This window comes from Bombina bombina, chromosome 8 (assembly GCF_027579735.1).
Source record: "Bombina bombina isolate aBomBom1 chromosome 8, aBomBom1.pri, whole genome shotgun sequence".
In the NCBI taxonomy this organism is placed as follows: domain Eukaryota; kingdom Metazoa; phylum Chordata; class Amphibia; order Anura; family Bombinatoridae; genus Bombina; species Bombina bombina.
The window spans coordinates 320,381,611-320,453,699 of NC_069506.1; the positions used below are offsets into that span (position 1 = coordinate 320,381,611).

Below are 72,089 nucleotides of genomic sequence, written 5' to 3' on the forward strand. Positions count from 1 at the left end.
TGATATTCACAATAAAATTGTTTGGAAATCTTAAAATTTATTAATTTCTAACACTTACTTAGATTTTTTTCATATAAAATTATAGTTTAGAAATAAATATTTTATGCCAAAAGAAAGCCCTATATGTCCTCTAAAAACAATATATAATTAGTGTGAAAGGGGTAAATTATGGTTGAAAAGACATATAGCTGAAATTCAAGGTTTTGTTTACTTTCAGAACTTGGACAATTGCCTATGTCATGAAAGGGTTAAACTGTCCCTTTAGTAAAGTGAGGGTATAAGGTTTGGTAGGCTGAGTACAGTATTATTAATCATCCATCACACTGTTTCTTGAGTTGTCAGTGATATAAACCAGTGTTTACTAGGGACAGCATACGTGAGTATATCTGTACATACCTGCGTCTGTTTTTTCTTCGTTTGCTTTTGTGACAAGGTTAGGAAACCCAGTAGCAGATGCTGATTTGTTGAGGCTTACGGTTTTAGCTACAGGATTCATGATGGTTACAGAATGTGTTGATAGCAATGGATTATTTTTCCCTCGGCTCATCTCATGTGCTTCTGTTTGCGTTGGGTGGACATTCTTCTGTATGTTACTGTGTTCCCTATTAATATTCTCTGTTATTGGTACTCTGAGAGATGAATTCTGGCACTGTTCATCTGATTTTGAGTCACCCTTTCTAGCAGACAGCAGATTTAATTTCCTACAGCTGATAAGAAAGCAAATGATTACATTTGTGACAATATATAAAACAGTCATGTTAACTAAACATAATTCTTGAACTATAATTTAAAAGGACAGCAAATAAAAAATATGTCTCAGAAAACCATCTAAACGTGTAACAAGATTTTTTTTCATAAAAAATGTACAATAAACACAACATTTAAAGGGACAGTCAAGTTAAAATTAAACTTTCATGTTTCAGATAGGGCATGCAATTTTAAACAACTTTCCAATTTACTTTTATCAGGTTCTCTTGGTATTTATCTAACACTATATCTTTTTCGTAAGTGCATACACACAAGAACACACATTTATCACTACACTGTCCCCTCACCTTTAGCCTACACACATTCCCTTATTCCCGATTTTTTTCCCCGCTAATTAGTCTCATGGTCTTTAATCATTATTAGGTTACTTTCTCTCAGGTTTTGTTTGTTTTGTGTGTTCACATTTTTTTTCTCTTTCTCTCTCTTTTTTTTTTCTTTTTTTTTTTTCTTCACGATAAAGACTGCTGTGGCCTTTTTTTTTTTTTTAACCTTTCTCTTTCACTGCTCCATGGAAAGGTATATTTCACACTCCAAATCAAATTTACCCATCATGCCACCTAAACATAAGGATAGGAAACTTAAACAGAATGATATGTCTGTAGAAGCTAGTAATGATATAAGCTTAAGTAACACAAATACTACCATGCTACTACACCAAATGTAAGAACTATTTATGGCACAATTTGACTCCCTGAAACAGGAAATGATTAACCTTACAAGTGAAGTTAAACAATTTTCGACACTAATGACCGAATTAGAAACAAGAGTCTCAGATATAGAGGACAGATCTATTGCCCAAGAACAAACTATTACATTTCAAGGTAGCAAGTTAAACACTTTACAATTAAGAATGGAATAGTTGGGCGATAGGTCCTGGCTCAATAACCTTAGAGTTATTTGGCTTCCTGAGAATGGGGATTATCAGGATCTGCTAAAATTTGCCTCAGTGAAACTTCCCCAATTAGTTGATAGTAACATAGAGAATGTTATGATCCCAATAGAAAGAACCCATTGGGGCATATTTATCAAGCTCCAATTGGAGCTTGATACCCCGTGTTTCTGGCGAGCATGCAGGCTCATCAGAAACAGCAGTTATGAAGCAGCGGTCACAAAGACCGCTCCTCCATAACCTGTCCACCTGCTCTGAGCAGACGGACAGACATCACCGGAAATCAACCCGATCAAGAACGATCGGGTTGATTGACACCCCCTGCTGGCGGCCTATTGGCCGCGAGTCTGCAGGGGGTGGCGTTGCACCATTGCTCGCCGTATTCAGCGAGGTCTGTCGGACCTGATCCGCACTGTCGGATCAGGTCCGACAGACCTTGATAAATTGAGGCCATAGAGTGGTTCCAGTTCGCAAAAATTTGGATGGTACTATAAAACCAAGAGCTGTAATAATCAAATTCCTGAATTTTCAGGACAAATTCCACATTTTAAGACTATATCGTAAAAACAACCATATTATGCTAGGGCAACAAAAGGTGCTCTTATTTCAGGATTTTTCAGTAGAAACACAAGCCAAACAGAGGGAAATGGCACCATATTGCTCCAGGCTGATTAAAGCCAATTTAAAGGCGAGATTAATATATCCAGCAAAAATTATGCTGGATAAAGATGGCGACATTTTAACCTTTAATAAAACTGATGAAGTTCAGGCTTTCTGTAACAATAATGGAATAGAATAATAATTTAGGCTTTAAGACAACAAGAAGTAACCTGGTTATTAATGTGTCATTTTTTAAATATAGGGTTTTTATATTTGGAGATGTTTGTATGCTGTAATATGGGAGGGACGGTGGAAGCACAGCATTTTTTTCCTGGTAGTTGTTCCCTCACACACCTTTTTTTTTTCTCTCCCCAATTTTTCTCCTCTGTTTGGCCCCTCCCCCATCTTAATGGACAATGAATAAATTAAAACTAATATCTTGGAATATTGGTGGGATTTCATCAACCGTTAAAAGGAAACTAATGATAAGACATCTAGGGGCTTAAAACCAAATATAGTGTTCGTCCAAGAGACACACCTTAATCCCCAGGAAGCGAGCAAACTTAACCCCTTAAGGACCAGCGACGTACCCTGTATGTCGCTGGCCTTTTTTTTGGGACTTGATTGTTTTATAGCGTGGTCTTGCTACCAGCGTTGCGACTGCTCTATTCCACAAAGCCTTCTGGAGGGAGGGCATTAATAGCGTGTTCTTGCTAGACTTGTGCTATTATGTCCTGAAAAAAACCTTAACGACCAGTGACATACAGGCTACATTGTGGTCATTAAGGGGTTAAATCCAAGGAACCACTTTGTGTTTTGCAATGTATATGGCCCGAATACGGTGGAGAAAGAGTTTTGGGAGGATCTTGGCTTGAAACTATTTCATTTTATTGGGAAAAATATAGTGATTGTTGGAGACTTTAATATGTTTTTTCACATATTTTAGATAGATCTAATATGAGACACACTATCCGGAAAAATAGAGAATCCAAAATACTCTGGAATTTTTGCCAGAAATTGGCACTTAAAGATATTTGGTGAACACAGTACCCTGATTGTAGAGAGTATACGTGTGAGTCTAAAGTACATAAGTCTTTCTCCAGAATAGACTTCCTCTTAATTTCAGGCCGTATGTTGGGGATGGAAATTAAGTCAGATATAAGGGAAATAGTCTTATCAGATCATGCCATCATCTCTCTGGAGATAGGATATAGAGACCAATACTCGGCAAATAATGCTAGACTTTTCTTCCCACAATATCTCATTCACAATTCACAATTTAAATCTTGGCTACAAAACAAATGGAAGGAATTTGCTGCTATTAATATTGATTATCTAGATAGGCCGTAAAATATTCTGGGAAACTGTAAAGGCAGTCTTAAGAGGGAAAGCATATCTAGTGAGAAATAAGGCTATAAGGAAAAGGAGGGAGAAACAATTATCTAATGCGGTTAAAAACAGCTATAGAAAATATCTTAACAACCTGTCCGTTGGCTTATGGAATAGATATAAAGAGATTAGAGCGTGATTTATTTTTGAAACAAAACATGATTCTTGAGGAACAAAAGCAAAAAGCGTTATTTTCAGGTATACAAGGTACCTCAGCAATTTTTTTGGCTAAGATCTCTAAAATGAGAAAACAGAAGAATTGTATAGCCTCCTTGAAGTATCAGAATAAAAGGCTCACTAAAGTTATGGAGATAAGGCAGGCATTTTTAAACTTTTTGTCAGGAGGTTTATTCATCAAGTCAGATCAATAAAGATAATAAAGAGTATTTTTGGTGCAACGTTAATCTTCCCCAAGTTACGAGTGATGATCTCCAAAGTTTAAACTAACCTATTATGGTAACAGAAATATCTGAGACTATAGCTAAGTTAAAATTAGGAAAATTTCCAGGACCAGATTCATTCCCAGCTGAGTTCTATAAATTATTACATGACTAAGTCCCCCCCATCTTATGTTCCTTATTTAATGAATATTACATAGGGAATATACCACAGTTATCACTCTTCTCCGCATCAAACATAACATTAATACTTAAAAAAATACAAAGATCCGGAACTTCCAACATTATACAGACCTATTTCCCTTTTGAACCAAGACTACAAGATCTTAACAGCTATTATTGCTAAATGATTGCTAGCGTGTTTGAACTATATTATCCATCCAGACCAGACAGGCTTCATGACAGGTAGGAACTTAGTTAAGAACTTACGAAATGTTTAACTGGTATTAGACTTTTTCTGGAGCAAAATCACAGGTAAGAAGTCGCATTCTAAGCCGGATCTAGCAATTCTCACGGTCGATGCTTAGAAAGCATTCAACTCTATCATATGGGACCATTTATTTTCATCATTGGAAGGATTTGGACTGACAGGTTCTTTTCAACAGTTTGTTTGGCAGCTCTATCAGGCGCCCCTCTCGGCAATTTTAGTGAATGGGGATCTTTCTGATAGTTTTCCTCTGAAGAGAGGTACCCGGCAAGGCTGTCCGCTCTACCCATTATAGTTCAACCTGTCTTTGGAACCCCTCGCAATATATATGAGACAGGAACTAAAAAGTATCCAGTTAGGAGGACAAGTCGCTGTTCTCTCTCTTTTTGCAGATGACCTATTATGGTTTCTGAGTAACACAGCAGATTCCATTCCTCAGGTTCTGCGGATCTTCAATTTATTCAGCTCTTTCTCCGGCTATAAGATTAATTTTGAAAAATCCGAATTACTATGGATATACAAACCTCAAAAGGTAGCCTCTCACCCTTTCCAGGAGACTAAACAGACTAAATACCTAAGTATTATCCTGAGTAGTAATCTGGAATTTTGGTATGAATTGAATTTTGTAAATTCCATACCAAATAACAGAGTTGGACTAACCTTCCAATCTCTATCTCTGCTCATGTTATGTTGATTAAAGCTATCCTTTTGCCAAAATTACTTTATTTGCTTCAAAATTTGCCACTTCTTTTATATAAAAAGGACATCTCTTTTCTCCATAGGATCTTTCTCAAGTTCATTTAGCAGGGGAAGAAACCACATAGCTCTCTTTTTACTTTAAAGGGACACTGAACCCAAATTTTTTCTTTCGTGATTCAGATACAGCATGAAATTTTAAGCAACTTTCTAATTTACTCCTATTATTAAATTTTCTTCATTCTCTTGGTATCTTTACTTGAAACTTGAAATGCAAGAATGTAAGTTTAGATGCCGGCCCTTTTTTGGGGAACAACCTGGGTTGTTCTTGCTGATTGGTGGATAAATTCATCCACCAATAGAAATGTGCTGTCCAGAGTACTAAAACAAAAAAAAAGCTTAGATGCTTTCTTTTTCAAATAAAGATAGCAAGGGAACGAATAAAAATTAATAATAGGAGTAAATTAGAAAGTTGCTTAAAATTGCAAGCTCTATCTGAATCACGAAAGAAAAAATTTGGGTTCAGTGTCCCTTTAACATTGCTCAAGTCACAGGGTGGCCTGGAAAATTAAATTGTATAATTATGCAGCCCTATGTAAATTTGCATTGGATTGGATTACGGAGGAGTATGTTTTATGAATTAGAATCCAAAATGATTACCCATTTTGAGTTGAAAGCAATTCTACATTGTCCCTTTGTCAAACTCCTTAGCACCATATCGCAACTTTACTCTTTTAAATATATTATTCATGCGTGGCAAAAAATGTGTACAGAGATCCAATTAAATTTCTGTAAATCACAATTCCCTCCCCTATCATGCAACCCTAATTTTCCAGACAAACGAAGAACAAGGAGCACCGGATCTGCTTAAAAACACTTTTATTGCTGAAACAGTTTAAAAACTTGAAAATCCACTGTATACAAATGAGGAAAGACAGAACAAAGTTTCCCCTTTCGCTAGACTGTACATCAGCTGATGTGTTTCGGCTTAACACCGTACTCTAAGCCCTTTAAAAAACACTAGTATGTGCTTCCTTAAAAACAATCTCTAGCTATCCTATTGGGCCACCTACCACCCATACAGATTCCGCTAGTCAATTAAATACTTCATGGCACTAGTATGCACTTTCTCTCAAACGGGCCCACACCTCAATTCTTGTATGTTCTCCATATTTCCTGATACTCCTTTCATAAAGTTATTTCTAATACAGCTGCAGGATTTAATTCCTTCATTGCATCAATTTTCCACCTGGACTGGGTACTTCTGTGTTTTCAGTTTGGGCGGACAAAGGACTTAAATCTGTAGGTCAGCTATGAGAAGCGAGGACATTGATTGTGCGATCCTTTGAAGAACTGAGATTGTCCTATAACCTTCCAAGAATTAATTTATATGCCTATTTCCAGGTTAGACATTGGTTAGGGAATCTGAGATGAGAAACGGGCACAGAGTTAGACATAGGGAAATTAGGGCAAGTTATTAAGAGTTATCGTGAGGGGGTGAACACCATCTCCCAAATCTATAATCTGCTACTGAAATTTCATGGGGAAACACATATAACTAATATGTTAGTTAAATGTACTAAAGCTAAAATACTTATAGAGAGGGAAATTATACTACATAGGGCTAGATTTATTAAAGCTGAGGCGTACAGGGGTGCGTATACGCGCCCCTGTACGCCTCAGCTCGCCTGTGGCGGGGTGAAATTACCCGCAGGTATTCGCCATTGCACGCGAGCGCAATTTTGCGCTCGCGTGCAATCCTGCCCCCTGCCCGCGCACAGCCAATCACACGCGGGCAGGAGCTGTCAATCTCCTCGGTCTGACTAGACCAATGAGATTGAATTTCGTCACATTAGAGGTGGCGAAGAGGTTAGGGAAGCGGCGGTCTGGTGACCGCTGCTTGATAAATGACGGCGAGCAAGTTCTTGTGAGAACTTGCAGCCGTAGGGCTTTAATAAATCTAGCCCATAGTATGACACTTGTGATTAAGGCTGCAGTTTCTGTTAGCTGGAGAGAAGCACATGTTAAAATAATAAATATGGCATATCTTACCCCAGCTAGAATGATAAAATGGGCACAAGATAAAGGGAAGTGTCAGGACTGGACTAGAACGGGCTGATCTAGTTTATTTTCTCTGGGGATTACCAATTTTGGCAAAAAGTTAACTTTTGGTGTACTAGGATACTGGGAACTCGTTTTAAACCTGATCCTACCCATATATTTTCCTTACGCAGCTACTCAGTCACTATCCCTAATGTCAGATTTATTAAATCAATGATTTTGGAAGGGAGGAATTTGATACTAAGGAACTGGCAAGGTAGAAATAGACCTACATTTTCAGAGTTCCTTAAAAGCGCCCAATATCAGATGATTTTTGAGCTGCATAACTTAAAAAATGATAATAATAAGCAGATTGGTCGCTTTTTTAGTAAATGGAAAATGCTAATCAGTTCTCTACCACTAGAAATACAACGGCAAATAGTCTCATATTTTAAGACTTCTAACTGGGTTAAACAACAACTGAAACTAGTGACGCTACCCAGAATATGGTTTCCAGAGGCCTAGGAGAGTGAGGAGGTCCATGTGGAAGAATGATTTTTGCCCCATACTTTATTATCATGGGCCACACCATGACATTTTTTTTTTTTTCTCCCTCTCTTTCCCTTTCCACCGCCTCTCCCAAAAAAATATAAATATAATACTATAGCAGAGCATATTGTATGTATTTAACTTCTTTAACTAGGGGTTGCTCTGTGGCTGCCCATTAATAGAGTTAACGGTAGTTAAAGGGACACTCAATCAAAATTAAATTGTCATGATTCAGATAGAACATGCCATTTTAAACAACTTTCCAATTTACTTCCATTAACTAAATGTGCACAGTCTTTTTTATATTTCAACTTTTTGAGTCACCAGCTCCTACTGAGCATGTGCAAGAATAAGTGTGTATGCATTTGTGAATGGCTGATGGCTGTCACATGGTACGTGTATGCATTTATGATTGGCTGATGGCTGTCACATGGTACAGGGGGAGTGGAAAAAGACATAACTTTTAAAATTGTCAGAAAAAAAATCTACTACTCATGTGAAGTTCAGACTAAGTGCTATTGCATTGTCTTGTTATCTTGCATTTGGTGATTATGCAAATCTACTGTGTTGACTGGTCCTTTAAGCCATTACATTCTGAAGTTATTATCTGGCTAGTACTGCTTTATTTAAATGTGTACAAAAAACTATTGTATTTTTTTTCCCTTTCTTATGGAAGTATGAGAGGAACTGTGTCTCTTAATACGTACTCTATATAGCTAAACGATGAAGGGAATCCATACCAGGAGATCCTAATGCCACCAAGCTGATAAAATGTTTTTGTTAATAAAATTACCCTTTTATGATTTCAACACAAGTGGAGCTGAGTCTCCAATTATTATATGGATAAGATTTTGTGCGTTGTGGATCGGCATGATTAAAAAGTAGCTAAAGAAAATAAGCAAAAATATTGTTATGATTTACCGTGACGGTCAGATGTGATGTTAATATGTCAGCACTGGTTGGCTAAAATGCAAGTCTGTCAAAAGAATTGAGATTAGGGAGCAGTCTGCAAAGGTTTAGATACAAAATAATCACAGAGGTAAAAAAAGTATATTAATATAAAAGTATGGGTTTCACAAAACTGGGGAATGGGTAATAAAATAATTATCTATCTTTTTAAACAATAAAAAAATTAAAGTAGACAGTCCATTTAATCACTCTGTGAAAGGTTTAAGGAAAAAAAACAAAGCAGGGTGCTACAGCCAATCAGAAACTGAACCGCTACTTTCGTTGAGAATAAAGCCACACCCCTTGCTTCCTTCGCTTAGCCTTGTCAGTCAGATGCAGCAGCCTTTTATTGTGAGAATTCCCCCATTTGATATTAATAAAGTATAAAGAAAGTAAAGCAAAAAAACAACAAATCTTATTGTGATGTAATATTTTATCATGCACAATGATAAATATGTCAATTGCCTTATGTCCTTTAACAAATATTACAATTAAATAAATGTTCTTGTTTATTGTATCACTATATAAATAAATTAATATATGTACACATTTATTATAAATAAAGATATACACCATAAAAAAGAAGATGAATAAATTTGTTATTTAAAAATGATGTGTAACAAATCAATCAAATGGATTTTAGTGAGCTATATACTATAAAAATATATAATTGTTTTTTAAATTAAACTTACTTTTTCCTTTATTAAGCTGCTTGTTGCTCAAAAGAAGATTCTTACAATGGGGCCGATTATCTAAAGCTCTCTGGCCTGGCGAGATTATCTAAAAAGTCTCGCTAGTATTGTGAGGTCCCTCAAATCATTTTAGAAAGGCAATTTTTATCTGGAGAGCTGTTTGTTATTCAGGTTCTGGATGTGAAGGGCATGCACTCCATTACAAAATAATGCTAAACAGAAACAAAATAAAAAATTAAGATATTTTGCAAAGTTGTTTTTTTATTACAATCTCAACGTGTTTACAGTCCCTTTAACTATAGCGAATGTTGCCTGAAGTTGCAACATTCTACACTGTGATTGGCTAGCTCTGAACACATGCTCATTCTCTTCTGCCCCTAATTGGCTTCTTTAAAGGAGACCAGATGATTGGATTCCAGCAGTCATTTCTGAATCTCTGTAAAAATGTATTTTTCAGTAAAGTGACATTGATCTCAACAGCAATGCAGTCCTGGGAGCTAGTTGAACACATCAAGTGAGCCAATTATAAGAGTCATATCTGTGCAGTCACCAATCAGCAGCTAGCTCCCATTAGTACATTGCTGCTTCTGAGCCTATCTAGATATGCTCTTCGAAAAAGGATACTAAAAGAATGAAGCAAAATAGATAATAGAAGTAAATTGGAAAGTTGCTTAAAATTGCTTTTTTATGGTGTATATCTGCTCTATCTGCATCATGAAAGATTTATTTTGACTTAAAGCTTCTAAATGACTGTATTGGGTGGGTTTTATTTTTAGATTAGGGTTTGGGCCGCAAAAGAGCTAACTGCCATTTTAAGGGCAATGCCCATCCAAATGCCCTTTTCAGGGCAATGGGGAACTTAGGTTTATTTAGATAGTATTTTATTTGGGGGGTTGGGTGTGTGGGTGTGGGTTTTACTGTTGGGGGGGGTGTTTGTATTTTTTTTACAGGTAAAAGAGCTGATTTCTTTGGGGCAATGCCCCGCAAAAGCCCTTTTAAGGGCTATTGGTAGTTTAGTTTAGGCTAGGGTTTTTTTATTTTGGTGGGGGCTTTTTTATTTTGTTAGGACTATTAGATTAGATGTAATTAGTTTAAATATCTTGTAATTTGTTTTTTATTTTCTGTAATTTAGTGGGGGGGTTTGTACTTTAGCTAATTTAATTTAATTTATTTAATTGTTGTTAATTTAGTTAATTATAGTGTAGTGTTAGGTGTTATTGTAACTTAGGTTAGGTTTTATTTTACAGGTACTTTTGTATTTATTTTAGTTAGGTAGTTATTAAATAGTTAATAACTATTTAATAACTATTCTACCTAGTTAAAATAAATACAAACTTGCCTGTAAAATAAAAATAAACCCTGAGATAGCTACAATGTAACTATTAGTTATATTGTAGCTAGCTTAGGGTTTATTTTATAGGTGATTAGGGGCTAATAAATATAATGTAGGTGTCTGCGATGTTGGGCGCAGCAGATTAGGGGTTCATAGGTGTAGGTAGGTTGCGGAGACATTGGGGGAGGGAGATTAGGGGTTAATAAATATAATGTAGGTGTCAGCGATGTTGGGGGCAGCAGATTAGGGGTTCATAAGTATAATGTAGGTGGCGGCGGTGTCCGGAGCGGCAGATTAGGGGTTGATAAATATAATGCAAGTGTCGGCGATGTCGGGGGCGGCAGATTAGGGGTTAATAAGGGTAAGATTAGGGGTGTTTAGACTCAGGGTTCATGTTAGGGTGTTAGGTGTAAACATAAATTTTATTTCCCCATAGGAATCAATGGGGCTGCGTTACTGAGTTTTTTGCTGCTTTTTTGTAGGTGTTAGATTTTTTCTCAGCCAGCTCTCCCCGTTGATTCCTATGGGGAAATCATGCACAAGCACGTACGACCAGCTCACCGCTGACTTAAGCAGCGCTGGTATTGGAGTGCGGTAAGGAGCAAAATTTTGCTCAATGCTCACTTCTTGCCTTTTAACACCGGGTTTGTAAAAACCCGTAATACCAGCGCTGCAGGTAAGTGAGCAGTAAGACAAAACTGCTTGTTAGCACCGCATAGCCTCTAACGCATAACTCGTAATCTAGCCGTCAGTTATCTCAGACTATGATTAATATATACATGTGCAAAAGTAAATGTTCTATTGAGTTGTAATCCATGTTATAAGTGCACTATTGCTTGCATATATCCTACAAAGGGATTAAAACATAGTTAAAGTCAGTTCAACAGCAGTTGCAGCTAGCCGAACTAATGATTTTAATGATGGGTTTATCCTCATCGCAGGAGTTAAATATATATTTATATACAAGTAACAACAATACAGTAATACTAATTTGGTTTTTTGCTTTTTTGGTTCCTTTAAGTTTTTATCATCAATATTGAATTAATTATCTGCTGTTTCTTATTTTTGTTGTGATCATGTAAATTTACTTCTATGATGATATCTGAAAATACTTACACAAACTTATTTGAAAATCATGTGATACCTCTCTCTTTCGTCTGTTTACCACAGGGGTAAAAAAAAATATCTAATACCAGAACCCAGGAAATATTTGTACACACGTCTGGTGTTTTCTTCAGAATAATTCTGTGCAGGTTTCACTGAATCAATAACAAACATTACTGAGCTCCTTTACAACATTTATCAGTTGTTTGTAAAAAAAAAACAACTGGAATCCATGATTTGTATACAGTAATATAAAGGTCTTGTGTATCTCCTTAGGGAGTGTGCAACCTCAGGGGTGGCATATGACAATTTAAATTGTACAAATACTGAGTGCATGTACATTTCATGTGGAACTATTTATAAACAGTAAATACAGTATATAGTTTGGGACATTATGAGGACATGTTTCAGGTGTCAGTTAAAACGCTATTTTCCATTTTGATAAATGTTAACCAGAATTATAATAAAACCTCACTGGGCCACAGGGCCAAGGCTTTGGTTGGGCCCCTTATTTCAACAGAGCCCTTTCCAAAGCAGCACAAACTCCTAATAGTATAATTCATCAGGATACCTGATTAAAAATAGACACCCATGTTTTACAAAATTGGAGATGCTTTTCTGTGACTGTGAATCTGCCTTTTCTATTTGTAAGTCCAAACCAGTCAATATGCATTTACTCAACTTTCCTGTGCCAATATGGTGGTAGGGTTTTCTGTATAGCAAAGCCATACACTTCCCTTACACTGTAAGGTCTGCTTTGTAAGTGGGGGGCACACAGAGGGTCCAGACATAAATAATACATGTGGAACCCAGGTACCGTCAGGGACCGATGTAGTGATACCACTACTAAGTATAGTGCAAGACGGCTCCCTAGAAGTGTGGGCAAGTCTCAGTTAAGACCTCTGAGACTGCAATAGTAAAGCTGCTCATTCTAGCCTATGAAAGCAAATACTACTAAAGGGAGTTTCATAAAACATAAATTAGCTTATCAGCTGTGTTTTTTTAATGATATTTCAACAAAAAAAATTATGTTTTGAGTAAACTCAGACAATTTCCCTGCTTCCTCCACAAACACATCTGATGACCCTTTTTAGGTTTTACAAAAACAACATTTTACATGAAAGCTCAATAGCTCAGCTAGGGACTTTCCCTTATTTCTACAGAGAATGTGAGGCAAATACAGTACAACGCTGGTACTTGTTAAAAAAATAGCTTTTACCTACAGAGATCTTTTGATACCACATAATTGAAAAATATAATCCTTTCCATGGCACAATAATAACTCACTCAGTGGCACTACTAAAGGTTTATACCAGTTTAAAGATTCCTGATTGGTTAACACATCAAGTTAGCTTCTGTTGGACTGAAAATTTATTTTTAATTTTTGACCAATCATAGGCTGTTGTTTTTTTAAAAGCATACCTAAGTAGGCTCAGGAATATCAATGCACTACTGGGAGCTAGCTTCTGATTGGTGTTCCTTTTTCACTGACTCACCAGATGTGTTCAGCTAGCAACCTTGTAGTGTGCTGCTGCCCTGGAGCTGACTTTATTTGTTTAACACCTTTGTAGGGATTCAACACATAGTAATATACAAACAATAGTCCAATAATAAACTGATCAAGCACATAAGAGCATTTTCTATTTGCACTTTTTTTTATATATGATCTTTATTGACTCACAAAAAGGTACGTTAATACAAAGATGCAAATCACAAAAATAACGTTATCATCATCTGAATATAATACAAAAAGAATGAGCAAACAAAACAGGGTATCACATAAAATAAACACAGCATCAAATTGTCTAATTGTAAATTCAGGCTACCCATAGGGGCTTATTTATCAAAGGTCTTGTGGACCTGATCCGACAGTGCGGATCAGGTCCGCAAGACATCGCTGAATGCGGAGAGCAATACGCTCTCCGTATTCAGCATTGCACCAGCATCTCACAAGAGCTACTGGTGCAACGCAACCCCCTGCAGACTCGCGGCCAATGGGTCGCTGCCAGCAGTGAGGTGTCAATCAACCCGATTGTACTTGATCGGGTTGATTTACGGCGATTCCTGTCCGCCTGCTCTGAGCAGGCGGACAGGGTTATGGAGCAGCAGTCATAACTGCTGTTTCTGGCAAGTCTGAAGACTCGCCAGAAACACGGGCCGTCAAGCTCCGTTCGGAGCTTGATAAATGGGCCCCATAGTATCTGAAATCAATATTTTACGTGTACCCATTTGTTGGGTTGTTTAACCCCTTTTTCTTGTCCCCAAAACAAAACCCAAAACAAAACCAAACAAAACAAAACCAAAAAGAAAAAGAGACAAAGTCCCGCCCCCCTATCTCCTCCACCCTCATCAGCAAATAATTAATTATTCATTCCACTCCTTACAGCTGCGTTCTCCACTCCAATGGATACCAGGAATTTATAAGAATATCTAGGATAAGTCAGGAAAGTGTCTCAGGGGTTTAAGAATTTGGAGTTGGAATCCCATTGGGAAGGACATGATTTATCCCATTTAACCATAAATTTCTTAATTTTATTTTCAGGCGAGTTCCCCGCATCATATTGTTCCATTGCTATTTGAAGCCTAATCTCTTTTAAAAAAAGAGGAGAAACTTGGACCATTTTTGTCCTTCCAAGTTTTGAGAATCAATTGTCTGGCAATAAAAATCGCTGTATTAACAAGATCTCTATTTTGAATATCTAGATTGTTACAGAGATAAATATTATAATATTTGTTAAATGTAAAATTAGAGGCTAAACATCTGTTCAGCCAAAATCCAATTTAGTTCCATAATTTTTTAATCTTTGGGCATTGCCAGAAACAATGTAGAAACAAAATCGATTATCAGCTTTCCATTTACTCGCAGGAGTAATATAAGATCTATTTAGTAGTTTTAAATGCATTTCCTTCCACGTTATTGAAGGAGTAAATTGGTTTATTCTAGTAAAACAATTTTTGAAATCATCATAATGAAAATTTTTAAAGTCAACTACCCATTTGTTATAGAGATCTTTTAATTCTTTTTTGCCTTGCTTTGAAATACTGTACAGATTTTATAAAGAAGGGAGGTGAAGTTAGACCTGCCTGGTATATTTTAATTACTGCATCCAGCTCTCCAAGTGTCCAATTTTCTTTATCTAACAGTTTCTTTGTAGTTATAAAGTGTCTCACTTGTAGATAAGCAAGTCTAGGCCAGGCTCCAATTCAGGATGTCCTTGTAACGGTAAAAAGCTAGAAACAGAATTATCTATCTCCAAACTCTTACATATTCTATTCCATGCCTTAACAATGTTAAGTATAGTATACTTAGGAAGCTTAATCTTAAGTTTTTCAATTTTTGGTATATGTAGTAAGGCTCCAAGGGAGTAAGGGAAGGACATGTTCTCTTCCACTACATGATTCGCAATATAATCAGAACCCACTAACCAATCTATAGCAACTTTTGACAAACTAGTCCAATTATACATTATGATATCCGGGAGCGCCATTCCACCATCTTCCTTGGCTTGAGAAAGCCTGCAACTAGAAATATGAGGTTTCCCTTTGCCCCAGAAAAATCTGGTGCAGTGAGAATAAAACATTCTTATATCTTTGATATAAATGAAAAGCGGTAAGTTTTGTATAAGAAATTTTTTTGGGGGGAATATAATTATTTTAATCAGACTTATTTTTGTAGAGAGAGATAGAGGGTGTCTTGACCAGTCCCATAGTGAAGTAAAAATTTTAGCCCAAGATCATACCGTTGATTAGGGTTTTTTGAGAGCGTTATGCCAAGATATTTTTTTTTTTCTTTGGCAAGAGAGAATGGATTTTCTATAAAGCTATCTTTATGCTTAATAATCCATAAGATTTCTGATTTATCAGCATTAACCCTATACCCTGAAAAGGAACTATATATATTTAAAATATCTAACAACTTTGGTATTGATTCTTTTGTGTTTATCATAAACAATAAAATATCATCGGCATAAAGATATAATACAAATTTTCTGCCCCCAATCAAGAAACCCTCCAATCTCTCTCTGCATAAAACTGCCAAGGACTCTAATGAAAAATTAAATAAAAGTGGGGATAAAGGACCTTGCCTTGTTCCCTTCTGAAGTAGAATAGGTGATGAGGTACTCCAATTAACAATAATAGAGGAGGCAGGGTTTTTATAGACTACTTTGATAAAATTTAAGAAATTTCCAATCAGCCCAAATTTCTCAAGAGAAGTGAATAAATGATCCCACGAAATTCAACATCCAATGTAATCAAGGCAAAGTCAGCTTCTTTATTTATTTTTTAATTATGTGTAAATAGTTTAAACCATTAATGCTCTACTAATGTTAATACTGTTCTAATATTCTTCGTTGATGTTCTCCCCTGCATAAAACCAGATTGGTCTGGATGGATAAGATGGCCCAAAATGTTATTTAGGCGATTAGCTATAATTGAGGCAAGTAGTTTATAGTCACAATTAAGTAGTGAAATCGGGCGATATGATTTCATCAATTCAGGGTCCTTATCTTTTTTTTAGTATCAAAACAACATTATATAAGGTAAAAATATTAAATGAATATTAGATGGATCATTTGACCTATAATATTTGTTAAAGAGGGTTAAGAGAATTGGTGTAACTTGCTTTACTAAAATCTTATCAAACTCAGAAGGTATCTGATCTGGACCTGGCGCTTTAAGGTTGGCAGCGCTCTTAATCGCCTGTATAATTTCGTCTTGTTGTATTTCTTTATTTAATTCAAGTAATTGATCATCTGTTATCTTTGGGAGATTTAAATTCCTCCAAAAATGTTCTTTATTGGTCTCAGATATGGGAGCCTTAGCATATATCTCCTGAAAATATTGAAAAAAAAATATTTTGTATATCTTTCAAGTTAGACAAACAAATGTTATTTACTTTAATTGCTTCAATATTTTTCTTTTTCTTTCTACTTTTTTCTAGATTAAACAGAAATTTGGCAGATTTAGGACCTTATTTGTTAAAAATAGCTTTGTTTTTAATGTCTGTTTGGACCAACTGTTGATTTAAAAAGGTTTCTCTTTACATTTTTGCTTTCTGGTATGCCTCCCAATTTTGCATGTTTTGGTTTTCTATATACGTTACATATTTATTTCTGAGTTGATTGGCCAGTTGAAGTTCTCTTGCTTTACATCGCCTCTTTTTTTCCACTAAATAAGCTTTTATTTCTCCTCTGAGAACTGCTTTAGAAGTTTCCCAGAATATCTCTATTTTAGGTAGATAGTCGTGATTAAAATGTTTAAACTCCCCCCCATTTTTCAATTAACCAATTCGTAAATCTGGAGTCATTAAGGAGATATGTTGGGAAATAGAATTTCCCAGCATCTCTAGCAGGAGCATTATTGATTTTAATTGAGAAAGTAATAACTGCATGGTCTAAGATCAATAACTCTTTTATATCAGACTTGGGCCTCTAGTTATCAAGCCGTCAACCTCAAATACGCTGGAATTCCGCAGCATATTTGTGGCGAGGCTGATTCGCCTAAGTTATCAAGCCCTACACACCGGCAAAAGTAGAATTTTGTGACGTAAGCTTCGATCCGCCGGACTCCGTCCAACACAGATCGATTCTTACGTCACTCCAGATGTTCCGAACACAAGTTCGGCACAATCTGACTACTTTTGCTAGTTATCAAAAAACTAGCAGGTACGCTCGGCACTTTTCCGGCCCAGCGTACCTGGTTTTCAATCCGCCGCCCTGGAGGTGGCGGATCCCATGGGAATCAATGGGAGTCTGACCATAGCGAAAGTTCATGTTCGCTGCTGCCCGACATCCCATTGATTCTTATGGGAAGTTTGTACACCTAACACCCTAACATGTACTCCGAGTCTAAACACCCCTAATCTGTCCCCCCCTACACCGCCGCAACTAAATAAAGTTATTACCCCCTAAACCGCCGCTCCCGGAGCCCACCGCCACTCTAATAAACTGATTAACCCCTAAACCGCCGCTCCCGGACCCTGCCGCCACTCTAATAAATATGTTAACCCCTAAACCGCCGCTCCCTAACCCCGCCGCCACTCTAATAAATATGTTAACCCCTAAACCGCCGCTCCCGGACCCCGCCGCCACTCTAATGAATATGTTAACCCCTAAACCGCCGCTCCCGGACCCCGCCGCCACCTACATAATACCTATTAACCCCTATCCTGCCCCCCCTACACCGCCGCCACCTATAATACATTTATTAACCCCTATCCTGCCCCCCCTACACCGCCGCCACTATAATAAAATTATTAACCCCTAAACCTAAGTCTAACTCTAACCCTAACACCCCCCTAACTTAAATATTAATTAAATACATCTAAATATTATAACTCTTATTAACTAAATTAATCCTATTAAAAACTAAATACTTACCTTTAAAATAAACCCCAATATAGCTACAATATAAATAATAATTATATTGTAGCTATCTTAGGATTTATTTTTATTTTACAGGCAACTTTCAATTTATTTTAACTAGGTATAATAGCTATTAAATAGTTATTAACTATTTAATAGCTACCTAGTTAAAATAAAGATAAATTTACCTGTAAAATAAAAACTAACTTAAGTTACAATTACACCTAACACTACACTATACTTAAATAAATTATTCCTATTTAAAACTAAATACTTTCCTGTAAAATAAACCCTAAGATAGCTACAATGTAATTAATAATTACATTGTATCTATTTTAGGATTTATATTTATTTTACAGGTAACTTTGTATTTATTTTAGCTAGTTAGAATAGTTATTAAATAGTTATTAACTATTTAATAACTACCTAGCTAAAAGAAATACAAAATTACCTGTAAAATAAATCCTAACCTAAGTTACAATTAAACCTAACACTACACTATCATTAAATTAATTCAATAAATTACCTACAAATAACTACAATTAAATAAACTAACTAAAGTACAAAAAATAAAAAACTAAGTTACAAAAAATAAAAAAAAATAAGTTACAAACATTTCAAAAATAATTACATTGTATCTATTTTAGGATTTATATTTATTTTACAGGTAACTTTGTATTTATTTTAGCTAGTTAGAATAGTTATTAAATAGTTATTAACTATTTAATAACTACCTAGCTAAAAGAAATACAAAATTACCTGTAAAATAAATCCTAACCTAAGTTACAATTAAACCTAACACTACACTATCATTAAATTAATTCAATAAATTACCTACAAATAACTACAATTAAATAAAATTAAATAAACTAACTAAAGTACAAAAAATAAAAAAACTAAGTTACAAAAAATAAAAAAAAATAAGTTACAAACATTTCAAAAATATTACAACAATTTTAAGCTACTTACACCTAATCTAAGCCCCCTAATAAAATAACAAAGCCCCCCAAAATAAAAAAACATGTCCTACCCTATTCTACATTAAAAAGTTACCAGCTCTATTACCTTACCAGCCCTTAAAAGAGCCTTTTGCGGGGCATGCCCCAAAGAAAACAGCTCTTTTGCCTGTAAAATAAAAATACAACCCCCCCAACATTAAAACCCACCACCCACACACCCCTACTCTAACCCAAACCCCCCTTAAATAAACTTAACACTACCCCCTGAAGATCATCCTACCTTTAGCCGTCTTCAGCCAGCCGACCACCGATGGAACAGAAGAGGACATCCACAGCGGCCAAAGTCTTCATCCAAGGGGCACTGAAGAAGTCTTCCATCCGATTGAAGTCTTCATCCAAGGGGCGCTGAAGAAGTCTTCCATCCGATTGAAGTCATCATCCAAGGGGCACTGAAGAAGTCTTCCATCCGATTGAAGTCATCATCCAGGCGGCGTCTTCAATCTTCATCCATCCGGAGCGGAGCCATCTTCAGACGAGCCGACGCGGAGCCATCCTCTTCTACCGACGGACTAACAACGAATGACGGTTCCTTTAAGTGACGTCATCCAAGATGGCGCCCCTCGAATTCCGATTGGCTGATAGGATTCTATCAGCCAATCGGAATTAAGGTAGGAAAAATCTGATTGGCTGATTTAATCAGCCAATCAGATTGAGCTCGCATTCTATTGGCTGTTCCGATCAGCCAATAGAATGCGAGCTCAATCTGATTGGCTGATTGGATCAGCCAATCGGATTGAACTTCAATCTGATTGGCTGATTAAATCAGCCAATCAGATTTTTCCTACCTTAATTCCGATTGGCTGATAGAATCCTATCAGCCAATCGGAATTTGAGGGACGCCATCTTGGATGACATCCCTTAAAGGAACCGTCATTCATTGTTAGTCCGTCGGTAGAAGAGGATGGCTCCGCGTCGGCTCGTCTGAAGATGGCTCCGCTCCAGATGGATGAAGATTGAAGACGCCGCCTGTATGAAGACTTCAATCGGATGGAAGACTTCTTCAGCGCCCCTTGGATGAAGACTTCAATCGGATGGAAGACTTCTTCAGCGCCCCTTGGATGAAGACTTCGGCCGCTGCGGATGTCCTCTTCTGTTTCATCGGTGGTCGGCTGGCTGAAGACGGCTAAAGGTAGGATGATCTTCAGGGGGGTAGTGTTAGGTTTATTTAAGGGGGGTTTGGGTTAGAGTAGGGGTGTGTGGGTGGTGGGTTTTAATGTTGGGGGGTTGTATTTTTATTTTACAGGCAAAAGAGCTGTTTTCTTTGGGGCATGCCCCGCAAAAGGCCCTTTTAAGGGCTGGTAAGGTAATAGAGCTGGTAACTTTTTAATGTAGAATAGGGTAGGGCATTTTTTTTATTTTGGGGGGCTTTGTTATTTTATTAGGGGGCTTAGATTAGGTGTAAGTAGCTTAAAATTGTTGTAATATTTTTTAAATGTTTGTAACTTATTTTTTTTTATTTTTTGTAACTTATTTTTTTTTATTTTTTGTAACTTCGTTTTTTTTATTTTTCTTACTTTAGTTAGTTTATTTAATTGTATTTAATTGTAGTTATTTGTAGGTAATTTATTTAATGATAGTGTAGTGTTAGGTTTAATTGTAACTTAGGTTAGGATTTATTTTACAGGTAATTTTGTATTTCTTTTAGCTAGGTAGTTATTAAATAGTTAATAACTATTTAATAACTATTCTAACTAGCTAAAATAAATACAAAGTTACCTGTAAAATAAATATAAATCCTAAAATAGCTACAATATAATTATTATTTATATTGTAGCTATATTAGGGTTTATTTTAAAGGTAAGTATTTAGTTTTAAAGAGGATTAATTTAGTTAATAAGAGTTATAATATTTAGATGTATTTATTTAATATTTAAGTTAAGGGGGTGTTAGAGTTAGACTTAGGTTTAGGGGTTAATAATTGTATTATAGTGGCGGCGGTGTAGGGGGGGCAGGATAGGGGTTAATAAATTTATTATAGTGGCGGCGGTGTAGGGGAGGCAGGATAGGGGTTAATAAATTTATTATAGGTGGCGACGGTGTAGGGGGGGCAGATTAGGGGTTAGTAAGTTTAATATAGGTGGCGGCGGGGTCCGGGAGCGGCAGTTTAGGGGTTAAACAATTTATTTAGTTGTGGCGGGATCCGGGATCGGCAGGATAGGGGTTAATAAATTTATTATAGGTGGCAACGGTATAGGGGGGGCAGGATAGGGGTTACTAGGTATAATGTAGGTGGCGGTGGGCTCCGGGAGCGGCGGTTTAGGGGTTAATACATTTATTATAGTTGCGGTGGTGTCCAGGAGCGGCAGTTTAGGGGTTAATAACTTTATTTAGTTGCGGGGGGCTCCGGGGGCGCTGGTATAGGGGGTAGAACAGTGTAGTTTAGTGTGGGTGCTTAGTGACAGCTTGTCAATAAAGCTGTCAAAAAGCCGAAGAGCAGCGAGATCGGATGAGTGATAACTATCACAGTCCGCTGCTCATCACCCCGTACTTGGTGCGCGGCTTTTTGACAGATTTATTGATAACTTTGGCAAGATTATTCAGGTCCACGGCGGTGATGGTAGGCGAGCTTAGGCGGCGTATTGGGGCCGGCGATGGCAGGTAAGTAGACACGTTGATAACTAGAGGCCTTGGTCTCAAATTGTGATATAGAATCCCCAGTCAAAAACATATCAATCCTTGAAAACGTAAGGTGGGCTTTAGATTCACAAGTATATAATTTAGAATCTGTATTTTTAAGACGCCAGATTTTTTGTGAATTTTAAGTTTTTAGTAAAGTTTCAAAAGAATTTCACTTCTCTATTATATCTATTGGGAGTTTTTTTGTTATTTTTTATTTTTTTAACAGTCTATCTAAACTTGGTTGTGGAGATAAATTAAGCAGCTAGTATAAGGTTGGCATCTACATGTTGTAGCAATTTTAGATAAAGTATATCCCAAAAATCTTACTGCAATGTATTTGGAGCATATAAGTAGCAAAGAACAAAACGTATGTCGTGAATTAAAATCTCTAATATTAAAAATCTACCATTCTTATCAATATCTTTTGAGAGAATTTGATAGTCTAATTTTTTTACTAAAAATACAGGCAACGCCTCTCTTCCTTATAGGCATGCAGGGGTGGCAATCACCTCCCCAATCCAGCCGAATTTGAGTTTTTCTACTTCAATCAGATTAAGGTGGGTTTCCTGAATCATCGCTATGTCTGGACAACAGTGCTTTAAGTGATTGACAACTCTTTTTCTTTTGACTGGAGAGGTGATCCCAACCCACATTCCATGATACAAGATTAATAAAATCCTTCATCCCTTAAGTTAGGGTGGGAAACAAAGGGGCAAGGGGCAGAGTGAAAAAAGAGGAGGGAGGGAGGAAAGAAGGAAGAGAACAAAAAACAAAAAAAAACACCCCACTAAAAAAAACGGCCAGACCATACCTTCTATCCTATTTATTTTAAATGAAGTAACTATACCAAATAATCTTATCCATCCCGCTCTCAACTTTATACTGTCTATTTTTATCATCTTAACAGCCTCAAAAGTTATTAAACATTAGACAGCTTATTGTCTAAGCTTGACAAAAAATCTCTAGCTTCTTGTGGTTTTTGTATAACTATCAATCTAGAGTCAAACCAAATCTTTAGCTTAGCAGGATATATCAGTGAAACTTGTATCCCACGATTTATTAGTTGGGTGCAATACGGAGCCATCTCCTTTCTCATATTTAGTGTTTCTACTGAATATTCCTGGAAAATCCATTAATTAAAAGAGGATTTGTCTTACGATACATACTAAGAATTTTCACTTTGTCCTGGAAGTTTAAACATTTGAATATTATTGGTCTTTTATAATTAGTTGTGTTACTCTGGGATCTAATAGAACCCAATCTATGTGCTCTTTCTAAGGGAATAGGTGTCTTATCTGTTAACAACCGAGGGCTTGTGGGAGTATAAATGAGGTAAAATGGAGCAGATCATTATATTCAGACGACTCTAGGAGTCCAAAAATGTTAATATTGTTCCTATGTGATCTGTCCTCCAAATCCTCCAACCTGTTCTGGAGACCATGAAGTGTTCCTTCTTAATAATCTCTTGTTGGCTATTGAGTGTGTCCTCTACATCTGAAACTCTGCCCTTAACTTCAGCAATTCTTGCTCCAAATTGTTTAACCTCAGTTGAGAGCATGGTTGTTTCTTTTTTAATGCCTTCAAATTGAGGCAGGAAAATTTCTGACATTTGTTTAACTAAACTATTTGTGTCAATCTGGAGAGTAGATTGAGGGTTGAGTTCAGCAACACCATCTGTAGTTAGTTCTATACTATTACATGCTGTTTTTTGTCCTTTTGTTTTGGAGGCATTATTGGTGATTTAAGTTTGTTTGAGCTGACAAATCTGTCCATGTAATTAGTGGTGTCTATCAGCTCAGATCAAAAAGTCAGTTGAAACAAAGTTAGGAGTGTAAGTGGGTACAAAAAACAAAGTTATTTAAGCTGATTCACCGTCAGCGTGTATGTGAAAAAAAGAAAAACAAAACAAATAATTGTTGTGAGAAAGTGTAGTTTTTTTTTTCTTGTTTTTTTTTTTTAATGTGCAAATGTGAGTGTGAGGATGGGCCTTCCAAAAATATTCTTCTCTTTGTCCCCTTTTTATATTATATATATTTTTTAACACATTTTCCTATGGGCTCTAATTAAATTGACTTTAGATTACTGGGGTTTACATGTAGCGCCACCTTGTCTCGTTGGAGTACAACCTCAATCTCAGATTTACAAATCAGTTTACTAATTAAAAATACCCTACAGGAATTCTTGTTTAAGAATAGGAGGCAGGATTGTTGATTTACTAGAGCCGGTTTTTGACTTTTTAGCAATGTGTTACGGTCCATACTTTTCACTGCTTGTCTATCTTGTTCTAAATCTTTGGCTTTGTAACCCTTTTCTAAAAATTTGTTTTTTAGCATTTTTGACTGTTCTTCATAATCTTCTGTTCTATCACAGTTACGTCTTATGCGTTGAAATTGGCCCTTTGGTATTGCTTTTACCAAACTTGCTAACAAGTCGAAAACCGACTCTAGTAAATCAACAATCTTTTCCAAGATTCATCACTACTTTTAATTCTGGACACAACCAGATTAAAAACATCTTTAAAAAACATTGGCATGTTTTACAAAACGATAAAGTCTTGGAAAAAATTATACCTTCCAGACCACAAATTACTTTTAGGAGGGGAAGTAACTTTAAACAAAAATTGGCCCCCTCATTAATAAAGGGTATGGCCCCTAAAATACCTTTATCTATTTCAAACTTACAGGGCTTCTATACGTGTGGTAGATGTAAAGGTTGCAATTACACCAAGAGGACACACAAATCATTCACTTCATTCATCACAGGAAAAACATACATAATTAAACAATTTATCACTTGCAAAACCCCTAATGTTATATATCTACTCCAATGTAATTGCAAGGTCCAATATTTAGGACAAACGACAAGATTCCTAAAAACCTGTATTCTAGAATATCTTAATAAAATAGATAAGAAACACGACGACCACGGAGTACCCCTCTATTGCAATACATGTCAAAAATTTGATAAAAATAATTTTCTTTGCATGGGAATAGAAAGAATATCCATACATTGGAGGGGAGGACAATTAGAACATGAACTAGACAGGAGAGAACTATGGTGGATACACACACTAAGAACGTATAACCACTGGGGGCTAAATAAAGACATCAGAATAGCAGCCTTTGTTTAATATTTAATATTTCTAATATTTTATATAAAATTAAATATATTTACTAGAACATTAGCTTCTATCACACTTTTTTAATATTATTTTACTTTAAATATTCATTGTTAGGATTTATTAAACTTTTGAATATACACATTTCGGAATCCTAAGGGTCTTACACACATCTATATATAAATATTTTTAATATAAGCACTGTCGATTTCTAAATATGTGTAATAAGTTTTTTTATATTTTTTATATTCATATTTATTTTATGCACTGTCACTTTAAGGATATTTTGTTATATTTCATCACAAATTTGATTTTGCAAAAGCAAATATTATAAATCATCACTATGGATTACGTTTATATTGTTCACTTTAAAAGTGACAACCACATAATAAAGAAATTTTTTGATTTTGCAAAAGTCAAATAAAATGCAATTATTATGCACGGAAGATAATACAAGTGAAAATGTTTAGCATATGAAAATGTTCATAAATGTCCACTGTGAAGTTTAAGTAATAATGTCTCAAGATTTGGGATATATATCTAGATTCTCACTGGTATAAATAACATCAAATGTTTTTCATAATTAGATCATCTACTGTTCACTTGCTTGCTTTGTTTCATAGAAACTATATATAACATGATCATTTGGTCACAAACTTTCCTACGTCATTCTGGACTTCCCCCTATCTGACATCTAAGACGGCCCTGAAATGAAACTCTTTACAACAAACAGCTATCTGTCCCTCAATAGGCTGACGAAAACATGTGACCGCAAATTCAACCTGAAACGGAAATTTCAGCATCCAATATCAGCGAACTCCGGATAGGCTGGCAAGATCATGTGACAACACATCGGACCTAAAATAGAACTTTCTTTACAACAGTGCTCGATCGAGGACTTTAAAATAACGAACTTCTCTGATTGGACATTATTCAATGTGGTGATATTTCATTTGCTAGCCCTTATGTTCATACCGAACTATACTAAATAACTTAAGATAATATAACTAAAATGGCATATTTACAACTTTGCAATGAAAGAGAAATTCTAGTTTGGTATAAACATATTGTTTAACTATTTCCAAACCTTTGTGAGTACAATTTCCTGTATTCCACAGGAAATTGGAACATCAACACACCTGTATTTAAACCGGCTCTGAGAGTCACAGCTTATCAAATTTTTCATCTGTTTTTACCACTTTTAAAAATTGCTCTTGAAAAAGACGTTCTGTACGTTGAAACGCGTAGAGCTAATAAATATATCTTTTATGTAATTGGAGATTTTTCTTCTTTTGCTGTGACAGCCGGATTTACTTTACTGATGAAGTAAGTTATTACTTAATTTGTTATAACTGGGTTTACACACTGTTCATGGAGTCTTCATGTTACCCCAGCTATATTGAACTCCTCCCTGGAGCACTATCACCTAATACCAGAGAGAGACACTCCTAACAAGCTGACCATATGTAATTTAAGGAGTGAGTATATTGCACTTTATTTACTTGGCTTTAACACACACAACAAGCCTTTTTCTCTTTATCATCAGAGAAATTGATTTTCCTCAAAGATCAGCGCCATCTATTTCCACTTTTTCCTCTGCACACGTAGGGCCTGATGTTGAGCAAACCACACAAAGTGGGGGCTTAAATTTGAACATTATTTTTGTATGTCTCTCTCCTACGTCCAGAACCAGCAGAGCGAGATAAATAGCTCTCTAGCTAAAACTTGCCTTTATAGAATGATTTGAGGAACCTCACAATACTGAGCAGAAGAGGGCTTACTCAACAGAGGGCCCTGGTGAAAAAATGTTTTGGGCCCCCAAAGGTAACTCAATAGTAAGCAATAGTAATAATGTACGTGCTGCTCTGTAGAGTGAATAGATAGACCTGCGAACTGCACTAATAAAAGGCTCCCCTGCATTAGGGTTGTACACATTCTACATGTTTATGTATAGACTGGCTGCTATGGGCCCCCCAGCACATTGGGCCCTAATGCCACTGCCTTGCTGCACCAATGAGCTACTGAGCCAGAGCCGAGAGCCTTAGATCATCAGGCCCCTAGAGAGAAGTAATGCATGACAGCACTTATGTATCAAGGAGTAAAGAGGGTACGTGAGCATTTTGTGAAGTTAAAAGGATATTCATTTATATAGGGGGTAAATATAGGGCATTTTTAAGTTTCAGATTACAAACTGGGAAGCCATAAAGGGCTATATAGCTTTGCATAATGCCTAGACATTGCCCTACATACAAGGGCACGCAGTAAGGAGCAGGTACTGACTGGGATCCCCACCATGCCATCAACAAACAACTGTTGGTGCTCTACAAATACCTGATAATAATAATAATAGGGTGTAGCTTATGACATTTCTGTGGCTCTGTACTGAGGCAGTAAAGTGTCTTCAACCAGTTTGCCTTAAAATAACACTGTACTTAAAGGGACAGTAAAGTCATAATTAGACATTCATGATTTAGACAGGGCATACAATTTAAAATAACTTTCCAATTTACTTCTATTATTTAATTTGCTTCCTTCTCTTGTTATCCTTTGCTGAAAGTTTTATCTTGGCACGCTCAGGAGCAGCAAAGAACAGAGGTTCTATCTGCTGATTGGTGGCTGCATTTATATACTGATTGTCATTGGCTCACCCATGTGTTCAGTTAGAAACCAATAGTGCATTGCTGCTCCTTCAACAAATGATACCAAGAGAATGAAGCAAATTTGATAATAGAAGTAAACTGGAAAGTTGTTTAAATATCTATGTTCTACCTAAATCATGAAAGGAAAAGTGTTGGGTTTCATGTCCCTTTAAAAAGCTGTGTCATCCATATGAAAGAGCTGCACTTATGTTAAAATATTTCTGTCCCCCAAAAATAAGTTAAAATTGAAACCATTGTTACACTTTCAGTTGTGCATTTGTTACTAAATCTCACAAGCTGTGAGGGCAATTTCCTCAGCTCTGTTGGTGGAGAGGGACACAGCAGCAAGCCAGGCAAAAACTGATGGTTTATTCAGAACAGGAACATACCATTAGCAAAAACTATAATAAAAATGCTTAAGTAAAAAAACAACAACAAAAAAACACAATGGGGCCGATTTAACATGCTGAGAATGCCGTCAGGCTTGCCGGAAACATACGTTAAAGGGATAGTAAAGTCCAAATTAAACTTTCATATTTCAGATAGGGTATGTCATTTTAAACAACTTTCTAATTTACTTCTATCATCAAATTTGCTTTGTTCTCTTGTTATTCTTAGTTAAAGGCTAGGTAGGCTCATATGCTAATTTATAAGCCCTTAAAGACCGCCTCTAATTTGAATGCATTTGACAGTTTTTCACAGCTAGAGGGTGTTAGTTCATGTGTTTCATATAGATAACACTGGGCTCATGCACATGAAGTTATTTAAGAGTCAGCAATAATTGCCTAAAATGCAAGTCTGTCAAAAGACCTGAGATAAGGAGGCAGTCAGCATAAGCATAGATACAAGGTAATTACAGAGGTAAAAAGTATATTTGTATAACAGTGTTGGTTATGCAAAACTGGGGAAGGATAAATAAAGGGATTATCTATCTTTGTAAACAATAACATTTTTGGTGTTTACTATCCCTTTAAGAAGCAACGGTCTTAAGACCGCTGCTCCGTAACTCATCCGCAACCTCTGAGGCGGCGGACAGCAATCATCCAGATCGGATATGATCTGTATGATTGACACCTCCTACTAGTGGCCCATTGGCCGCGAATCTGTAGGGGGCGGCATTGCACGAGCATTTTACTAGAAATGTGTGTGCAATGTTAAATGCCAACAGCGTATGCAGCTGGCATTTAGCGATGTCAGGCGGACATGATCCTCTACAGCGGATCAGGTCTGCCCGCATCATAATAAATCGGCCCCAATGTATTTTTAACAAGGTAGGTTGTGTTTCATCAGAAATGCTGGACACAGTGTAACCTACCCCTTTGCTGTTGCTATTTTATCGTAAAACATCTTTTGTGTGAACCCTGTTGGTAAAAAACAAACAAAACACAGCATTTTTGATCATAAAACTACAGGAGCATAAAACAAAAGTAGGGACGACTGAGATGAGATGTGATCATGTGACATCACCGTGGTTAAAGGGACACTAAACACTTTTTTTTTCATGATTCAGATAGAACAGCAATTTTAAGCAACTTTCTAATTTACTCCTATTATCAATTTTTCTTCATTCTCTTGCTATCTTTTTCAAATAAAGATAGCAAGCGAACAAAGAAAAATGTATAATAGGAATAAATTAGAAAGTTGCTTAAAACTGCTACTCTATCCGAATCATAAAAGAAACATTTTGGGTTTACTATCTCTTTAAATGTAGGATATTGGCATAGCTTTTTATTATGTATTTTTTTATAGTATATGTATATAGACAGACAAGTTATTTTACAATCCATTGTGAATCCCCTGCATCTGCACTCCTCCCATTAAATCCATGTAAAGATATAAAAGTTCAGCACATATTTATTGAAAAATCCACTTTAAAGACATAAAAATATGATGAACGGGGGTACACACACAATGACCTCACACGTGCGGTTTCCCACACAGGTTCACTACATGCGGTATGTTTTGTTGTTGTGTATTTTACAATCCTGCCTTATATTAGTTGACCCATATAAATGAGCCCGTCCAGGAAGCCTACAGCACAATTTTAGTTTGCCGCAATGGAGTGAGCAATGCTCTCTGAACATCAGAACCCTGAATTAACCAATGTCTTAAGACAGCTGGATAATCTGTGTTGGACATCTATACCATATTGGTCAATAAAGATCTGATCTGTTATTGACCTTTTTAAGCTGGAAAGTATTGGTACCCTACTTGAGATCCAGTATTTTAACAAGCATTATCGTTCCATTAAAGTCACTAGAGTTAGAGTGGCAGAGAAAAAACAAACACTGAAGTCCCAGTTTTAAAAAAAGCACTTGCATGGGACCAGTAGTAACGAAAATATAAAGCAATTCTGTTAACCAGTATGGAATTCTACTCCAGGACAGTAACATCTTCGGGCCTGTCTAAAAATAGCAGTAAAGGTCAGGAGTTTCCCTAGAGCATTTGCAAACACATATTTGCACACAGTTTTAACCATTTTGACAGCCTATTTGCCATTAAATAATCTTTATGTAATATCCTAGCTTGTGATTCCCTTTCCAATGCAGAGTGGTTTTCCTAACCAATGGATTTTTTATGGTCTCCCACATGAGATCAGTTTGCAATCCCTTTGTCTACTTTTCACGTAAAGGAATTTGAATCTTGTCCACATGAGCTTTTATTAATGTCTGATATGCTGTACTATAATACCTCAGTTGCAAATATGCAAAGTTGATGTGACATTTAAAATGGCTGCCTTAAAGGGACAGTCTACACCAAAATTATTGTTCACAAATATAGATAACACTTTTAGTACCCATTCCCCAGCTTTGCATAACCAACATTGTAATATTAATATACTTTATAACTTTTAAACCTCTGCCTGTTTCTAAGCCACTACAGACAGCCTCTTATCACATGCTTTTTTATTTGCTATTTTCACAACAGGAGACTGCTAGTTCATTTTGGCCATATAGATAACATTGTGCTCTCTCCCTTGGAGTTTTGGAGGACACATCCCTAATTGGCTAAAATGCAAGTCAATAGATAATAACATAATTTATGTAAGAACTTACCTGATAAATTCATTTCTTTCATATTAACAAGAGTCCATGAGCTAGTGACGTATGGGATATACATTCCTACCAGGAGGGGCAAAGTTTCCCAAACCTTAAAATGCCTATAAATACACCCCTCACCACACCCACAAATCAGTTTAACGAATAGCCAAGAAGTGGGGTGATAAGAAAAAAAGTGCGAAGCATATAAAATAAGGAATTGGAATAATTGTGCTTTATACAAAAAAATCATAACCACCACAAAAAAGGGTGGGCCTCATGGACTCTTGTTAATATGAAAGAAATGAATTTATCAGGTAAGTTCTTACATAAATTATGTTTTCTTTCATGTAATTAACAAGAGTCCATGAGCTAGTGACGTATGGGATAATGACTACCCAAGATGTGGATCTTTCCACACAAGAGTCACTAGAGAGGGAGGGATAAAATAAAGACAGCCAATTCCTGCTGAAAATAATCCACACCCAAAATAAAGTTTAACAAAAAACATAAGCAGAAGATTCAAACTGAAACCGCTGCCTGAAGAACTTTTCTACCAAAAACTGCTTCAGAAGAAGAAAATACATCAAAATGGTAGAATTTAGTAAAAGTATGCAAAGAGAACCAAGTTGCTGCTTTGCAGATCTGGTCAACCGAAGCTTCATTCCTAAACGCCCAGGAAGTAGATACTGACCTAGTAGAATGAGCTGTAATTCTCTGAGGCGGAATTTTACCCGACTCAACATAGGCAAGATGAATTAAAGATTTCAACCAAGATGCCAAAGAAATGGCAGAAGCTTTCTGGCCTATCCTAGAACCGAAAAAGATAACAAATAGACTAGAAGTCTTACAGAAAGATTTCGTAGCTTCAACATAATATTTCAAAGCTCTAACAACATCCAAAGAATGCAACGATTTCTCCTTAAAATTCTTAGGATTAGGACATAATGAAGGAACCACAATTTCTCTACTAATGTTGTTGGAATTCACAACTTTAGGTAAAAATTCAAAAGAAGTTCGCAACACCGCCTTATCCTGATGAAGAATCAGAAAAGGAGACTCACAAGAAAGAGCAGATAATTCAGAAACTCTTCTGGCAGAAGAGATGGCCAAAAGGAACAAAACTTTCCAAGAAAGTAATTTAATATCCAATGAATGCATAGGTTCAAATGGAGGAGCTTGAAGAGCCCCCAGAACCAAATTCAAACTCCAAGGAGGAGAAATTGACTTAATGACAGGCTTTATACGAACCAAAGCTTGTACAAAACAATGAATATCAGGAAGAATAGCAATCTTTCTGTGAAAAAGAACAGAAAGAGCAGAGATTTGACCTTTCAAGGAACTTGCGGACAAACCCTTATCTAAACCATCCTGAAGAAATTGTAATATTCTCGGTATTCTAAAGACACCAAGAAATATAAGTCTTCCAGACTCTATAATATATCTCTCTGGATACAGATTTACGAGCCTGTAACATAGTATTAATCACAGAGTCAGAGAAACCTCTTTGACCAAGAATCAAGCGTTCAATCTCCATACCTTTAAATGTAAGGATTTCAGATCCTGATGGAAAAAAAGGACCTTGAGACAAAAGGTCTGGTCTTAACGGAAGAGTCCACGGTTGGCAAGAGGCCATCCGGACAAGATCCGCATACCAAAACCTGTGAGGCCATGCCGGAGCTACCAGCAGAACAAACGAGCATTCCTTCAGAATCTTGGAGATTACTCTTGGAAGAAGAACTAGAGGCGGAAAGATATAGGCAGGATGATACTTCCAAGGAAGTGAAAATGCATCCACTGCCTCCGCCTGAGGATCCCGGGATCTGGACAGATACCTGGGAAGTTTCTTGTTTAGATGAGAAGCCATCAGATCTATTTCTGGAAGTTCCCACATTTGAACAATCTGAAGAAATACCTCTGGGTGAAGAGACCATTCGCCCGGATGCAACGTTTGGCGACTGAGATAATCCGCTTTCCAATTGTCCATACCTGGGATATAAACCGCAGAGATTAGACAGGAGCTGGATTCCGCCCAAACCAAAATTCGAGATACTTCTTTCATAGCCAGAGGACTGTGAGTCCCTCCTTGATGATTGATGTATGCCACAGTTGTGACATTGTCTTATCTGAAAACAATGAACAACTCTCTCTTCAGAAGAGGCCAAGACTGAAGAGCTCTGAAAATTGCACGGAGTTCCAAAATATTGATCGGAAATCTCACCTCCTGAGATTCCCAAACCCCTTGTGCCGTCAGATACCCCCACACAGCTCCCCAACCTGTAAGACTTGCATCTGTTGAGATTATAGTCCAGGTCGGAAGAACAAAGAAGCCCCCTGAACTAAACGATGGTGATCTGTCCACCATGTCAGAGAGTGTCGAAAAATCGGTTTAAAGATATTAATTGAGATATCTTTGAGTAATCCCTGCACCATTGGTTCAGCATACAGAGCTGAAAAGGTCGCATGTGAAAACGAGCAAAGGAGATCGCATCTGATGCGGTAGTCCTAAGACCCAACATTTCCATGCATAAGGCTACCAAAGGGAATGATTGTGACTGAAAGTTTTGACAAGCTGATATCAATGTTAAACTTCTCTTGTCTGACAAGGACAGAGTCATAGACACTGAATTTATCTAGAAACCTAAAAAGGTTACCCTTGTCTGAGGAATCAATGAACTGATTGGTAAATTGATCCTCCAACCATGAACTTGAAGAAACAACACAAGTCGATTCGTATGAGATTCTTCGAAAATGAGAAGACTGAGCAAGTACCAAGATATCGTCCAAATAAGGAAAAACCAAAACCCTATTCTCTGATTACAGAAAGAAGGGCACCGAGAACCTTTGAAAAAAATTCTTGGAACTGAGGCTAGGCCAAACAGTAGAGCCACAAAACTGGTAATGCTTGTCTAAAAAGAGAATCTCAGACACTAAAAGTGATCTGGATGAATCGTAATATGCAGATACACATCCTGTAAATCTATTGTAGACATATAATGCCCTTGCTAAACAAAAGGCAGGATAGTCCTACAGTAACCATCTTGAATGTTGGTATCCTAACATAACGATTCAATAATGATAGATCCAGAACTGGTCTGAAGGAATTGACCTTCTTTGGTACAATGAAGAGATAAAATAAAACCCCAGCCCCTGTTCCAGAACTGGAACTGGCATAAATACTCCAGCCAACTCTAGATCTGAAACACATTTCAGAAATGCTGAGCCTTGCTGTGTCAACTGGGACACGGGAAAGAAAAGAATCTCTTAGCAGGAGGCCTTAACTTGAAGCCAATTCTGTACCTTTCTGAAACAATGTTTCTGAAACCAGAGATTAAGAACGGAATTGATCCAAATTTCTTATCAGTATCAGAATGATGATGTTCATTTAAAAATTCATCTGAAAAAAAGAGAAGTTTTAAAAGACTTTTATGTATACTAGAAGGAGAAATAACAGACATAGCCTTCTTAATGGATTTAAAAAATAAAATCTCTTATGTTATCAGGAACACTCTGAAAATTAGATGTTGACGGACAGCAACAGGTAATGTAACAGTATTAAAGGAAATTTTATCTGCATTAATAAGTTTGACATGACATGCAATACAAATAACAGCTGGAGAAACAGATACCAAAAGTTTATAGCAGACTTAGCTTGGTAGCTCCAGCACTGTGCAGTGATTTTCCTGTAGTATCTTCTGGCTCAGTTGCAACGTGGAACATCTTGCAATATGTAATAGAAAAAACAACATATAAAGCAAAATTGATCAAATTCCTTAAATGACAGTTTCAGGAATGGGAAAAAAATGCCAGTGAACAAGCTTCTAGCAACCAGAAGCAATAAATAATGAGACTTAAATAATGTGGAGACAAAAATGACGCCCATATTTTTTAGCGCCAAAAAAGACGCCCACATTATTTGGCGCCTAAATGCTTTTGGCGCCAAAAATGACGCCACATCCGGAACGCCGACATCTTTGACGCAAAATAACGTCAAAAAATGACGCAACTTCCGGCGACACGTATGACGCCGGAAACGGAAAAGAAATTTTTGCGCCAAAAAAGTCCGCGCCAAGAATGACGCAATAAAATGAAGCATTTTCAGCCCCCGCGAGCCTAACAGCCCACAGGGAAAAAAGTCAAATTTTTGAGGTAAGAAAAAATATGATAATTCAATGCATAATCCCAAATATGAAACTGACTGTCTGGAAATAAGGAAAGTTGAACATTCTGAGTCAAGGCAAATAAATGTTTGAATACATATATTTAGAACTTTATAAATAAAGTGCCCAACCATAGCTTAGAGTGTCACAGAAAATAAGACTTACTTACCCCAGGACACTCATCTACATGTTTGTAGAAAGCCAAACCAGTACTGAAACGAGAATCAGCAGAGGTAATGGTATATATAAGAGTATATCGTCGATCTGAAAAGGGAGGTAAGAGATGAATCTCTACGACCGATAACAGAGAACCTTATGAAATAGACCCCGTAGAAGGAGATCACTGCATTCAATAGGCAATACTCTCTTCACATCCCTCTGACATTCACTGCACGCTGAGAGGAAAACCGGGCTCCAACTTGCTGCGGAGCGCATATCAACGTAGAATCTAGCACAAACTTACTTCACCACCTCCCTTGGAGGCAAAGTTTGTAAAACTGATTTGTGGGTGTGGTGAGGGGTGTATTTATAGGCATTTTAAGGTTTGGGAAACTTTGCCCCTCCTGGTAGGAATGTATATCCCATACGTCACTAGCTCATGGACTCTTGTTAATTACATGAAAGAAATATAAATAGCCATGTGATAAGGGGCAGTCTGCAGAAGCTTAGATACAAGGTAAACAAAGAGGTAAAAATTATATTAATATAACCATGTTTTCTGTGGGAAATGGGTAATAAAGGGATTATCTATCTTTTTAAATAATAAGAATTTTTGAGTAGACTGTCCCTTTAAAGTATGAAATGTTTTAACAGAGTGTGAAGCAGAATCTAATAACCCTCGAACTATTATTATTATTATCATTATTATCAGGTATTTGTAGAGCGCTAACAGATTCCGAAGCGCTATAAGCATAGGCGGTATACAAGATCACATTTATAGTGATCAAATGGGTAGAGGGCCCTGTCAAGATCTGCACTATTGTAGTTGGCTCTTATGAAGGTGACCTACAAACAGCTGGGCTCATAGGCTTACATTCTAAGGGGTTCAAGGGGATTGTACGTAGACAGAATCTACCCACATATTAAAAGAAAAAGACTCATCTAGAGTCAAAAAATCAGGATCTCCCATAATAGAGATTTGTGTGAAGAAAGTATTGGCCTGCCCAATTAAAAAGGAATGTAATGAACACTAAGCCCTTAATGGTTCTCTAGAGTCTTGTATAGGAAATATGTGAGAGGAAGGTGAATGAGTAAGTACCGAAAGATGCTTATTCTAAATGTTCCTCAGAAAAATAATGCTGTGTCCCTATCTGCAAATAGACCATCAAGTGAATCTAAAACTCCCTTTTAATTATGCCTTATTTGATCTTTCTACTTACTCTGTGTGAGGTTTGCATCTTTCCGTTGAAGAAGACACATCTGCGTAATGACCTTTGGGACATTTCTCACATACTGTGTTGCTGTGGGAAGTGCCTGAAAAGACATAAATATATAAACATTGTAGTTTACTGGTTTTACAAATGTGGTGGTTTAAAGAGTCTGGTGCTCCTGGGATTTTATGCTAAAATAACAGAATAAATTTAAGTAGACAAAAAAATAACCCATATGTGTGCTATAATATTCCTCTATTTAATATGTATAGAATCTATGTTCATGACAAACCCATTCATGCAATAATTTGTAATGGAGATGAAAATACAAAAACTGGAATTCAAAATGCCTGAGAAGTGCACAAGAATCTTTTATAAACTTACACAGACATCAACTTACTTATGGAAAACTGAGCACACATGAGGGGTCTTTAGGCTTTTACTTATCAGCTAAATCTAGGTTTTTGTCTTTCTAAAGAGCACCATTTTATGTACAGTTAACCTCAGACAGGCCTGGGTGCAAGGCCCATAGTGAAAATTACAAAAAAATATTACATTAATACACAGAGAAAGTCCAGCACTCACTTACAAGCTCTCAGCTAAGATTAAAATAAAAAATGGAAGGGTTAGTTACCGCATCTGGCCAAATAGGACAAGCCCAGGCACCTCCTCAAGGTCCCTTCCAAAACCTGGGTCCCTAAAACAGCCAGACAATGCAAGCTCTCAATCCAACAAACTGCACAGGCTTATATAATCACCCTAGACATATACAAAACACGGAAGGGGACTACACTCTCAGGGGTCCATTTATCATTGTGCGGACGGACATGATCCGCTATAGTAAACCATGTCCGCAGCACATCGATAAATGCCGACAGCATACGCTGTCTGCATTTATCATTGCATCATTAGTCCAAAAGGTTGTGAGAATCAGCACATCTGTGAATAGTGCACGAGTGACAGAGGTATACTACTCTACCCCAGTATAAATTAAAAGTCCAAGAAGTCCCCGGCACTGTTAAGTTTTAAAAAACTTTTATTGGAAAAACTAATAAAAAAGCGACGTTTTGGGGTATCACTTGAACTGGTGCAATACCGCCCCCTGCAGATTCAGGGGGTGTCAATCAACCCAATCGTATTTGATCGGGTTGATTTCTGTCCGCCACCTCAGAGCAGGCGGACAGGTTATGGAGCAGCAGTCTTTAGACCGCTGCTTCATAACTTGTGTTTCTGGCAAGCCTGAAGGCTCACCAGAAACACGGGGCATCAAGCTCCATTCGGAGCTTGATAAATAGACCCTTCAGACTGGACTGGGTACACATCCCATGATCCTGCAACATGCTCAGCCCTGGATGCTCCCTGGCACTCACAGAAAGCTGTGCTGTCCCCAGAGTCACAGGCAGTTAACCCCAGACAGGCCTGGGGGCAAGGTCCATAGGGAAAATTATAAAAAAAATTAATATAACACACAGAGAAAGTCCATCACTCACTTACAAGCACTCCGCTAAGATTAAAAGCAAAACTAGAAGAGTTAGTTACTGCATCTGGTCAAATGGGACAAGCCCAGGTACCTCGTCAAGGTCCCTTCCAAAACCTGGGTCCCTAAAACAGCCATACAATGCAAGCTCTCAATCCAACAAACTGTGGACAAATGTAGGGTGCACAGGCTTATGTAATCACCCTAGACATATACAAAACACGGAAGGGGACTGCACTCTCAGACTGAACTGGGTACACATTCCATGACCCAGCCACATGCTCAGCCCTGGGTGCTCACGGGGACTCACAGGAAGCTGTGCTGTTCCCAGAGTCACAGGCACTTAACCCCAGATAGGCCTGGGTGCAAGACCCATAGGGAAAATTACAAAAAAATGTGTGTCGCTGTTTTAGGGACCCAGGTTTTGGAAGGGACCTTGACAAGGTACCTAGGCTTGCCCCATTTGGCCAGATGCGGTAACTAACCCTTCCATTTTTGCTTTTAATTTTAGCTGAGTGCTTGTAAGTGAGTGCTGGACTTTCTCTGTGTGTTATGTATGTATATACATATTTACACATATAAACACATAAATATACATAAATATACACATATATACACATAAATACTCACATACACATATTTTGACATATTATATTTATATGTATATATATATACATATATATGTGTGTGTATATATGTATATATATATATATACCCTTTCCAGTCAAATAACTTGCCATATACCATATAACTTTTTAACCCTTACAAAAAAAATTATAATATATATATGAAATATGTTTTATCAGAAAGTGTATATATGTGTGTAATAGTTAATTTAGGAGGTGGTGAAGTAAGTTTGTGCTAGATTCTACGTTGATATGCGCTCCGCAGCAAGTTGGAGCCCGGTTTTCCTCTCAGCGTGCAGTGAATGTCAGAGGGATGTGAGGAGTATTGCCTATTGAATGCAGTGATCTCCTTCTACGGGGTCTATTTCATAAGGTTCTCTGTTATCGGTCGTAGAGATTCATCTCTTACCTCCCTTTTCAGATCGACGATATACTCTTATATTACCATTACCTCTACTGATTCTCGTTTCAGTACTGGTTTGGCTTTCTACAAACATGTAGATGAGTGTCCTGGGGTAAGTAAGTCTTATTTTCTGTGACACTCTAAGCTATGGTTGGGCACTTTATTTATAAAGTTCTAAATATATGTATTCAAACATTTATTTGCCTTGACTCAGAATGTTCAACTTTCCTTATTTCAGACAGTCAGTTTCATATTTGGGATTAATGCATTTAATTATCATATTTTTCTTACCTCAAAAATTTGACTTTTTTCCCTGTGGGCTGTTAGGCTCGCGGGGGCTGAAAATGCTTCATTTTATTGCGTCATTCTTGGCGCGGACTTTTTTGGCGCAAAAATTCTTTCCGTTTCCGGCGTCATACGTGTCGCCGTAAGTTGCGTCATTTTTTGACGTTATTTTGCGCCAAAAATGTCGGCGTTCCGGATGTGGCGTCATTTTTGGCGCCAAAAGCATTTAGGCGCCAAATAATGTGGGCGTCTTATTTGGCGCCAAAAAATATGGGCGTCGCTTTTGTCTCCACATTATTTCAGTCTCATTTTTCATTTGCTTCTGGTTGCTAGAAGCTTGTTTTGGCATTTTTTTCCCATTCCTGAAACTGTCATTTAAGGAATTTGATCATTTTGCTTTATATGTTGTTTTTTCTCTTACATATTGCAAGATGTCTCACGTTGCATCTGAGTCAGAAGATACTACAGGAAAACGCTCTGCTGCTGGATCTACCAAAGCTAAGTGTATCTGCTGTAAACTTTTGGTAGCTATTCCTCCAGCTGTTGTTTGTATAATTGTCATGACAAACTTGTTAAAGCAGATAATATTTCCTTTAGTATGTACCATTGCCTGTTGCAGTTCCCTCAACATCTAAGGTGCAGAATGTTCCTGATAACATAAGAGATTTTGTTTCTGAATCCATAAAGAAGGCTATGTCTGTTATTTCTCCTTCTAGTAAACGTAAAAAATCTTTTAAAACTCTCTCTACAGATGAATTTTTAAATGAACATCATCATTCTGATTCTTGACTCTTCTGGTTCAGAGGATTCTGTCTCAGAGATTGATGCTGATAAATCTTCATATTTATTTAAATGGAATTTATTCGTCTTTACTTAAAGAAGTACTAATTGCTTTAGAAATAGAGGATTCTGTCCTCTTGATACTAATTCTAAACGTTATAAGGTTTTAAAGCTCCTGTGGTTATTCCAGAAGTTTTTCCTGTTCCTAATGCTATTTCTGCAGTAATTTCCAAGAATGGGATAATTTGGGTAATTCATTTACTCCTTCTAAACGTTTTAAGCAATTATATCCTGTCCGCTGACAGATTAGAATTTTGGGACAAAATCCCTAAAGTTGATGGGGCTATTTCTACCCTTGCTAAACGTACTACTATTCCTACGTCAGATGGTACTCGTTTAAGGATCCTTTAGATAGAAAATTGAATCCTTTCTAAGAAAAGCTTATCTATGTTCAGGTAATCTTCTTAGACCTGCTATATCATTGGCTGATGTTGCTGCAGCTTCAACTTTTTGGTTGGAAACTTTAGCGCAACAAGTAACAATCGTGATTCTCATGATATTATTATTCTTCTCAGCATGCTAATAATTTTATCTGTGATGCCATTTTTGATATTATCAGAGTTGATGTCAGGTTTATGTCTCTAGCTATTTAGCTAGAAGAGCTTTATGGCTTAAACTTGGAATGCTGATATGGCTTCTAAATCAACTCTACTTTCCATTTCTTTCCAGGGAACAAATTATTTGGTTCTCAGTTGGATTCTATTATTTCAACTGTTACGTGGGGGGGGGGGGGGGGGGGGGGGGGGGGGGGGGGGGGGGGGGGGGGGGGGGGGGGGGGGGGGGGGGGGGGGGGGGGGGGTGGGAAAGGAACTTTTTACCAGGATAAAAATCTAAAGGTAAAAACAGGGCTAATAATCGTTTTCGTTCCTTTCGTTTCAACAAAGAACAAAAGCCTGATCCTTCATCCTCAGGAGCAGTTTCAGTTTGGAAACCATCTCCAGTCTGGAATAAATCCAAGCCTGCTAGAAAGGCAAAGCCTGCTTCTAAGTCACATGAAGGTGGCCCTCATTCCAGTTCAGCTGGTAGGGGGCAGGTTACGTTTTTTCAAAGAAATTTGGATCAATTCTGTTCACAATCTTTGGATTCAGAACATTGTTTCAGAAGGGTACAGAATTGGTTTCAAGATGAGACCTCCTGCAAAGAGATTTTTTCTTTCCCTGTCCCAGTAAATCCAGTGAAAGCTCAAGCATTTCTGAATTGTGTTTCAGATCTAGAGTTGGCTGGAGTAATTATGCCAGTTCCAGTTCCGGAACAGGGGATGGGGTTTTATTCAAATCTCTTCATTGTACCAAAGAAGGAGAATTCCTTCAGACCAGTTCTGGATCTAAAAATTGAATCGTTATGTAAGGATACCAACGTTCAAGATGGTAACTGTAAGGACTATATTGCCTTTTGTTCAGCAAGGGAATTATATGTCCACAATAGATTTACAGGATGCATATCTGCATATTCCGATTCATCCAGATCATTATCAGTTCCTGAGATTCTCTTTTCTAGACAAGCATTACCATTTGTGGCTCTACCGTTTGGCCTAGCTACAGCTCCAAGAATTTTCACAAAGGTTCTCGGTGCCCTTCTGTCTGTAATCAGAGAACAGGGTATTGTGGTATTTCCTTATTTGGACGATATCTTGGTACTTGCTCAGTCTTTACATTTAGCAGAATCTCATACGAATCGACTTGTGTTGTTTCTTCAAGATCATGGTTGGAGGATCAATTTACCAAAAAGTTCTTTGATTCCTCAACAAGGGTAACCTTTCTGGGTTTCCAGATAGATTCAGTGTCCATGACTCTGTCTTTAACAGACAAGAGACGTCTAAAATTGATTACAGCTTGTCGAAACCTTCAGTCTCAATCATTCCCTTCGGTAGCCTTATGCATGGAAATTCTAGGTCTTATGACTGCTGCATCGGACGCGATCCCCTTTGCTCGTTTTCACATGCGACCTCTTCAGCTCTGTATGCTGAACCAATGGTGCAGGATTACACGAAGATATATCAATTAATATCTTTAAAACCGATTGTTCGACACTCTCTAACGTGGTGGACAGATCACCATCGTTTAATTCAGGGGCTTCTTTTGTTCTTCCGACCTGGACTGTAATTTCAACAGATGCAAGTCTCACAGGTTGGGGGGAGGTCTGTGTGGGGATCTCTGACGGCACAAGGAGTTTGGGAAATTTCAGGAGGTGAGATTACCTGATCAATATTTTGGAACTCCGTGCAATTTTCAGAGCTCTTCATTTTTGGCCTCTTCTGAAGAGAGAATCGTTCATTTGTTTCAGACAGACAATGTCACAACTGTGGCTTACATCAATCATCAAGAGGGACTCACAGTCCTCTGGCTATGAAAGAAGTATCTCGAAATTTTTGTTTGGGCGGAATCCAGCGTCCTGTCTAATCTCTGGCGGGTTCATATCCCAGGTATAGGACAATTGGGAAGCGATTATCTGCAGGTCGCCAAACGTTGCATCCGGGCGAATGGTCTTTCACCCAGAGGTAATTTCTTCAGATTGTTCAAATGTGGGAAGCTTCCAGAAATAGATCTGATGGGCGTCTCATCTAAACAAGAAACTTCCCAGGTATCTGTCCAAATCCCGGATCCTCAGGCGAGGCAGTGGGATGCATTATCACTTCCTGTGGAGTATCATCCTGCCTATATCTTTCCGCCTCTATTCTTCTTCCAAGATAATCTCCAAGATTCTGAAGCGAATGCTCGTTTGTTCTGCTGGTAGCTCCGGCATGCCTCACAGGTTTTGGTATGCGGATCTTGTCCGGATGCCTCTGCCAACCGTGGACTCTTCCGTTAAGACCAGACCTTCTGGTCTCAAGGTCCTTTTTTCAGTCAGTATCTGAAATCCTTAAATTTAAAGGTAGGGAGGATTGAACTGCTTGGATTCTTGGTCAAAGAGGTTTCTCTGACTCTGTGATTAATACTATGTTACCGGCTCGGTAAATCTGTAATCTAGAGAGATATATTATAGAGTCTGGAAGACTTATATTTCTTGGTGTCTTTTCTCACATTTTTCTTGGCATGCTTTTAGAATACCGAGAATATTACAGGTTTCTTCAGGATGGTTTAGATAGAAGGTTTAGTCACGCAAGTTCCTTGAAAGGACAAATCTCTGCTCTTTCTGTTCTTTTTCACAGAAGATTGCTATCTTCCTGATATTCATTGTTTTCGGTACAAGCTTGGTTCGTATAAAGCCGTGTCATTAAGTCAATTTTCTCCTCCTTGAAGGTTTGAAGTTGGTTCTGGGGGGCTCTTCAAGCTCTCCATTTGAACCTATGCATTCTTGGACATTAAATTGACTTGCTGGAAAGGTTTTGTTCCTTTTGGCCATCTCTTCTGCCAGAAGAGTTTCTGAGACTTATCTGCTCGTTCTTGTGAGTCTCCTTTTCTGATTTTTCATCAGGATAAGGCGGGTGTTGCGAACTTCTTTTGAATTTTTACCTAAAGTTGTGAATTCCAACATCATTAGTAGAGAAATTGTGGTTCCTTGCATTAGTGTCCTAATCCTAAGAATTCGTAAGGGAGAATTCGTTGCATTCTTTGGATGGTGGTTAGAGCTTTGAAATATTATGTTGAAGCACTAAGTCTTTCCGAAAGACTTCTAGTCTTGATTTGTTATCTTTCCGGTTCTAGAAAAGGCCAGAAAGCTTCTGCCATTCTTCTTTTGGGCATCTTGGGTTGAAATCTTTAATCTTCCTTGCCTATGGTGAGTCGGGTTAAAACTCCGCCTCAGAGGATTACAGCTCATTCTACTAGGTCAGGTTTCTACTTCCTGGGCGTTTAGGAATGAAGCTTCGGTGATCAGATGTGCAAAGCTGCAACTTGGTCCGCTTTGGCATACTTTTACTAAATTCTACCAGTTTTGATGTATTTTCTTCTCTGAAGCAGGTTTTGTGGTAGAAAAGTACTTCAGGCAGCGGTTTCAGTGTTGGAATCTTCTGCTTATGTTTTTTCATTAAACTTTTATTTTGGTTGTGGATTATTTTTCAGCAGGAATTGGGCTGTCTTTATTTTATCCCTCCCTCTCTAGTGACTCGTGGGTGGTGGAAAGATCCACATCTTGGTAAGCATTAGCCCATACGTCATTAAGCTCATGGACTCTTGCTAATTACATGAAAGAAAACATAATTTATGGTAAGAATCTTACCTGATAAATTCATTTCTTTCATATTCTTGTGTTTGTGATTATTTATTTTTTTAACAACACTTTACGCTAGATCTTCCTGCACGCTAATCTGTTTAGAGCAAAAAAAATTACGCACAAACGCAACTCTTTACTTTCAACTTGAAATATGTTTGTTTGCGATATTGCATATCACGCCCAGTGATAACATTAGCACGCCACTTTTAATCAGCCCATAATATTTTATTCTAATCAGCCCAATTTTTCTAGTAGTAGAACAAGTTCCATATACATATTACCTTTCTGTGCCACACCATATCCAGGCTCACACTCCTTGTGTTGAGCGCAGCGAGCACACGTGTTTTCAGTTTTGGTTGCACAATAGAGACCTGCACGACATTCACAAACCCGTGAAGACTGAGACGTACATGGACGGATTTCCACAAGATCGCTGTCTGCAAAGTGAAGAGACAAAAACATAACTACACTAACTGCAAGATTATAGACTTGGTAACTGTTATCATAAGTGATAAGCAATATAGAGGTTTGAATTTGACATTAGTCAATATAGGTCATAGCTGAATCTTATTAGGAATGTCAACCTGAAAGGGATGTTGCAGATGCCATAATATCCCAGTTGTTATGTCACCATGGTTGTGATTTTGCTATGGCCATGTTGTGTCTGCAGGTAGCAGCGATGTCTTTTGTACATCAATGATTCAGCCCTCTACCGCATCCAAGAGGTTAAAGGGACACTGAACCCAAATTTTTTATTTCGTAATTCAGATTGAGCATGCAATTTTAAGTAGGTTTCTAGTTAACTCCTATTATCAAATGTTCTTTATTCTCTTGGTATCTTTATTTAAAAAGCAAGAATGTAAGTTTAGATGCCGGACCATTTTTGGTGAACAACCTGGGTTGTTCTTGCTGATTGGTGGATAAATTCACCCACCAATAAACAAGTGCTGCCCAGGGTTTAAATCAAAAATTGTGTGGCTCCTTAGCTTAGATGCCTTCTTTTTCAAATAAAGATAGCAATGTTGATCTTCTCACTGGGTTATTCCTACTCCTTTGTGCACCATAACCCATAACCCATCAATCCTTACTGCATCTTTAACCCTTGATGGAGTCAACCTGTATTAATATTACTGTATAATGAGACTCCCTCAGGTTGTGGCACAGTTGCATTCTTGTCCAACCCAGTCAGTGAATTAAGGCCTCTCCTATCCCACCAATGTGATCTACATCCAATCATAGTTTTATCCTTGATTCTAGTGATGTCACATTTTTTTCTTCAGTCTTCTTTGTAATCATGAAATCTTTATCTTAAAGGGACACTGAACCCAAATTTTTTCTTTTGTGATTCAGATAGAGCATGACATTTTACGCAATTTTTAAATTTACTCCTATTATCAAATTTTCTTTATTCTCTTGGTATCTTTATTTGAAATGCAAGAATGTAAGTTTAGATGCCGGCCCATTTTTGCTGAACAACCTGGGTTGTTCTTGCTGATTGGTGGATAAATTCATCCACCAATAAAAAAGTGCTGTCCAGAGAACTGAAACCGAAAAAAAATACTGAAAGAAAAAAAAGCTTAGATGCCTTCTTTTTCAAATAAAGATAGCAAGAGAACGAAGAAAAATTGATAATAGGAGTAAATTAGAAAGTTGCTTAAAATTGCATGCTCTATCTGAATCACGAAAGAAAAAAAAATTGGGTTCAGTGTCCCTTTAACTCTCACCCTACCCATAGCTGTAGCCTGAACCTTAATACAAACTCTAACATTATTAAAATGTCTATCAACTCCAATTAAATAAGACAATCTACTACAACTGTCTAGTTCCAAATGGCTTGGGGGACAAGAGTTCAGTATAGTTGAGCTCTCTACTTCCAACTGCCAATCTTAAAAATACAACAATAGCCCTAGGGTGTCAATAACCTGCTCATAGATCTTAAAGGGGACAGGAAATACTTTGAGATATTAATATAAAATATTTTGTTTTACATAATAAAACTACATTGAAATATACTTTCATGATTTATTTTGCCCCCATTTCATGTAATTTAGCTCTGAAAATTGGCTTCAGCAGATAACTGCAAAACAACTTACTTTATACTAACATTATGACCATGACTAGTATTGTTTTCTGCAGATTTAACAGTCAAACAGTGGGTTGTAATTGACTATTAAGAAACAATTGCAGTAAACAAGATGCTATTTGTTTAATGTTTAGAAATGGCTAATATGTTATTCTATATAAAGACAACAGCAATGTCTTGTAATTACAAGGTGTTCACTGTCCCTTTAATTGTTTCTAATAAAGTTTTTTTGTTATGCGTACACCTTTAAATGGACATGAAACACATTTTTCATTAATGATTCGGATAGAACATGACATTTTTTTTATTTTTTTAATATTTTATTTAATTCCTTTCCAGAATACAATTTCGTTGAACAAAATTTTTTTTCAAATATATACAAATATTATGAGGGATTTAGATATACATAATGAGCTGTACAATTTTTACATATTTAATTCTTAACATATAACAGAAAAAATAAAAAAACAATAAATTATACTTTACGTATTCTGAATTAGGGTTTTTCTTGTTTTTTCTTTCCTTTACCCCTAGTTCCCCTCCTTCTTCCTCCATTCCCCCCCTCTGTTCCTACACTCGGACCCTCTATTGTCTTGGAGAGAAGAAAAAAAATAAAAAATTTCTTGTTGTTCTTTTTCTTTCTTCTTCCCTCCCCCTCTCTCTTCCCTTTTACTTAATTATTACTACCACGTGCCAAGAATTACCATTTCTGAATTCCTGAAGGGATATATCAAAAAGTCAGCTTCACTAGGTGGCAAATCTTTAATAAATGGTGACCATTTTAAGAATAATTTTCTAATATCTCGGTCATTATTTGGGTCTGTGTCTATTTGTTCCAAAATGTATTGCTTTTTTAAATAGTTCTTAGTTTCTGTTATGCTAGGAATTGTTGTCTGTTTCCATTTACTAAAAATGAGATATCTTGCTGCCAAAATAGTCATGTTGATAATTCTCTTTATATTTTCCTCATTTAAATGAAACAGAAAAACTATTATTTCTAAAGATAATATTATACGGGAAGGAGCTATTATCTTGTTTAACCAGAATTGAATCTTTAACCAGAAATTCCTGATTTTTGGGCAGGCCCATAACATGTGCTGAAGGTCTGCCTTCAGGAGTGAGCATTTTGGACATGACCTAAAGCTACTACTTCCATATCTATATCCTTTTTCAGGAGTAAAATAGGTCATGTATAACAATTTCAGATGAGATTCCCTCCAGGAAGCGGAGAGAGTGGCACGAGCAGTTTCTAGTATTGATTGGTGGAACAGTGGAGGATCTAAAGGTTGTTTGATCAATGCACTCCACTTATTCTGGGTTGTCTCAATATTTTTTGCTCCCTTTACTGATACCAGCAATTGGTACCCAAATACAATTGACATGCGTCTCAGTTTGGAAACAGCAAGCCAATTTCCAACACTATCCAGAGACCAGTTCCATCCGTATTTATAGATGAGATTTAGGGCATAGTGTCTTGCCTGGAGGTAAGCAAAAAAATTTTGTTTGGTATATTAAAGTCTAATCTCAAAGTTTCAAATGATTTAACACATCTTCTCTCAAAATCTAGAATCTGATATGTTGCTAAGGCCTAGTATTTTCCATTTCCTAAATACTCCTTCCTGTATACCATCTCCAAACTGTGGGTTACCCAGAAACGGAATATATCGGGAAACATGATACTCTACCTCTACTGTATTACAGATCTTTTTCCATGCCAAAATAGGGTTATAGATAGATTTTAACTTCTTGATTTGATTCGGAATCTGATTGGGATCATTATGTATTAGTGCTGTTAATTTTAAAGGATAAGTTATGTTTTTTTCCAGATCATTATCTGTTACATAATTCTTTAAGTGTACCCAGTCTATTACCGTACAAGCTAGAAAAGCTTGATTATATGCTCGTATATCTGGGAGCGCAAGCCCCCCATACTTCAGTGGGAAAGATAATTTTTGAAGAGAGATTCTGGGCTTTCTACTCTGCCATATAAATGATCTAAGGGTAGAATTAAGAAGATCTATATCTTTCCGTTTGATAAAAAGAGGAATATTCTGTATCATGTATAGAAGTTTAGGTAAGAGCATCATTTTATAGGCAGCTATTCGTCCTGATAAGGATAAGAGGAAATTTTGCCAATTTTTAAGGGATTCTTTAATTTTATTTATTATTGGAGTGAAATTAAGCGAGTACCAAGTGTCTAGGTCGTAAGAGATGTTAATTCCCAGATATCGGAAAGAATTGTGAGCTATGTGGAAAGGAATTTCTACTAGTGAGTCTTTTGTCTGGGTGATCCAGAATAGTTCAGATTTTGTGTTATTAACCTGATAGCCTGAGAAGGACCCAAATTGTTGTACTATATTTAAAAGTTTAGGTATATTTAATCTTGTATTGGTCATATAAATAAGAACATCATCTGCATATAAAGCAATTTTAGACTCTTTCCTGCCCACCCTTATCCCATCAATTTGATGTCTTATATAAATGGCAAGGGGCTCTATAGCAAGATCAAAGAGGAGGGGGGACAGAGGGCACCCCTGTCTAGTACCACGTTGTAATTCTATGTCCTGTGATATGTTTCCATTGACCATTAATTTTGTAGTAGCATTTCGGTAAAGATTGCTAACAAACTTAGTAAAGTTTTCTTTCAGTCCAAAATTATTTAAAGTAAAAATGAGATGATTGTGGTGGACTGAGTCAAAAGCTTTTTGGGCATCTATTGATATTATTGCCTTATCAGGGGTGGCCTCTCCCCCCCCCCCCCCCCTCTCGAGGATCCAACTCTCTAAAATAGTCAATAAGAAGGAAGAGTTCACGTATTTTTGAGGCAGAGTTTCTGCTCTGTATGAACCCAGCTTGATCTGTATGGATAATAGGAGGTAATATGATTTGGAGTCTGTGAGCTAATATTGAGGTTAAGATTTTATAGTCGGTGTTAAGTAATGCGATAGGTCTATATGATTCCTCTTTTGTTGGGTCCTTCCCAGGCTTCAGTATCAAGGTAGTGTAAGATGCAGAAAAACCATGTGTTGGATCCTTTCCTTCTATATATAAAGAATTAAATAAAGTGGTTAAATATGGTGTAATGATATTATTTAAAGCTTGGTAAAATTTGTTCGGTAATGCATCTGGGCCTGGGGCTTTATTGTGTGGCAACTTTAAAATTGCTTTAGATACTTCTATTTCAGTAATTGGGGCATATAGATCCTGTAGGTTCTCATGGTGTAATGTGGGGAAAGTAATTTCGTTCCAGAATTGATCACGTGCCTGTGTATTAGAGTTTCTAAAAGAATATAAATCAGAATAATATTTAAAGAATAATTGTATGAGTTCTTCAGTCGTATTGACTGTCTGTGCTCCCGTATTTATATAATCTATCAATTGGGATCCCCTTTCAATTTTAAGGAGTTTAGCTAGTAATTTACCCGTTTTATTGCCAAATCAATATAACTTTGACTGGATCCTGGCATCTTTCTGTGTTGTTTTGTAAAGCAAGAAGGAGTCTCTATTTTGTAGATCTGAGGTGTATTTAGCCCAGCTCTGAGAGGAATTTAGAATTAAATGAAGATTATATGCATTAGAAACTGCTCGTGCCAACTCCCCCTCTCTTTGCTTAAGTTTTTTAGTTCTATTTACGTTATATGCTATAATTTCCCCTCTTAAAACTGCTTTAGCCGTTTCCCAGAATAGTAGAGGGCGTGAAATGTAGTCACGGTTCAAGAAAGCATAGTCTTTAAATTTAGCTTCTAACCAGTTTTTAAATTTAAGATCTGTGGCAAGGAATGTTGGAAAAAAAAATCGTCTATTTGTTTGTCCATTATTATATGGTTGAAGATCTAAACAAATTGGGGCGTGATCAGAAATAGCTATCGGAAGTATTTGAGCCCTCACCTGTGACTTGCATAGCCTCTCATCCAGTAAAAGGAGATCTATCCTTGAGAGAGACTTATGTGCCTTCGGGCTGTGTGACGATAATAGCCTCCTTAGTGTTATGTTTGAGACTCTCTGCGGTCTGTATTGTGGGGAGCGTCGGTCGGCAAAGCTGGACCCAGACAGGCAGCAACAGTCCTTACCCCTCTCGCAGCATCGGTGGGCTGTCAGGTACTAGAGATCGCTAGGCTCTCCCCCTTCCATACGGGTAGGCTACCGGAGCCTAGATGGAAACAAAGCCCTTCCAGGGATACACAGCCCGGGGTCCGTCTGCGGCAGATGAGAAAGAAGAAGCCAGTACACACCAGGATCGTGTCACAGTGGCTATCAGGTAAGAGCGCCAAGTCCGGCCGTGTCTCAGGAGCTCCCTCCTGCCTCAGTACAGGGCACTTGGATCCACCTGAGGGATTCCCAGGGAACGGGTCAGTCTGTGCAGGAGGGCAGAGCCCGATAGGCAGGAACAAGGTGTCTCTCGGCGGGTGAAAAGCAAGCAGGTAACGAGGCAGTTTTTTGTAGTGGGTTTTCAGCGTGCACAGGGACTTTCAATTGTTTGTTTATCTCGCTGATCAATCACTTTAGGAGAAGTGTTTAATGCCGAAAAAAAAGGAGCTTCCAGTTGCTGCAGCATGCAGTTATAGTGCAATGTCTTGGCACTAGGAGAGTTCCAGCAGTGGTGTGTTTCACGCTGGACAAGCCACCCAGGGTTAGTGGTTTAGGCGGGAGTAGCTCGCCAAGAGCTTGTAGGGTGGATAGATAAGCACAGGTGCAGCGTGTGTCCTCACACCTGGACTCCTCCCCCGGAACTCCCGTGCATCAGAACATGACATTTTAAACAACTTTCTAATTTACTTCTGTTACTAATTTTCTTTGTTCTCTTGGTAACTTTTGTTGAAAATCAGGGATGTAAGCTCAACAGCAACGTTTGGGGTTGTTAACCCTTAGTCATGCTATACAATACATTCATTTCTCAATGCACTTATATTGCATATACAATTTATTACAGCATACATTTCTAAAGCAAAAGTACAAGGATTATAACTAAGGTGTTCAGTAAAATGTTATTCTGATTTTAAATCAAGAGATGAAACTGCAACCCCTTGCCCTTGGTATAACATAACAGCTGGATAATGAGACACCACCCGAGGGATGTAAATTCATATATATAATTACAGGGAAAAAATTGTATTTATTATCCCTTTAATTATGAATATGGAATGCTTGTAGCTGACAGTGAGTGCATGTATAGCTTATATATATAAGAAGGCAGCCTATCGTGTGTTAAAGGGACAGTCTACTCCAGAATTGTTATTCTTTAAAAAGATTGATTATCCCTTTATTAACTTGGGTTGAGAACTACAGGCACACAACATAAACCTGTAGCCAAATTGGATGGCACTTTATCAGGATGGTTGAGCCTAAACAATGGCCTGTACAAATGTGGACAATTGAATTGTTGCCTATGTCCCTTAATAAAACCAGGAGATAAAGTTCAAAATTGGGACAGGTCACAAGAGTTTAAAATTACAAACCACTCCACGTGCAATACAACCTTTGTGGTGCACATGCTCAGCTGCAGTTGTAATCTTATCTACATAGGTAGGACCAAAAAGAAAAGATTAAGAAGTGGATCTATTAACACATCACTAATATAGAAAAAGGCTTCAAACAACACAGTGTATCAGAACACTTTCATAACATTCACAATATGAGGCCAGATTCTTTAAAAGTGATGGTGATTGAAACGATATCCGTAGTGAGGAACAGTACACAAAGATTACTCAATTTGCGTAAATGTGAAACAAAGTAGATCCACAAGTTAGGAAGTCTTTCCCCCCATGGGCTCAATATAGATCTAGACCTTCAAGCTTTCATGGACTAAGTTTCTTGTTTAGGTTATTGACTTATATGTTTCTATGTATTTAAAGTGAATGTAAATTTAGATGATAAAGTGCCCGTTTTTTAAAAATCTGATTAAAAACAGGGGCACTTTAATTCATCAAAATTTACATTTCACTCATGTTGTGAAAATACTTACCTTTTAATCTTGACAGCCGCTCCAGCGATTCCCCCGGTCGTCACAAGCATCTTCATATGTCAGAAATGACGGATCGGTCATCCTCCAATCACGGCTTGCCCCCCCCCCCAGGGGAATCAGCGTCTGATTCAACGCCATGATTGGAGGAAGCCGGATTCCTAATTTTAGACCCAGGAAGAGGCTTTGCGACGGGCGGGGGAAGCAATGCAGCAGCTGTCAAAATTAAAAAAAGTATTTTAAGTATTTTCACAACACGAGTGAAATGTAAATTTTGATTAATTAAAATGCCCCTGTTTTTAATCGGATTTTTAAAAACCGGGCACTTTATCATCTAAATTTACATTCACTTTAAGGTTAGGTTTATTTTTCTATTTTCACTGCTGGCAGTTGTTTTTAAAATTGTATTGAATATATTGTTTTTATATGAATATTATGATTTTTTAGCTATTTCATCATATCTATTGCATATCCACTGTAACTTTTTAAAGCAAATATGTTCATTAGTGTTTGAACTGTAGTTTTTTTTATTAGTGGTGGTTAGTACTATTGTTCACTGATTTGTGTTTTTTATTGTGTAAACCTGATGGTCGCAAGGATAAACGCACCCACATTCCATTACTAGGATAATGTCATCAAGAGTATTAGTTGTATTGTTTATATTATATTCTGTGATGCTAAATTATTAAGTATGTTAATCACTAATTCATTCCTTCCGTTAATTTCCAGTATACAATTACATTGGAAGTATTTACCAGCACCACTCAGAAATAACTTGATTCTTTATACATCACATAGTGTACTTATGTTTAAGGGCTCTCCTTAACTTTGACCGCCGAAATATGTCAATATCCTGTAACACTGTTAGGAGAGGCTTTCCCTTGACACCCAATAGCGCTATTCATAAGAGTGTCATACATTTTGACACATTGCGCAAAATCAGAAGGGTTCTCCTCATTTGTTGTTAAGTCATCAGATATGTCCAATAGGAGAGTGGGTGTGTTCTCAAGCGCCATTTTTAAACTTCTCGATCTGTAGTTTCAAATATACTCTGTAAATCTCTTGAAAAAGTCTGCTTAGGTAGCAGAGGAAACGCGTTGAGTCGGAGGTGTTTGGAGTTATTTTAAAGCCTTTTTTGGTACACATAGCTTGACGGGTGCACGAGTAGTGGAGAGGTCTAGATTACCATAGCTGTGGACATCACGCTAAACAGCTAAGATATGCCTGTTCCTTTTATCATAATGTGAGTGCATATGTAGGCGCATTTACCTGTTTTAATAAATCATTCAGCCCCTGTGAATCGGAGTTGCACTTGTGTTTTGTTTTGTTGCAGATCTACATTTGTGGAAAAGTTTCAACTGCACGCTCATGATTCAAGCAGCATTATCTGTCTCACTACCAGGAGAAGATTGTGGATTATACTACCCTGAACTCACTCCATTTTTGGATTATTGGACTATCTATACTGGTGACTATATACAACACGGTGACTATAAATCAAGATTGGCTGTTCAATAGCCACGATTTGCAATTTAATGACATTTCTCTTTACTTCCTAAAGAAAGTATCAAGCTTAGTACCAATTGTTTACTGAATAGTAGCATATTCTGGGTTTGTAACAGTATTCCATCAGAATTCATACTTTTATCTGATTTGTTTTTGCTCTTGCCCCAATTGTGTGTAATCTTGACAATGTTATCTATATGGCACAAATGAAATAACGCCATCTAGCTGTGAAAAACTGTCAAATAGCCCTGATATAAGAGGTGGCCTTCAAGGGCTTAGAAATTAGCATGTGAGCCTACTTAGGTTTAGCTTTCAAAAAAGAATACTAAGAGAACAAAGCAAATTTGATGATAAAAGTAAATTGGAAAGTTCTTTAAAATTGCATGCCCTATCTGAATTATGCAAGTTTAATTTTGATTAGACTGTCCCTTTTAGTTTTATGTAACAGTTTAATATGAGATTCCTATTAGACAGAAGATATTTTGGTGTTATAAACCTATGAGATACCATCAACTATATTTGCCTGTCCAAATGTTTAGTATATACATCTGGCAAGTTTTCATTTCTATGGTGTCCAGCAAGGTATTTCATTTGTAGGTTATTGTTGTTGGTTTTTTTCTTTTTAACCCAACAGACCTAGATTCTATTAATAATCACTATTGTGTGATTGCTGGACAAATAATTAGTTATTGATATATTTACAGACCATACTTTAGTGACTGGATCATACTCAAACTGCTATTAGCATTAGTTAGTGACGGCTTGCTTACAGTGGGTCACTATACATAGTGGTAATTGATGTTTACCAATCCTGATTGGTTAGAAGGAATAACCAATCAAGGTTGTTCAGGAAATCTATAAATAGAGAAGAAATGGATAAGATAATATGAAACGCAATGTAGGATTTAAAAAGAAGGATCTGTTGTTGGAGGCAGAAGAAAAGCAATAAAAGGTGTTATTATTTTAATTTAAGTTTATTTTTATACACTTTTTATATTAATTGTGACTTATGGGGGCTATTTCTTTATTGTATCAGAGGGGGTTAAGTAGAGAGTTGCGGTGGGAGGTATCAGAGTTTAGCATGTATGTAGGTTTATGTATAACAGTTGGACTTACATGCACTAGGGGTCATGGTAAGGGTTAACTGCTCCACAGGATGTGGATATGGGTAAATTGCTCTGGGAGAGTGGTTAGATTTCATTAAGGTCAGAGTTATAGTAATGTGCTCAGGGGTTGGTTTTATGGTTGCAGATGTAAAATTGAATTGGAGGTACAGTTAGAGTTAAAAGGACAGTCAAGTCCAAAAAAAACTTTCATGATTTAAATAGGGCATGTAATTTTAAACACATTTCCAATTTATTTTTATCACCAATTTTGCTTTGTTCTCTTAATATTCTTAGTTGAAAGCTAATTCTAGGAGGTTCATATGCTAATTTCTTAGACTTTTGAAGACTGCCTCTAATCTGAATGCATTTTGACCACTAGAGGGCATTAGATCATGTGTTTCATATAGATAACATTGAGCTCATGCACGTGAAGTTACCCTGGAGTGAGCACTGATTGGCTAAAATACAAGTCTGTCAAAAGAAATGAAATAAAGGGGCAGTTTGCAGAGGCTTAGCTACAAGGTAATCACAGAGGTAAAAAGTTTATTAATATAACTGTGTTGGTTATGCAAAACTGGGGAATGGGTAATAAAGGGATTATCTTTCTTTTTAAACAACAAAATTCTGGTGTAGACTGTCCCTTTAAAGGACCAGTTCATACAGTAGATTTGCATAAACAACAAAACAATGCACTAGCACTTAGCCTGAGCTTCAAATGAGTAGTAGGTTTTTTCGGACAAATTTCAGTTATGTCTATTTCCACTCCTCCTGCATCATGTGACAGCCATTAGCCAATCACAAATGAATATACGTATATTCTGTGAATTCTTGCACATGCTCAGTAGGAGCTGGTGACTCAAAAAGTATAAATATAAAAAGCCGGCACATTTTGTTAATAGAAGTAAATTGGAAAAAAAAATTAAATTGCTGCTCTATCTGAATCATGAAAGTTTAATTTTGACTTGAGTGTCCCTTTAAATTGAACTGGAACTGACTGACTGTAAAGTGAGGTGGGTGATCACAGTGAAACAAAAGCGTAGGGTTAAAGGGATATGAAACCCACACTCTTTTTCTTTCATGATTCAGATAGAGCATGCATATTTAAGCAACTTTTTAATTTACTTCTATTATCCATTTTTATTTGTTCTCTTGGTATCTTTATTTGAAAAGCAGGAATGTAAAGCTTAGGAGCTGGTCCATATTGAAAGACATCCATGCACATTTCAATGTTCACGTTTTTATCCCTTTAAGTCCAATTTTGGCATTTTTTTTATTCTTTAACAAGTTTGTATCTTACAAAAACCTATTATATAAACAAAAATACAGTAAGAAGAAGCACGGTCATTTCCATCTATATTCTCTCTAAATATAAAATCAAATCAATTCTAAGTTAAATATATAGAGATTGTGGGTCCTTTTATTAAAGGGATATGGAACCCAAATGTTTTCTTTCATGATTCAGATAGAGCGGCTATTTTAAGCAACTTCCTAATTTACTCCTATTATCAATTTCTCTTTGTTCTCTTAGTATCTTTATTTGAAAAAGCAGAAATGTAAACTTAGGAGCTGGACTATTTTTGCTTCAGCACCCGGTGCTTGCTGATTGGTGGCTATTAAATATTAGTACTATAATTACTATTAACAAAAAACAAACAAACAGAATGATAGTTACTGTTACTGCATGAAATTGAGCACAAGTTATTATTTTCTCAGAAATGATGTAGTTACCATCTGAGCAGATAACGCAGCTGTCACAACGCGGTGGGTCCTCTTCCCAGTTAATGAAATATCCTTTGTCGCACGGCTTCTTACAATGTTTCCTTATATCTTTATCACATGGATATTGTTTCGCACACTCTAGGGATTAGAAGAAGCAATAAATAAAAAATAGCTGTGCTAGTGTGCAGCAATATATAACGTCACTGGATGCAACATTACTGAGCTGATAGAAAAATACAAATGCTGTGAGATTTACAGACACTTTTAAACTGAAGAAAGGAAACTTGGTAATGCAAGGGTTACTAAACCTGACCTTGGAGACCTATAACAGGGAAGGGCCGGGGGATATCCAAACTCGGTCATTTATCAGTATGGTTTGACTGAGATGCTATTTCTTAGGAAGATTTCTCGCAGCATGTTAAAAACAGTGGGATTTCTTCTCGCAGCATTTTTTTGTCTAATTCTGATGACAAGCTACAATTTCTAGCATATTTACCAAGCATGATGCTTAAAAGGGACAGTCTAGTCGAAATTTAAACTTTCATGACTCAGATAGCCCATGTAATTGTAAAAAGCTTTCCAATTTACTTTGTTCTCTTGGTATTCTTTGTTAAAACTAAACCTTGGTAGGCTCATATGCTAATTTCTAGGCCCTTGAAGACCGCCTCTTATCTCAATGCATTTGACAGTTTTTCACAGCTAGACAGCGCTATTTCATGTGTGCCATATAGATAATATTGCGTTCACTACCCTGGAATCAGCACTGATTGGCTAATGTGTAAAGTGCCTATATCAATATGGGTTAGATCTTATCTAAGCCACAAAGGTGGACATAATGTGAAAAATATTTATTAAAAACAACTTTTTCATAGTGGACCTATTAAAAGCTTGTTTTTATAACAATAACACTATTACCATATAATCTTGATTTAGCATGTCTAAAACACAAAATCTGCGTTAGATATGTTGGATGGCACTATTTTTATAACGTTGCAGGGAAGATGAAATAATGTTTTCTCGCTGTGTTTCAGGAATTAATTGATCTGTATGATGAGGAAGATACCTGTAGTTTAAGATCATTTTGATAATTCCAGCTAGTTGGGGACTGTGAGGAAGCAGCAATAGGGTCCCAATCGTCAAATGAAAGAGGACGCCATGTCATACTAAGCCATGGAGTCATATACTAACCAATTATCATTATAATAGTTTATTGATATTGCCAAAATGTATAATAAAACAACTGTATAATGTTTAATTACTATGACAGACACTGTGGCCTATTACAACACCTCATGATCTAAGTGACTTTACCTATTGTACAGTGTAATACTATATAATTAGCTATGGCTTGCTGTAATGATATCTGTCTAAGCGACTTTACTGCACATATAAAATAGCATGTCTAATATTTCATGTCCAATAATAATTCCTCAGCACCAAAAGTTAAATTCAATGTTTATTCAGCAAACAAATAATTCCAACTGCAATGTTTCGGCCATCTTGAACGTTTTAATGCATTATTAAGGCCAAGGTGGACAAAACGTTGCAGTTGGAATTTTACTTTTGGTGCTGAGGAATTATTATTGGACATTGCTACTGAAGGGTATGCAGTAACCCTACCTATGTGCACCGTAAAGAGCATGTGCAGTTATCTATACCCAGGAGTTGCTGAAGCCAGGTATAATTTTATGTCTAATATTTAAAGCATCAAAATGTATTGTCTAGGGACAAAAAGAAGATTCTTGCAATCTCAGGCAGATGACTATGAATTTTATACAGTATCTGATAAACACAAAAAATATTTTGACCTGTCTAAAATAAATTAAAACTATGAATTGAAAAAAAGGATTATACATTTAATATAATATTGTTTAGCAAAAAGTTTTAGAGATAATTCTGAGAGTCCTTAAATAATATCATTGCTAAAAGTGAGCATACATTTAGATCTGAGGTAAATCATGCTATAAAACTGTGTGCTCCAAATATTAGAAAAGACATAGAAATAATATGTAGCACAAACAAATATAATCAAATTATTTTACTGATATACTGACCTGATTGACAGTTGAAGCAATACTTTCCTAAGGTTTCATTGAAATATATAGATCCAGTACACAAATGTCTTCCATAGGTTTTCTTAAATATTAAAAAAACAGAAACAAAATGTTTAAGTATTAAAGGGACAGTATACACCAGTTTTCATATAACTGCATGTAATATACACTACTATAAAGAAGAATGTGCACTAAAAATCCAGTATAAACTTACTTAGAAGCTCCCAGTTTAGAACTGCTGACAAGGTTAGGCTGAGACACCTATTGAAAGGGGCTGAGAAAACAGGAACAGCAGATACCCCCTCCCCTGTATATGAAAAGACCCATTACAAAAACAGGAAAAAGAGAAATCTGTAGACTTGAGTCTACATCTGATACTTTGGGGCTTGGTTATGAGTCTGAAAATCAGCACAATGTTATTAAAAAACAAGGAAAACTATACTAGGGCCGATTTATCAATGTCTGGTGGACATGATCCGCTGTAACGGATTATGTCTGCCAGACATCGCTGAATGCCGACAGAATACATTTATTTATTTAAATAAATGTATAAAAAGTGTTTTAAAGGGATATTGATATAAAAAGGTGTTGGACTGGGAAGGGCTTAAATATATATTTGTATGTGTGTATATGTATCACAAACATTTTTCAGGTTGCGATCAGCAGCCGGTTACTATCAGTGATGATAATGTTGTGCACAACACAGCGAGAATAAATTTGAATACCAATCGTTCATTCTCTGAAATGTGTGATGTTATTACAGTAGATAGGTTAGCTTGTGATGGATGTGCGGATACTGGTTATACCAGTATGGAGAAATTTGTGGGTTTTAAGAAACCTTCAACCTTCTACCCGATCCACAGCAGGGACCCCCTTGTCGAGAAGTTCTACAACCGAGTAGAAAAAGATCTCAAAGAATTTCAAACTAATGATGATATTGTGATCCGAGCTGCCGTGGGGCAAAATTTGCACCCTCTTACGCCAACCTGTACATGGGTTGGTGGGAGCTGTCCCACATCTTTGGTGATACTAACCCCTTCAGGACCAATATAATTTATTATGGTCGGTACATTGATGACCTCCTTTTTGTCTGGCAAGGAGACAAATATAGCATGTGTGAATTTATTAGTTACATCAATACGATATGAACCTTGAATTTATTTTCGAGACTTCAGATACCTCTACCATTTTTTTGGACATTACACTCACTGGTACACTTGAGGGTAAGGTAGAATGCAGCATAAACAGGAAGCCTATATCAGGCAATTCAGTGTTACACGCCAGCAGATGCCATCCTAAAAATACAACATATTCCATAGCCAAGGGGCAATTGATTAGAACCAAGAGAAACTGCTCTACGGAAAAAGGGTTTTTACAACACCAACAAGAATTGTTGGGTCATTTGGAAGAAAGGGGCTACCCCAAAAAAACCATAAAACGAGCAATACGTGAGGTAAAAGATATTAGTAGATTTTCCCTTTTGGCAGACAGGGATAAGACTAACGTCACTGATAATACAAAGCAGGTTACCTTTGTGACTGACTTTAGTGCTGATTATAACAGCATCTGTAATATCATAAGGAAACATTTCAAACTCCTTGTGACGGAAGATAAACTCATTGACTGTGTGGCTAATGGCATCAGGTGCTCTTATCGAAGAAACAAATCTTTGGGCAACTATTTGTCTCCCACAGTTTTGAATAAAACTTCAGCTACAACCAGTTCATGGCTTACCAGCAAAGGCATGTTCAGATGTGGTAGTAGCAGATGCAGGGCATGTGATTATATTGTTATCTCTGATACATTTACATCAGCTGTCACTGGTCGGTCTTTCGACATCAATTATTGTTTAAATTGCACATCCAATTTTGTTATATATTTAATTACTTGTACTCTGTGCAATATACAGTATGTTGGACTCACGACTCGTGACATAAGATCCCGTATCAGGGAACATCTATCCACTATACATGTAGGTAAATCCACTTTACCTATAGTACAAATTTTGTCACAGCACACAACAAAAATGTCTCCAGTTTTAGGTGGCTGGCTATTGACAGAATTCCTCCTCCCAGACAAGGTGGAGATAGGCAGAAACTTCTTGAGAAACGTGAAATGTTGTGGATCTTCATGTTATCCACTAAAATTCCGCTAGGACTTAATGCGGCATATGATTTAATTAGTTATTGGGAATAGTTTTATACTATATTCTGTATTTCTGTTATATAACCTATTTATTTTCTTTAATTCATCCTCTGTAGATATATATATATATATATATATATATATATATATATATATATATATATATATATATATATATTTAATTCAGCCTCTGTATATATATCATCATATAGTTTAGTCAAGTCTATTTTGGTTTGTCTCTTTTTTACTCAAATTTTAGGCATGCATTATTTAGATTTATCGTTTTCTTTCTTTATTATTTTTTCCATCTTTAGGATTTTTGTATGTTGATATCCTGTTTTAGGTTGTATAGCAGGGTCCATAAAATATTGCTCATTGTATTATTTATTATTTAGGTTTTTACTATATTCTAAGGTGTAGCAACATTGCATGTATGTATATATAAGTTATTAGCTTGTAATTTAACTTACATTGATGTTAGAAACTAGATACATTTTATGACTCCTTAAAGTCATTATACTAAACGTTTTAACTCATTGTTTGCTTATCTCACCTTTTCTGTTCATCCCTAAATAAAGGTCTGCTATGTGGGAGAATTGTATATATAGTGTGATAATAGATTAAGACTTTATTGGATTGCTTATGTAGTTCTTCAATAGTAAGCACTGATACTTTGTGATTGGAAAGGGCGGTCTAGGGCTTATCCAATGGGTGTTTAGTACACCCTTTTAAAATCAGTATGTCTGAGTATTTTATTATCAGTAGTGAGTACAGCTTATGCCGAAACGCGTATACTGTGATTATTTCTTGTATCAGCTTCCATTGCCCTCTTATGGAGAGATTTTAACACTTGTTAAATAAAGTTTCACTTTTTATTTTCATCTATGGTTGCTTCAACTTTTTTCCTGGATTGTGTATATGTATGTTTACATATGTATGTGCACACATACATACATACATACACATATGTAGAAATATATGAATTCCAACAAATATACATGTTAAAGGGACAAAAAAGCCAAGATTAAACTAGTTGTTCATATAGCACATGCATGTACTATCCAACCTCCCGACATTAGAGCGCCTGAGGTTTTCGCACAAGTGAAAACTCTTTACTTTCAACTTGTAATATGAGGGCAAGAATAGAAGCACTATTAATTTAACTTGAGCCTCAATAGTACTGATATTTTTGCATTCCACTTGTAATCTAGACCATTGTCTGCATATGTATCACTTATGGGTAGTAGGAGCAATTTTCTAAATGTGCATGCACCAGGGCGCAAGTTTGATTGAAGAGCAGGGAGCAAATTAGCAAGTGAGAATTCTGCAAGTGAACATATCTAGCTTGAATTATACAAAAAGTGTTTTATATTTTCTGTGTTCACTATGCTCTAATATTCAAACTGGAAAACGTCTCAACTCTACAGAGTTAAAAAGGAAACCAGTGGTAACTAGGTTAGTATGTTGCTGGTGTCAGCAGATAGTCATTTGTATTGAGGGCACATCTGTCCTGTCACTAATCTTCCAGAAAATAATATGTTAAACAAGTATGCAAATCAGCATGAAACAAATGTCTGGGGCAAATAATTTCTTAATTTACAAGAAAAGGGTTACATCATGTATTTTTTAATAGCACAAAATAATTTAGATATTTAATTATAACATTTTATATGAAAAATTGTAAGGTGATATCGGTAATGGATATGATATGAACATTAAGGGCCAGATTACAAGTGGAGCAGAATTTAATGCTCCCGCTCGAGCGTTAACGCCACTAGAAGTAAGCTTTTTGCTCACATCGGGTAACGCTCTTATTAGAAGTTGAAAGTGAACTGTTTTTTACTTGAGCAGTAACCTGACGAGCATAAAAAGCTGAACTTAGAATATCGCGTGCATGATAATGTTTTCAATGGAGCAAAAAAAGTGGAAATACACCCTACTGACGCGCAAACCCGATCTTCGTATTGTGCATACACATTTGTTGTAAAGACAACGTCACTCATCTGTGCAATTGGTGGAAAAGAAGGTAAAACAAATAGCAAAAGTAAATTACAAAGCTTTAGCATGAGTAAATGCTTTATGTGCAATAAAGTTTGTAATTTAATGTCCCTTTAACATAACAATATAGGGCCAGATTACAAGTGGAGCGCTACTGATTGCTCCCGTTCTCGCGCGTCGGGTAGCACTAGTATTACAAGTTGAACGTAAAAAGATTTTGGCTCTCGCCCTAAGCCAACACATGTAAAAAGCTGAACTTCATATATCGCACACGCAAATTGGAACAAAAACAGTGGGAGAAAAAACCTAACACTACTAGCGAGCAAACCCGATTGCATATTCTCAAGTGCGCTAACCTGACATGAAAATATTAATATTTCATATTACATATTACTGTACATTTGAAAGTACAGTTACACTCATAATAACATTATCTAATAAAAAAAAAAAATTGCACAAAAAAGTTATAAGGGATCAAAGATATGAGGTCTCATGTGTTAGAAAAAAAATCTGCAAAGGGTTTTAACATATAGATACATACATATACATGTCTAAAAATGTATATGTATGTATAAAAAAATATCTATAAATACACGTTTACATGTGTGTACATATGTATTTATGTATTTATATGTGTATATATGAATTTATAGATATATATACACATATAAATACATAAATGCATATGAACACATATATATATACACACACACACACACACATATATATATATATATATATATATATATATATATATTTCAAAATGAAAGGCACTCACCGGGTCTTAAATGCAGTGAAGATTTTTCTTTATTAAAGTGACGTTTAGGGTGTTATCCCATCCTCAAACCAACATCAAACTTTCACACATAACCTACCAAGCTTAAATACACTCCAAACCCCCACCCACAGCACTGCCATGGCGTACCGGAAACCACAGCCACCACATGGTACATCTCCACGTCATCCATTGCCATGGCAATCGGATGCCACTCGGCAGTCCTAGGGAAATTAAAAATAATCCATAAGGTAATTAAAAACAAAGAGGTAGAAAGGAGATAAATACAAAGCATAATGTAAAAAGCAGGATGTCATAGATATATAGGAGATGGAAATTTATCAAAAGCGGCATACGGGCTCAATTCAGATTCAATTGGATAAGGCTAAGCCAATCCCAGCGTGGTATCAAACCAACGCCCATAAACAATACCCAGCCATATGTAGATATCATAGAAAATACCCCAGAAGTATATAATGGATCGTGACCTCTCATAAAAAGCAATGCCAATCAAGGTGGACATTTAGTCCTTGGGGTTCCATGGTGCCCAATTCATGTATCCATCTGGCTTCCCATTGAAGCAGCATCTTGGCATGATCTCCTCCTCTAGGTGGCACTGGTATGTGGTCGATGATTCTGTACTTCAGGTCAGACACTTTGTGATTGGCTTAAGCAAAATGTCTGGCCACAGGCTGATCTGAGGTACCCTTCTCCAAGGCAGTTCTAATGGCGAACCTATGGTTCGCCATCCTGGTTCTTAAATCGTCCACAGTCTTTACAACGTAAAATAATCTGTACACACAGTGTAGAAGGTATACTATGTACTATGTGGTGCATGTCACTCTGTGCTTAATTTCTTTTTTTGTTGGAATATGGATGTCTGAAAGTTTTTCCAGTAGAGAGACCTCTGCAGTGGGAGCTCCTTGTCTGTGTTTATCAGAGACCAATTCTTCTTTAGGCTGTCAGCTATGATATGTTTGTCTATATCAAACGTTGTAGTAAAGGTCAATCTATCGTCATGGATTACCTCACTCTTTGGTTGGAGTAGGGTTTGTTGGTTTGTTTGAAGCATACAGTTTAATTTCTTTTAACTGCTTGTTCTTATATCCTCTTTGTAGAAATGTATTTTCCATTTCATCAAGTTGTTCCTCCATGAGAGATTTATCTGAGTTGTTTCTCACAGTACGCTTGAATTGCGAGGTCAGCAAAGCTTTTTTTAATGCTGGAGGGTGACAGCTCCATGCGTGAAAAATAGAATTTCTATCAGTCTCTTTGATAAAGACGGTAGTATGTAGACATCCATCCTTCTTATAGATCCTAAGATCGAGGAAATCAACAGTGTTCAATTTGAGTGATGGATGGGCTACATTTAGCTCTTTGAACCAATGGGTCAACTCCGCCTCTGTTCCTTTCCAAAGCAGGAACAGGTCGTTAATATACCTTTTGAATAAACTGACATGTTCGTCTGCAAATAGTATGGTGCCCACCGTCTCAAATTCAGTCATGAAGAGGTTGGCATAGGTGGGTGCCACATTTGAGCCCATGGCTGTCCCAGCTATTTGCAGAAAGTATTCCCTTTCAAAACAAAAGTAATTAATCTCTAGGCATACTGTAAGTAGCTCTATGAGGGCATCAATTGGTGGACCTACATAAGGATATCGAACCAGTTGTCTGGTGACTGCCCTTATCCCTTCGGTATGGGGTATAACGATGTAAAGGCTGGTTACATCCAGTGTAACCAGCACCGTTTCATCTCCAATCTCAGACATCTGATTAAATATGTTGATCATCAATCTTGAGTCGAGCAAGAATGTATCCATATTCCTTACAAGCGGTTGTAATAGATGGTCCAGAAAGGTGGCAATCGGTTGTAGGAGAGACCCTATGGCAAACACTATGGATCTTCCCGGTGGTGATTCCATGCTCTTATGGATTTTAGGCAGCGTATATATGACTGGTATCCTCGGATGCTCCACAGTCATATACACTTTGGCATCTTTGTCTAGATATTCCATGTCATGTAGATTTTGTAGCATTGTGTCTAGTTTATTTTTGAAAATCATAGTAGGATCACCTCTAAACTTCTAATATGTATCCAAGTAGTCTAACTGTCGCATTATTTCTCTGCGATATTCAGTATAGTCCTGGATAACAATTGCTCCACCTTTGTTGGCCTCTCTCAGTATAATCGATGGATCCTCCTAGAGACTCTTTAGGGCAGTTCTTTCACCATGTGTAAAGTTATGCCTGTACTGGCTTCTTTTCTCATGGATACCTGTTAAATCTTGTAAAAGAAGTCTGGAGAATGTTTTGATGGTGGGATTATTTCTTATAGGGTCAAATGTGCTCTTTTTCTTAAGTGTCCTTTCAGGTTGATTATTGCAATGTTGGAAATATTCTTTCAATCTTAAGGTCCTGGTAAATTTCTGGACATCTACGAAATGATCAAACTCATTGCATGTTGTTGTAGGTATAAAAGATAGTCCTATTCAAACGGACCCAAAAAAAATCTTTGCTAAAGATACCTAGCTAAAAGCCAAACCAGGTTGTTTTCGTTGTTTAATCTGCACTACCTGCGGAGGTTTCTCTACTGGAAAACTTTCAGACATCCATATTCCAACAAAAAATATGAAATTAAGCAAAAAATGACATGCACTACACAGTATATAGAATACCTTCTACACTGTGTGGGCAGATTATTTTACGTTGGAAAGACTGTGGACGATTTGGGGACCAGGATGGTGAACCATAGGTTTGCTATTAGAACTGCCCTGGAGGAGAGTACCTCAGATCAGCCTGTGGCCAGACATTTTGCTCAAGCCAATAACAAAGTGTCTGACCTGAAGTACAGAATCATCGACCACATACCAAGCCCACCTGGAGGAGGAGATCGTGCCAAGATGCTGCTTCAATGGGAAGCCAGATGGATACATGAATTGGGCACCATGGTACCCCAAGGACTGAATGTCCACCTTGATTGGCATTGCTTTTTCTGAGAGGTCACAATCCATTATATACTTCTGGGGTATATTCTACGATATCTACATACAAAAAAGTTTTGCTATGATATCTATATATTTTGTCCATGATGACTTTTTTATTATTTTAATCTTATTTTTTATTTTTTCAGTATGAATTTTTCTTTTCCCTTGAATTTTTTGAATTTATGGTATTTATATTTTTTGTATTCATATATTTTGTTCATGATGAATTTTTGAATTTGTGGTTATTTCTTCCAGTAAAAATTTAGTTTTTTCTATGATGAATTTTATGAGGAATTTTCGATATGATGAATTCCTTCATGACGTATTTTGTATTTTTTCATGATGAATTTTGTCATTATAGTATATTCTTCAATGTTTTTTTTCTGTTATATTTTTTTCATTAGATACATTTTAATATTTTTTCCCATTATATGTTCTATGTTGGTTTTACTAACCAAGACTTTCATGTACATCAATGCATACTTTGTACAATTTTTATGCCATCATTATTTAATCTGATTTTTGTATTGCATTTTAGCTTTCTCATACATGCCCTCTTGTTTCTTCACTTTTCTTTTCTGTATATGCCTCTATTCTGACAGTAGCGTTGTATATGTATATTTTTATACTTTGCTGCTTTGGGATTTTTATAATATAGGTTGCCACTAGGATGGATTGAATACAATTGTGTACTATTATGTGTCCCTGGCAACACTAGGATTTTATTTGAGATACCTCGTAGTACACTATGGCCGGGCATTGTTTATGGGCGTTGGTTTGATACCGCGCTGTGATTGACTTAGCCTTATCTAATTGAATCTGAATTGTATGCTGTTTTTGATAAATTTCCATCTCCTATATATCTATGACATCCCACTTTTTTACATTATGCTTTGTATTAATCTCCTGTCTGCCTCTTTGGTTTTAATTACCTTATGGATTATTTTTCATTTCACTAGAACTGATGCGTGGCGTCTGGTCGCCATGGCAACTGATGTGGTTTCCGGTACGCCACAGGCAGTACTGTAGGTGGGGGTTTGGAGAGTATTTAAGCTCAGTAGGTTATGTGTGAAAGTTTGATGTTGGTTTGAGGACGGGATAACACCTGAAACATCACTTTAATAAAGAAAAATCTTTGCTGCATTTAAGACCCGATGAGTGCCTTTCATTTTGAACTCTATATACTTTATTTCAAAGTGCCCCCTGGGCAGAAGTTACCCTTTATTGATTGTTACTGTGAGTGCTGCACCACCAATGACTGTTTAATAAATATAAATATATATACAGTGGGGCAAAAAAGTATTTAGTCAGCCACCAATTGTGCAAGTTCTCCCACTTAAGAAGATGAGAGAGGCCTGTAATTTTCATCATAGGTATACCTCAACTATGAGAGACAAAATGTGGAAACAAATCCAGACAATCACATTGTCTGATTTGGAAATAATTTATTTGCATATTATGGTGGAAAATAAGTATTTGGTCACCTACAAACAAGCAAGATTTCTGGCTCTCACAGACCTGTATCTTCTTCTTTAAGAGGCTCCTCTGTCCTCCACTCATTACCTGTATTAATGGCACCTGTTTGAACTTGTTATCAGTATAAAAGACACCTGTCCACAACCTCAAACAGTCACACTCCAAACTCCACTATGGTGAAGACCAAAGAGCTGTCGAAAGACACCAGAAACAAAATTGTAGGCCTGCACCAGGCTGGGAAGACTGAATCTGCAATAGGCAAGCAGCTTGGTGTGAAGAAATCAATTGTGGGAGCAATAATTAGAAAATGGAAGACATACAATACCACTGATAATCTCCCTCAATCTGGGGCTCCACGCAAGATCTCACCCCGTGGGGTCAAAATGATCACAAGAACGGTGAGCAAACATCCCAGAACCACACGGGGGGACCTAGTGAATGACCTGCAGAGAACTGGGACCAACGTAACAAAGGCTACCATCAGTAACACACTATGACGCCAGGAACTCAGATCCTGCAGTGCCAGACGTGAGCCCCTGATTAAGCCAGTACATGTCCGGGCCCGTCTGAAGTATGCTAGAGAGCATTTGGATGATCCAGAAGCAGATTGGGAGAATGTCATATGGTCAGATGAAATGAAAGTAGAACTGTTTGGTAGAAACACAACTCGTCGTGTTTAAAGGAGAGAGAATGCTGAGTTGCAAACAAAGAACACCATACCTACTGTGAAGCATGGGGGTGGCAACATCATGCTTTGGGGCTGTTTCTCTGCAAAGGGAACAGGACGACTGATCCATGTACATGAAAGAATGAATGGGGCCATGTTTCGTGAGATTTTGAGTGCAAACCTCCTTCCATCAGCAAGGGCATTGAAGATGAAACAGGGCTGGGTCTTTCAGCATGACAATGATCCCAAACACACCGCCCAGGCAACGAAGGAGTGGCTTCGTAAGAAGCATTTCAAGGTCCTGGAGTGGCCTAGCCAGTCTCCAGATCTCAACCCCATAGAAAACCTTTGGAGGGAGTTGAAAGTCTGTGTTGCCCAGCGAAAGCCCCAAAACATCACTGCTCTAGAGGAGATCTGCATGCAGGAATGGGTCAACATACCAGCAACAGTGTGTGACAACCTTGTGAAGACTTACAGAAAACGTTTGACCTCTGTCATTGCCAACAAAGGATATATAACAAAGTATTGATATGAACTTTTGATATTGACCAAATACTTATTTTCCACCATAATTTGCAAATAAATTCTTTCCAAATCAGACAATGTGATTGTCTGGATTTGTTTCCACATTTTGTCTCTCATAGTTGAGGTATACCTATGATGAAAATTACAGGCCTCTCTCATCTTCTTAAGTGGGAGAACTTGCACAATTGGTAGATGACTAAATACTTTTTTGCCCCACTGTATATATATATATATATATATATATATATATTCCAAATGGATTAAGCACTCCAAAAAGTTATATTTGCCAAGTCCTGTTGTATCAAATATTCAAGTCATGAAGACTCATCTTTATCATAATCCAACACAATTTTTATTGTAGTGAGTTATAGTACATCCAACGTTTCAGCCCACACCTGGGCCTTTCTCAGATAAGTGCATTGGAGCTCTTTGCAGTCAAGTAGATGAAAACATGTAAAAGCATATTTATGCAATATTCATTTTTAATAAAGGTTTTAACTAATGTATTTACTGTAAATATTTAACATTCCTGTGTTCTGCACTAGCTCAAGGCATTTTACAAAGAACATTACTTTTTATACTGTAAAAATATTTCTTATGCATTTTTCTAAGTTTATTTATTATTTATTTTTGCATGTAATTGGTTTAGAAATAAAATTGAACAGTACAGGATTTTATTATCCCACATTATTTAATAAAATCTGCGTCTTTTCCCTATCACAATAGTGCGTTTTGAAACATTTCTCTCACTGAAAAATGTATTTTGTAAAAAGGCGTAATTTCTAACATTGAAACGAATGAGCCGCGTCTTTTGCACTGTACCAATCGTGTTTATGAAAACTGTATTGCACTATGCCAACCTAGTTTATGGAATCCCAGTTGTAACAATGAAATTGTATTAAATCCAGTTGGTATAGCTCAGTACAATTTTCCGAAACGCAATCGTTACAGTGCAAAAGAAGCGGCTAATTACTTTCAGTCACCTAGATTACAAGTTTTGCGTTATGGTTTTAACGCTGCAAAAATGGCAATTTCAGCGTAAAAACAGTAACGTAGCCATTACGAGTTGTGTCGGTATATCTATACCGCAAGCAAACGTCAATCCCGCACTCAAAAAAATGACCTTTTTTTACGTGGGATTTCCATAGCGCCAGTATTACAGGTTGTGCGTTCAGGCTAAAATGCTTGCGTTACAGCCTATACCGACACAAGCCATACCGCCATCTGAGAGCAGTAGTTATGGATTTTGTGTAACAAAAATGTTTCACAAAACTCATAACTAAAGTGTTACAAAGTACACTAACACCCATAAACTACCTATTAACCCCTAAACCGAGGCCCTCCCGCATGGCAAACAATATTTAAGACTTATTAAACCCTAATCTGCCGCCCGCCCACATCTCCGCCACTATAATAAAGTTATTAACCTTAATTCCGCCACACCCCGACACCGTTGCCACTAACTAAACCTTTTAACCCCTAAACCGCCAGCCCCCCACATTGCCACTACTAAAAAAAACTATTAACCTCTAGACTGCCAGCCCCCCCACATCGCCAATAATAAATTAAACTATTAACCCATAAACCTATCACCCTCTAACTTTAAATTAAAATGACAATATCCCTATCTTAAAATAAGTAAAAACTTACCTGTAAATTAAGAAAAAATTAAGTTTAAACTAACAATTAACCTAACATAACTATTATACTAAACTATTGTACTAAAATTAAAATAACTAAATTACACATTAAAAAAACTAACACTACTAAAAAATGTTAAATCTAAAATGACAAAAAATAAAAAACCATAAATTATGAAAAATAACAAACGAAATTATCAAAAATAAATACAATTACACCTAATCCAATTGCCCTTTAAAAATAAAAAGCCCCCCAAAATAAAAAAAACCTAGCCTATAATAAACTACCAATAACCCTTAAAAAGGCCTTTTGTAGGGCATTGCTCTAAAGAAATCAGTTCTTTTACCTGGAAAAAAATACAAAGACCCCCCAACAGTAAAACCCACCACCCAACTAAGCCCCCAAAATAAAAAAACCTAACTCTAGCAAAAACCTAAGCTACCCATTGCCCTGAAAAGGGCATTTGTATGGGCATTGCCCTTAAAAGGGCATTCAGCTCTTTTTACATTGCCCTGAAAAGAGCATTCAGCTCTTTTACCTAAAGCCCAAAACCCTAATCTAAAAAATAAAATCCCCCAAAAAATTTTTTTTAAAAACCTAACACTAACCCCCGAAGATCCACTTACAGTTTCTGAAGTACGGACATCCATCCTCATCTAGGCGGCGAGAAGTCTTCATCCAGGCGGCGAGAAGTCTTCATTCAGATGGCGTCTTCTATCTTCATCCCTGCAACGCGGAGAGGATTCATCCCTGAAGACATCCGGCGCGGAGCCTCCTATTCATACGGTCACCGCCGTACAATACATCTTCAATGCAAGGGAGCCTTTTCAAAATGGTGTCCCTTGCATTCCTATTGGCTTATTTGATTCTTGAAATTCAAATCAGCCAATAGGATGAGAACTAATGAAATTCTATTGGCTATTTAAATCAGCCAATAAAATTAAAGTAGCTCTCATCCTATTAGCTGATATGAATTTCAAGAATCAAATCAGCCAATAGGAATGCAAGGGACGTCATTTTGAAAAGGCTCCCTTGCATTGAAGATTGCATTAAATTTTTTTAGTAGTGTTAGGGTTTTTTAATGTGTAATTTAGTTTTTCTTTAATTGGTAGTTATTTTAATTTTAGTATAATAGTTATGTTAGGTTAATTTATAGTTTAAATTTAGGTTCTTTTAATTTCACAGGTAAGTTTTTATTTATTTTAAGATAGGGATATTGTAATTTTAATATAAAGTTAGGGGGTTGTTAGGTTTAGGGGTTAATAGTTTAATTTAGTTTTTTGCGATGTGGGGGGCTGGCGGTTTAGGGGTTAATAGGTTTATTTAGTGGCGGTGATGTGGGAGGCCAGAGGTTTAGGGGTTAATAAATGTATTATAGTGACGGCGTTGTCGGGGAACGATGGATTAGGGGTTAATAACTTTTATTAGTGGCGGCGATGTCGGGGAGCGGCGGAATAGGGGTTAATAACTTTATTTAGGTGTCGGCGGTGTCGGGGGCGGCGGATTA

General features: G+C 36.9%; 1 long non-coding RNA gene across 1 annotated transcript; it reads right to left on the reverse strand.

The window, feature by feature from the left end:
- Window positions 1–561: 561 nt before the first annotated feature.
- Window positions 562–44,320, reverse strand: LOC128638220 (uncharacterized). The gene is made up of 3 exons (XR_008399069.1): window positions 44,226–44,320; window positions 36,171–36,264; window positions 562–707 (listed from the first exon to the last, which is right to left on the reverse strand). It is a non-coding gene; the product is annotated as an uncharacterized LOC128638220 (long non-coding RNA).
- Between the last annotated feature and the right edge of the window lie 27,769 nt (window positions 44,321–72,089).